Source organism: Cervus canadensis, chromosome 2 (assembly GCF_019320065.1).
Source record: "Cervus canadensis isolate Bull #8, Minnesota chromosome 2, ASM1932006v1, whole genome shotgun sequence".
Lineage (NCBI taxonomy): Eukaryota > Metazoa > Chordata > Mammalia > Artiodactyla > Cervidae > Cervus > Cervus canadensis.
The window spans coordinates 5,427,825-5,499,913 of record NC_057387.1 but is presented as its reverse complement, the minus strand read 5'-3'; the positions used below and the strand labels follow the sequence as shown (position 1 = coordinate 5,499,913).

The 72,089-nt window shown below is 37.9% G+C and overlaps 1 protein-coding gene, 1 long non-coding RNA gene and 1 other non-coding gene across 7 annotated transcripts; 1 reads left to right on the top strand and 2 right to left on the bottom strand.

The window, feature by feature from the left end:
• Positions 1-20,873: 20,873 nt before the first annotated feature.
• On the bottom strand, positions 20,874-27,117 carry LOC122429929. Of its 3 annotated transcripts, none has more exons than XR_006266191.1 (4): positions 26,920-27,112; positions 23,549-23,666; positions 21,716-21,937; positions 20,874-21,298 (listed from the first exon to the last, which is right to left on the bottom strand). It is a non-coding gene; the product is annotated as an uncharacterized LOC122429929 (long non-coding RNA). The 3 variants fall into 3 exon arrangements; XR_006266190.1 differs by having other exon boundaries at positions 21,716-21,924; positions 26,920-27,110; XR_006266189.1 differs by having other exon boundaries at positions 21,716-23,666; positions 26,920-27,117.
• A 111-nt stretch (positions 27,118-27,228) lies between these two features.
• Positions 27,229-65,275, top strand: NUF2 (NUF2 component of NDC80 kinetochore complex). 3 transcript variants are annotated; one of them, XM_043450614.1, is made up of 14 exons: positions 27,229-27,377; positions 30,563-30,697; positions 32,132-32,206; positions 33,149-33,225; positions 33,721-33,782; positions 43,178-43,275; positions 44,418-44,491; positions 46,595-46,691; positions 47,835-47,897; positions 50,218-50,355; positions 53,504-53,644; positions 54,466-54,641; positions 55,520-55,655; positions 64,881-65,275. In XM_043450614.1, exons 2-14 carry the CDS (start codon positions 30,575-30,577, stop codon positions 65,016-65,018), a joined length of 1,398 nt encoding a protein of 465 aa, XP_043306549.1. In that variant the 5' UTR covers positions 27,229-27,377; positions 30,563-30,574; the 3' UTR covers positions 65,019-65,275. The 3 variants fall into 3 exon arrangements, with proteins under 3 accessions (XP_043306549.1, XP_043306559.1, XP_043306566.1); XM_043450624.1 differs by having other exon boundaries at positions 27,239-27,381; XM_043450631.1 differs by lacking the exon at positions 27,229-27,377 and adding an exon at positions 27,393-27,521.
• TRNAC-ACA lies at positions 50,977-51,049 on the bottom strand. Its single transcript has one exon. It is a non-coding gene; the product is annotated as a tRNA-Cys (tRNA).
• Positions 65,276-72,089: the final 6,814 nt, after the last annotated feature.

Genomic DNA, 72,089 nt, shown 5'->3' with positions numbered 1-72,089 from the left:
GCATATCCTTTTACATATCAAATTGGATGTCCCACGAGCATCTCACACTCTTTCAAAACTGAATTCATTTTTTAATTCCAAACAAACTTTTCCTATTCTAGTACTTAGGCACCATCATCTCTGCAGCCACTCAAATTGGAAACCTGAAAGCAGTCATAAACTCCTCACCCTTGACAATTCTACCTCCTTGTCTTTCTTGAACTGCTTTTCTTTGGGATTTCTAGGTTGGCATAGTCCAGTTTTATCACCTTGGTATATTATAGTTTCTTCACTGTGCTAGATCATGGCCTCATCACTGCTAGCTCGGACTGCTCTAAACACTTCCTAATTGGTTGCTTTTCTTTGATGCTACAACCAGAATATCACATAAATTCACATTCAAAATATTCTCAGGCTTAAAACTGTCTGAATGCCCCATATTACTGTTCCAAAGATTAAGCTTCCAAGTTCTGCCAATGTTGCCCTATAAGACCTTGTCCCTACTTAACAGAGCTCTTGCCACCTTCTACCTCCACACTTTTCTGCTCATTATTTCCTGTACACGCAATACCCTATCTCTTTGCTCCTATAGTTTACGTTTCCCTGGAATGTCCTTCCTGTCATCCTTGGTTTGGCTAATCTATGTGTCATCTTCTCCAGAAACTCCATATCAGGTACTCTGTTTACCTCTATCATAGTACTTACAATAATATGATGCTTAATATTTAAATCTAGGGAATGCATAGATTGCATGGTTCTCCAGTCAGATAGTAGGTAATCAGATCAAAGAAAGGATTTGTTTTATCTTTTTTTAAATCTTTGTAAGCGCTTAATATAACTATGTTACATTAAATCTAACTGTGCTATTGACTCAGACCTTGGAAAAGTCCATCTTTCTGAATTTTATATTTTATACTTTGAAACGCTGTGGCGGAGTTAGTTGAACTTTTAGACCTCTTCTTGATCTAAAATGCTGATTGCATAATTCTATTATCTTTTGGTTTGGTGCAAGTATATCCCATTTCATATTTAATCTTACAAACAACATCTGACCAGTATCTCCTTCAGTAAAACCCTTTCTAAAATATAGCACAAAATTTATTCACTGTTTCCTAAGCCATCCCAATATATTTATAGAGATGCCTTTTTAGTAATCCAACTATGCCTTTATTTTTTGCCAGCAAAGGTTTATTTATTCTCTTGTAATAAATATCAAATTAATATTATATTCTTCTCTCTCATCGCAATACATCCATATTCAAGTATGTTGCCCATAAGATACTTGGAGCTCACAGAGAGAAAAATAATAGATCTTTCAAAAATTTCAGACTTCAAGGCTTCCATATTGAAAGACAAAAATATAGGCTTTCAAATATCAAAAAAGATTCTTCTCTTGATTCCTTTTTCATATATTCACTAAAGAAAGGATCCATTTGATATTCCGTGATGTCAGCCCAATTTGAAATCTTCTACTCACCATTAAATACAGTCCTAAAAATGGCTGTTATAATAAGAAATATCACTTGAATAGAATTCTTTGGGTTTAGGACTAGAGATAAATAAAAGGACAAAATTATGCTTGTAAGTGGCAACTACAGGAATTTAATAATTTAAAATAATAGAAGAGTTCAAATTGTTGTTTCCAATCCCATGGATTTTATTGACTTAACCAACTGAATCAAAAGATTTCTTTAATAGCAGATGAATCCCTAGTGCTGCAAATAGTTTCAGGGCATCCATTCTGAGAAAGTGAAATCAGGCCATTAAAAAAATGATAGGGTCCTCTGTTGAATCAAAGAAGTCTCCCTCCGCTACCTCAATCGCTGGTACAGCTTCGTTATTTTATTTAATGTATTGCTAATTCCAAAGGGGGAAAAAAAGGCATAGATGTACCAAAACAATTACTTTCCAAACCCAAATGGAAATGATTTTTGATGTTATACAACATTTAGGATTAGACTCATTTCTATCTCCTCCTTCTCATTATTCTGAAAAATCTGGAGTTGTCAATAGACCCAATGTAGCATAACCATCATACTTGTGGGACTGATAAATAATCTCTGTTATGTGGACTAAATGTTAATAAGGAAAGAGAAAATAACATGTGTCCAGGTTCTATCAGCCAGATTACTCTGATAAAACAACATTATAAGCATATTGGTATCATCTACTTTTATCATTTAATCGTAGGTTGACATTAAAACCACTAGCATTAATGATCTGGGGAATATGTTTCAGGGGAAATCAGGTACTTCTTTTTAGTTTCATTTCTCCATTTAAAATTTAGTCTAGATAACTTTCATTTTGGAGGTGACACAAAATTTTAAGTAATATTTTAATTATTTGTCAAAGTAATCTAAGCATATTTAGGTGATATAGAAAACATTTAAGAGTATAAAGAGGTACCCAGAAGTTGCCATGATCTTACTCTAGAGGCAACTACAGTAAACAACTGGGGTTAACCTGTACATAGATTGTTATTTTCTGCATTTAAAAAATTTGATAGTATATTGTGAGTATTTGCTTTAATGGCACTTTGAATACAAAAGGAAGCACAAGATTTTTATGTAAAAAAATATGACTGAAAACTAAAAATAGAAAATCTACTCCATTAGTGAACTTAAAGAAATAAACAGATGATGTAGATTTGAAAAAAGCGGGAGCTTGAGTTATTTCCTTGAAAAGAACTATGGAATGAGCACAGAATAGTCTCCTGTTAATGGGAAAACTAAAGTCACCACTGTGCTATGGAGGGAATTTGGAAACCAAGCAAAATTAGGCCTGTCATTTAGAACCATAACTGAAATTTTGTTACCTGATCCAACATATACATGTAGTCCAGGAGAGGGGTCAAAATACTTGCATCCTTTCCCGATCAAAATACCCACCAATTCAAAAGAAACAGATTCAGATAATGATGGGTAATATTTATAAAATGATTAATTGTCACCCATTGTTCTAGGAAATTTACATGGATAATTCACTGAATTCTTAAAATGACTCTGAATTCAGGACTATCTTCCTCATTTAAAAAGGTGATAGATTCAACCTTAGGCATCTGATTCCAGAGAATCTGACCTTAATTACTACATCACACTGCTTCCCAATCAAGATGTGCATGTTGCTCTCCCTTCTTCCCACTTTTTTCTCTTCCCTTTCTGCCCATCCACACCCCAATCTGAGGTACTTGACTCCATTTTGGAGGTACACCATCAAGATGTCAAAGGTTTAAGCAAATACCCTGTCTCCATCCTTGATGGACGGCATATTATAAAGCAGAGACATCACTTTGCCAGCAAATGTTTGTATAGTCAAAGCTATGATTTTTAGCAGTAGTCATGTAAGGATGTGAGTTAGGCCATGAAGAAGGCTGAGCATTGAAGAACTGATGCTTTTGAATTGTGGTGCTGGAGAATTCCTTGGACAGCAAGGAGATCAAACCAGTCAATCCGAAAGAAAATCTACCCTGAATATGCATTTGAAAGGCTGATGTTGAAGCTGAATCTCCAATAGTTTGGCCACCTGATGTGAAGAGCTGGCTCAATGGAAAAGACCCTGATGCTGGGAAAGCTTGAGGGCAGGAGAAGAAGGGGATGACAGAGGATGAGACGACTGGATGGTATTACTGACTCAACGGACATAGGTTTGAGCAAATTGAGGGAGATAGTGAAGGACAGGACAAGGAGCCCTGGCGTGCTGCAGTCCATGGGGTCACAAGGAGTCGAAACAAGTTAGCGACTGAATGAACAACAACAATCCTTGATGGATGGCATCAGATTGGTATTGTGAATCTTCAGAGGACGCTTTTTGACCCTTAAATTCTTCAGATCATGGTATTTATAAGACAGAATGTTTCTTTCTCTCAATATATTGACTCTCACTTGTTAATGCTAGCCAAATCTGAAGCTTTTTTTTTTTTTTAAATCACAGTCTCCTTTTCACAGAACCAGGCAGAGCAGAGAAAAAAGGAATAAGGGAGAAAGAGAATGTCATCCTACTACAAGTGTCATCAGAACAAAGGACAGAATGAAATACATTCCCAAAAGTTTCATAAAAGCACAATTCAATCATATTTGAATTTATGATGAACAAATTATTCTGAAGGATCTGTAACAGCAAACTAATGTTTTGTTTTATCTTATTTTTTGAGCTGGAAATTTTTGATTGTTAAGTCATTAAGGAACATCAGCAAGATTGATTTTGCTTGGAAGCTGTTCATTTGGTTTTTTGGAGAAAAAAAAAAATACTGCCACTACTGTCTACTATGGTTAAGTTTGTAGACTGACGTTTGTCTTTCTTTCATTTGATTTCTGACTGATTTGACAAATATTTGTTGAACACTAAAAATACACAAGGTCCAATTCTAGGAATGAACAGGAAACAGGGCACAGAGATAGGAAATATCTATTACACGTATATATTATTTTACCTGGCACGGCAAGACATGTACAAGTATGTATGTATAGAATGAAAGTGTTACTCAATTGTGTCCAACTCTTTGCGACCTCATGGAGTGTAGCCCACCAGGCTCCTCTGTCCATGGAATTCTCCGGGCAAGAATACCAGAGTGGTTGCCATTCCCTTCTCCAGGGTATCTTCCCAACACAGGGATCAAACCCAGGGTCTCCTGCACTGCAGGCAGATTCTTTACCATCTGAGCCACCAGGGAAGCCCATATATATATAACAATTGGGTAAATTTCAAACTACTCTAATGACTGCTTTTATGTAGGTTAAGTAGATCACTACTCACTTTGTGGCTGCTGGCAAGAAACACAACCCATACTTCCTTTTAAAAGAATACTCAAATTTCTGTGATAGAAACACACAGTCTAGAGGACAGCCAGTTGTGGGTTTCCCTTGTCCCTATTCTGAAATCTAAACACTGTGTTTCACAAGAATTGTTAAGCCAATAGTATTTTCTCTCTCTCTCTCTCTCTCTCTCTCTCTCTCTTTCCTCTGCGGGGGTAGGCACTGGAGGAATGCAGAAAAGAGCTGAATGTATAAACTCTTGAAACCACATGATCTAATTGGACAGTGCAGTTGTACAACCTTAGAAGAACAAATTATCCTCTTTTTTCAGGGAAGTGAGTTCTCTGAGCAATATCTGTGTTTAAAATGCAAGTCTGATCTTGAGAAGCCTGGGGCCTGCAGTGGCTTGGGTTGCCGACCAGAGACCGAGGTCGGGTCACAGTGGTGAAAGCACTAAATCCTAACCAGTAGACCAGTGGTCAGTGACAAGGCCCAGGCTCTGTGGCTTTGCAGAAAAGAATTCCCACAAAGATGGAAAGTAGTGAAACAAAAGTGAAAAGTGAAAGTGTTAGTCACACAGTCATGTCCAACTCTTTGAAACCCTATGGACTGCCGCCCGCCAGCACATGTCCATAGAATTTTCCAGGCAAGGATATTGGAGTGGCTTGCCATTTCCTACTCCAGGACCATGAGGAATATGTGGTCTTTAACCTCTTATCTGGGCATAGCCTAGCCTCCTCCATCACCCTGCTTCTGTGAAGTTTCTGCTATTATGGAGTTTCTGTCTATAGGGGAGAAACTGCTCAGCCTGGACCCCATCTGTCCCCTGCCTCAACTCTTCCTTCCCTTATAGCTTTTAAATATCGGGAGGAAAGGTGTGTAGAGAAGCCAGTTGGGGAATAGCAACTAACTTTCTCCCTTCTTTCCGCATGTTGTTCCCAAACTTGGAGGGTTTCTGAAATAACAATACCAGGAGAGGGTTATTACCATAATGAACAATTAAGGCGCATATATGAAATGCCTCAAAAAGCATAGAAGTGCATTCTATATACAATTTATCATTCTTTGTTGATAGTGAATCTAAAATAAATACTGGGATGTTTTCTCAAGGAAGGAAACTATCTATGCATCACTGAGATGAAAAATTCTGAGAAATAATGATTTGGATCCTGTTTCCTAGAGGCCAGAGTTACAGCTTCTGAGTAAACATCATTTGTTCTATGATTTTTATCTAGTAGGTGTTATTCTTTCCTAACTTAGAGACAGGAAAAGAGTTTTCTAACCAACAGTGTTCCAGTGTTTTAAATTTTACTCTTTCATTGCTCTGGGAATACAGGTTTACCTCATTTTATCACGCCTCACGGATACTGTGTTTTTCACAAAGATCTTCCCTGATAGCTTAGTTGGTAAAGAATCCACCTGCAATGAAGAAGGCCCCAGTTCAATTCCTGGATCAGGAAGATCTGCTGGAGAATGGATAGGGTACCCACTCCAGTGTTCTTGGGCTTCCCTTGTGGCTCAGCTGGTAAAGAATCCGCCAGCAATGTGGGAGACTTGGGTTTGATCCCTGGGTTGGGAAGATTCCTGGGAGAAGGGAAAGGCTACCCACTCCAATATTCTGGCCTGGAGAAGTCCATGGACGGTATAGCCTATGGGCTCACAAAGAGAGGGACATGACTGAGCGACTTTCACTCTCACTGTCTCACGTTGTCAAAAGATGGTTAGGAAGTTTTAGCAATAAAGTATTTTTTTAAGTATTTAATTTGTTACAATATTGTTTCTGTTTTATGTTTTGGTTCTTTGTCCTTGAGGCCTGTGGGACTGAACCCATAGTCCCTGCATTGAAAGGCAGAGTCTTATTCACTGGATCACCAGCAATAAAGTATTTTTTTGTAAAGGTATGTACATTGTTTTTTAGACATAATTCTATTGCATACTTAATAGCATGCCGTATAGTATAAACCTAACTTTTACATGCACTGGGAAACAAAAGAAAAAAAGTGTGTGACCCATTTTATTGCAATATTCACTTTACTGTGGTGGTCTGGAACCAAACCTACATACAGTAGCTTGAAATTATGCCTATATTTGGAGAGGTGGTAGAACTTAACTTTTCTAAAATGACTATACAAAAGAACATACACTATCCCAGAGTATCAAGCCCCACTTTCAACTTTATAGAATCTAACACTGGTTTCAATCACCATTTATATTTATCATGTTTAACTTTAGTGTTTCCCAAGGCAAGCAGTAAACCTGTCCCTTTCCTAGACAGGCAGAAAAACAAGTAGAAAGGAGGAAGTGACTCAGCCATCTCACTCCCAAAGTGAGTGACTGACTTTTGTGAGCCCCAGGGGGGATCAAGCCTTGGAGCATAAATGGGATGGAGGCCAATGGTCTTGCAGTCAGCCTCACCCACATGACAGAGTGTTTTCTTGTACGGGGGCCACTCAGACAAATGAGAGCAGTGTTCTAAAGCAACCCGATCTCACTGTTCCCAGGCTTTGAATATGATAGGTCCTAATTCTACGCTCTGTGATTAAGCTTCCTTCAGTTTCTCCATCTATCTTTAAACTCAAAATGTCAAGCACTAACCAGGTTTTCAAGTCGTAACCCAAATAATTTGATAAAAATGTGGTGTGATGTGCCTGACCATTCTGTTCTTCCTTTGTGTCATGGCCTTATTTTTATGTCAGCTATTTTAGGACTCAAGGTGCTCTATCAGTTAACTAAGGACAGCTGTGATAGGCCTCAACAGAACTCATGAGTCTCATGGGAGATTCAGCTTGGAGACGAGGAAGGTCACCTTTATCTGATTGGAAATACATTTGAGAGTCTCCCAAACATGAATCCAGATTGCTATTAAACACAAAGGAAGAGGCACTGCCAAAAATGTTACCCAGGGCAAATCACTCAAGGAATGGTCTTCTGGGACTGAAAACACCATGTCTGTATGTTTAAAATCTGAAGGAATCCTACAGTGTCACAGCTGTGCACTTAGCGAGCTTACTGACCCCAAATGCAAAGAATGAGGATGAGCCTAAGACACCGCTTACTTTGGACTATGCAAAGGAATAGACTTGAGAGCAAACTGCAGGTCTGATGGGGAGAGACAAGGGAACAAGTGGTTTCTCTTCAGCTGTAAATCTATGTTGGGTACTCAGCAATGGGGACGGGAATGAAGTCAAGGAGAAAATGTATGAACAAAGGTAACTGCTGATGAGAATTCACTTTTGAAAGAAAAATGCCCAAATGGGGAGGCATTATCTGTAAACACACAAGCTCAGCAATGGTGGCTATTACAGACCATGACAGGGCACTTTGGGTAACCATTCCTCTAGTTGCCATTGTCAGAGAACAAATTTATCATGAGTCTTTGTGGCTCATTTTACATAAACAACCGAGATAGAATTCTAGGGGAGAACACCAGAAACCAGAAGAATAATAATCTAGAATGGATCTCTACACGGATAAACTGTCCTAGTATTTCTCAAGTCTCTCCTTCCCTCTGGCTCTCAGACCACACAAGCTGTTATTCCAACAAGTATGGAGCATACCTGAGACTCCCTGGTTCAGTAGCTGAGGTACAACTTTCACATTGTCTGGTCAGGCCACAGATAAATAAGTATAAATGGCTGCTTTCACTTAATAATCTCCCAGAAACACTCAAGCTCTTCCCAGGATACCCATTCTAACCATGTGATATTTAAGTTACGAAGGGAACCTTGTTTGTTTGTTTGTTTGTTTGACATTGAGGAGCCAGTTTAAAGCAAATATTTGGCCCCCATATTCCAAATATTGGCTTCTTGGTTATTCCTGTATTTTTCAGTTCAGATAGGCACGCTGTTCTTTATTTAACAATATTAATTCTTTACAAAGAGAGAAAAAAATAAATTTTTTTTCAGCCAGCTGGATTTTTTTTTTCATTTATTTTTATTAGTTGGAGGCTAATTACTTTACAATATTATAGTGGTTTTTGCCATACATTGACATGAATCAGCCATGGATTTACATGTGTTCCCCTTCCCGATCCCCCCTACCACCTCCCTCTCCATCCCATCCCTCTGGGTCTTCCCAGTGCACCAGCCCTGAGCACTTGTCTCATGCATCCAACCTGGGCTGGTGGTCTGTTTCACCCTTGATAGTATACTTGTTTCAATGCTATTCTCTCAGAACATCCCACCCTTGCCTTCTCCCACAGAGTCTAAAATTCTGTTCTGTACATCTGTGTCTCTTTTTCTGTTTTGCATATAGGGTTATCATTACCATCTTTTTAAATTCCATATATATGCGTTAGTACCCTGTATTGGTGTTTATCTTTCTGGCTTACTTCACTCTGTAATGTCTCTGGTTTTTAATATGCTATCTAGGTTGGTCATAACTTTCCTTCCAAGGAGTAAGCGTCTTTTAATTTCATGGCTGCAATCACCATCTGCAGTGATTTTGGAGCCCAGAAAAATAAAGTCAGTCACTGTTTCCACTGTTTCCCCATCTATTTGCCATGAAGTGATGGGACTGGATGCCATGATCTTAGTTTTCTGAATGTTGAGCTTAAGCCAACTTTTTCACTCTCCTCTTCTACTTTCATCAAGAGGCTTTTTAGTTCCTCTTCACTTTCTGCCACAAGGGTGGATCACAATAAACTGTGGAAAATTCTGAAGGAGATGGGAATACCAGACCACCTGACCTGCCTCTTGAGAAACCTGTATGCAGGTCAGGAAGCAACAGTTAGAACTGGACATGGATCAACAGACTGGTTCCAAATAGGAAAAGGAGTACGTCAAGGCTGTATATTGTCACCCTGCTTATTTAACTTATATGCAGAGTACATCATGAGAAACGCTGGGCTGGAGGAAACACAAGCTGGAATCAAGATTGCCAGGAGAAATATCAATAACCTCAGATATGCAGATGATACCTCCAATTAGGCCATCATAAATCTCTCATTTAAGAGTATCTTAGATTCCATAATTTTCTGGTCACTTTTAATTACTAAACACAGACTTGTTAGTTTAAAATGGGAGGGGAGTAGGTGAAGCATGGCATCTCTTCCACTTCTTCCCCCTGCATCTTGGGTCTATTTTCACTGAAATTAGGGGCGGGGCAGGAGGAGGGACAGGAGAACCAGAGGTCATCTTACAAAAGCATCCACACACCAGGGTGTGAGGCTTTTCTGGAATTTCCCTGGCTTGGAATGGCTCTGTCCTTTGCTGGTGGAGTGCTTAGTTCTTGAAGAGGTGTTCAGTTGTCCTAAGCCTAGCGTGTCTCCTGCTGCAATATTTTTTCTGGATGGGGGCTCAGCCTCTTGGTCCTATGGCTGTCTGAGGTACTTCAGGGATCCTTCCCCGCACCGCCCCAGCCCCCCACACCAGTATATTCTCTCTCATGCAGCCTCATAACCCATGGGTTCTCTTCCCAAATATTCCTTACTTTGGTGCCTTTAAGCCTTACAGGTGCAGGCTACACTAGTAAGCCTTCTGCTTTCAGAATATCTAAGAAGGAAATAGGCACTTTCTTTCATGTTTAAAACATGCTGTTTTGAATTCCTTGTCAAGCTTTCCTAAGAATTCTGTCCTAGCCCACTGTGTTCCAAAGGGAACTCTAAAGCAGGCCTGTAGGTTCTACAGAGGAGCAAGGATTAAGAGGACAAGCTCTCCCTTTTGTTGGCATTTCTATTTGTGATTCTCTTGCACCATGCTCCCCTTTATCCTCTCAGCCAGATTGTAAGGGTCACAGGTCCTCAGCTGATCAGTTGTGGCTGGCACTACAAAACCGCGGTGCCCAATGCTGGTATCTGACTACCTTCGGAATGATACGGCTGTAACATGGATCACTGAACACTGACTACGCACAGTGAAACAAAGTTTTTCAGTGTTAGCAAACTGCTACGCTCTCAGCAGCCTGGAGTTTGGGCATATTTTTAAAGTTGTTCTAAACTGATACATGCTCACTCTATTATGTTCCTTTTAACTTTATTTCTGTGTTTTCACTAAGTGGGCTTCCCTGGTGGCTTACTGGTAAAGAACCTGCCTGCTACTGCAGGAGATGCAGCTTTGGTCCTTGGCTTAGGAAGATTCCCTGGGGAAGGAAATGGCAACCCACTCCACTATTCTTGCCTGGGAAATCCCATGGACAGAGGACCCTGGTGGGCTACAGTCCATGGGGTTGCAAAAGAGTCAGACACAACTTAGCAACGGTAAAAAAACAATTCACTAAGTGCACAGTTTTAGAATTCAGAGACACTGTCAGTCCTCAGTAAATTAGGATAGCTGTCTATGATCTGTTGAATGAAACCTACTGTTCTCTATGACAAGACCCAAAGTGCCACCAATTCAATTACCTTTGCTTGTTCCCTTTGAAGATATTCAGACATGCTTTTTAAGAGTTCTGTTTCTAAGAAAAATAAAATGAAACACATAAACTGAGCATTTTGCACTCAAAGGACATTAGTCAATATAAAAATAATAAATTAGTACTCGATTTAAAAAGGAGGTACAAAAAGGGATTGTATTTTGCTATGAGGAAAGCGTGCACATTTGTCCTGGTTTGAACCCTTAGGCTATTTATAGATCCTGCTCAGGAAGGGTGTTGTGAATCATATTTTATGGATTGAATTACACCCTCCATAAGAAATATGCTGAAGTCCTAAGCCCCTGAATCTCAGAATTTGACCTTATTTGGGAATAGGGTCTTTATAGAAGTCATCAAGTTAAAATGAGGTCATTTGGGTGATCCAATATGACTGGTGTCCTTATGAGAAATTTGGACACAGATACAAAATAGTGAGGATGCCATGTGAAGACGAAGGCAGAGATTGGGGTGGTATATCTGCAAACCAAGGAACACCCAAAGTTGCCAGCAACCCATCATAAGCTAGGGGAGGGGAATGGAACAGATTCTTCCCCAGAACCCTCAGAAGGAACCAACTCTGTTGACACCTTAATCTGAGACCAAATGCCCCTGAGACCAAAACTCCCAAACTTTGTTTCCTCAGTAGAGTTTATGGTTAACCCCTCTATGCAAAATTGCATTCCCTTTCTTGTCCTGATCCTGTTCCCCTCAAGATTGAGGAGTATCAAGTAAAAGGGGGATTGAAACTGCATACAAGCTCCTATATCCCTGTCCTTTGAAGTGAAAGGCTTTGAGTTAGAGTCCCAGGCCTCCCCTGATTCTGCAAATGTTGGCTCAACAGTTAATGAGCAGGAAATCTGAAGATGTAAAAATGAAGAATAGCTGTTGGGCTAGAAAATTGGTAACAATTTGGACTATAAACCAGTCACAGTGGCAGAGTCACTGAACTCCCAGTTCCCTGAAAGATATAGATAGATAAAGCATAGACACATATTGCTAAGTTGTTTTTACAGGAAGCAGACTTCCATCAGATGAAAACTGCTGACTTCAACCATGTAGACCCCAGATTGATTGAAACTAAAATGTTGATGATGCTCAAAACTTCACCTTGATGTCAACCAGTCTGAGAATTGTGCACAAGCCCTTCATGCCCTCTGCAGCCCCTTCCCTCACACTTGTCTCCAAAACTTCTGTCTTCCAACCTGAAACCTGGAGGTGGTCTTAGGACATTAGTTCACCGACCTTCCAAATTTCTGGTCTCCTGAATAAAATGACTTCTCCTTTTCCACCAACACTTGTCTCTTGAATACTGGACTTTCAGTTGGGAAGCAGCCAAGCTTGCATTCAGTGCTGGCCTTGTTCAGTTACAAACCTTGCACTTGTAGTCTTCAGAACTATGAGATGATGAATTTCTGGTTGCTAAAGATACCAAGTATTGAGGTACTTCTCATAGCAGCCCTAGCAAATTATTTAATAACACAAAATGCCTTTTTCCTAATCTTTTAATTTCTGAATTCATATACAAAAGAACTCATCTCATATTTGGGAGCAACTCCTATAAGGGGTAACACTAAAATGGAGGAAAGAGATATGGGATTTTGATATGACTAGGCTACTCAGAGTGTGGTTTTCCCACTTTCTAGCCCCTGCTATCTCTCCTTACCGCATCTCCTTTCTGAGCCAAAGAGATGTCATCATTGATATAAAAATTGACTCTAGTATATCCTTTATTTTCCCTAAAAGAAAATAGTTTTTTCCAATATAAGTCTAGCATTCTACACTGGCAAAGTGGTAATAGTTGGAGAACTTAATAAAGACTTCTTAGTTTTTATTTATGAAATGAAAATTAGAAAATTGTTTTGTTTTTTTAAAGCAGGAAGAATCTACTAAATTATCTAGAATAAGTTCCTATTTTATTGAATAGGAAACTGAAATAATAGAAACAATGCCTTTGCTTCCTGCCCTTGCTTCCTGGAACAGAGTTCTTAAAACCTTTATAATTTAAGGGTTTCCTAAGTGATAAAAGCACTAGGAGCATCTTTTGTTCTCATGTTTGGTCTTTGACCCTAGTTTCTAACACAGAGCTCCTAAATTCCTTGGAATTTCCTGGGTTATAGGAGTGCGTCTTTTGTTCTAATGAGGCAGTCTTGGTGGGCTCCTGGATTGCTTCCAAGGGGGGCTGGTCCCCAGGAAGAGCAAGCCATGACTAGAAGCTTGGAACTTTTAGTTCCAATCCCCATTCTCTGGTAAGGGAAGAAGGGCTAGAGACTGAGCTAATGATTAATCATGCCTACATGATGAAGCCGTGATAAAAATCCCAACAGTATGGTGTTCAGAGAGCTTCTGGGTTGGTGAGCATATCTAGGAGGGTGAAAAAGTAAACATGAAAGTGAAGTGGCTCAGTCATGTCCAACTCTTTGACACCCTATGGACTGTAGCCCACCAGGCTCCTCCGTCCATGGGATTTTCCAGGCAAGAGTACTGGAGTGGTTTGCCATTTCCTTCTCCAGGGGATCTTCCCAACCTCAGGACTGAACCTAGATCTCTGGCATTGTAGGCAGATGCTTTACCGTCTGAACCACCAGGGAAGTCCATCTAGGAGGGTAGGACAACTCCCCTCCACAACGACAGAAACTCATATGCTCAGGACCCTTCTGGATCTCATCTTATGTATCTCTTAGGCTGATTACTCACCTGTATCCTTTATTATATCCTTTATAATAAACTGGTAAAGACAAGTAAGAATTTCCCTGAGTCCAGTGTGCCATTCTAGAAAATGATCAAACCCAAGGGTCATGGAAACCCTGGTTTATAGGTGACTGAAGCACAGGTAACAACCTAGACTTGGTGACTGACATCTGAAATGCGGGCAGTTTTGTGGACTCAGTTCCTTAACTTGTGGGATCTGATGCGAGCCCCAGGCGGACAGTACCAGCACTGAACTGACCTGCGGGACACCCAGCTGGCTGTTGAACAGTGCTTGATGGGAACTGCATGCCCCTCTGTGGACCCTCTTTCCCCCACGTCTGGTGTCACGAGTATTGTGAAGGTGAGTTAAGGAGGATTTCCCCAGACAGAAACCCACACCCACATGTTTTCTAGTCCATTTGGTTACTTGCTGGTAAGAAAAGGAGCAGCAGGAACCTGGGGATTAAGAAAGTCCTATATTCCTGCTCCTTAATGACACGTGGGATGACCTTGGCTTCAACAGCAATAAGAAAAAAAGACGAAAAAAAAAATTAGTAACACACAACTGGTTGTAGTCAGGAGTAATGTCAAATAAATTATCAGAAACTATTCTACCTAACAAAGCGCAAAGGAATTTCAGAGGAAGGAAAGGAAGTTAAGGAGTATTTACTGACCACACTCATTGGGCCACTGTGTTACAGTCACTATCTCACTAATCCTCATCCCAGCAGACTTATTAACCGTATTTTCTAGAACAGCTGAGATTTACAGATGTCAAGAAACTTTCCCCAAAAAATGATGACTAGTGACTGGCAGAACTGGGTCCTGAATCTAGATCTATAATTAGTCCGCTAGGTTAGCAGTTGTTCTCAACTCTAATCAACTGCATCAGAATGACTTGGGGAAACGACTTTAAAGTGCTAAAGTTTTTAAACCCAGGGATCCTGATTCTGTGGGTCTGGGGGTGGGGGTCCAAAAATTTGAAGTTCAAACAAGTTCACCATCACAAATGATTTTGACTACTGAACTACATTAAAAAAAAGAAAATTCTCTGTGAGAGTGACTCTTAACCTTTAGTTCAGATCACTTTACCAGAGAACATGCTCTGCCAGACAACAACTGAATAAAAAGAATCCCTCCTCATTTCAGTGTTTACCAACGTGTTCTCAATGTGTTTAATATTTAATGCATTTTAAATTGAGTTGGTACTCAGCTGAAACTTCTTGAATAAATGAGCTGTGCAACATGAATTAAAGTAACTAATCACTAAATTCTTATGTGATGGCAGTGATGCTCTGACTTTTGGATTATCTGAAGCAGTACAAGCAAAAGTGAGGTACTGGCACAGGATGAAAAGTTATGTACTTTGACAAATAGGAACATTTAGAAAACAGCCATCTATTATTACAATCACCTTAGGGAAAAAATGATAATTCAACTCAAAGAATAATAATGTAGAAAAGACATAATGTAATATTAAGCTGATTTTTAAACCAAATAAATCTAGCTTTATGAGAAACTCACTACATTGTCTTATTTTTCTCATTTAACTTGATAAAACTTTATCAGGGATCTAAATAGGTCCATGGGTCAGACTATATTTATAGACCAACTGGAGTTCACTGTTATAGGATGTATAAAGAAGAAATTTTAGGACTTGAGAGTAATTTTAGGACTTTAAGAGTATTTACAGTTTAATTAAGATAATCACATTTACCTGTATGGAATGACCCAAGAGCTTATAACATGGTATGTTACTATGTGGTACATACTAGGAGAGCAAATAAAAGAGAGATCTGTGTGGATTGGAGCAGGAAGTGAAGGATGGGTGAAAGAATTGATTGCTGAATTCAATTTGGCTAGACAGGAAATAGAGGAAAGAGAACCCTAAATGGAAAAGGAACAAAAGAGGGCTGACAGTGATGGGAGCTGGGATTATGGTAAGGAGACCAGTCTGATGAGAACAGAGGGATGTTTTAAAAGACAGTGAAAGACAGAAACAGACTCTCAGACGTAGAGAACAGACTTTTGGTTGCCAAGGGGGAGGTCAGGTCAGAGAAGTGCGGGGAGATGGAATGGAAGTTTGGAGTTAGTAGATGCAAATTGTTACATATGAATGGAAGGACAACAAGGTCCTACTGTATTGCATAGAGAGCAATGTCTTGGGATAACCCATAAAGGAAAAGAATATAAAAGGAAAGTGTACATACGAATACACACACACACACACACACACACACATATGTATAACTGAGTCTGAGTCATTTTGCTGTACAGTAGAAATTAACACATTATAAATTAACTAAACAAATAAAACACATGTAGTGGAAGATTAAGTTGAATAAGAAAAGTGGACTGGATGATGTGAGAAACACACTAGTACTGAAATAATGAGTCTAAACATGGCAGATAAAAGGACACTGTAGTTTCTTACTATGCTATTGTGATATAATAGAAAATTTGACCTTAGGTCCTGGCTCCTGGCCAGCGATGCTAAAACTTTTGTAATTTGCTAACTGATAAAGGTGCTAGGAATATCTTTTGTTCTAATAATTGGTCTTTGACCCTAGTTCCTAACACAGAGCACCTAAACACCTTGGGTAATACGAGCATCTTTTGCTCTGAGGCAATTTATGGTGAGCTCCTGGATAACTTCAGGATGAAGGCTGATCACCAGAAAGACCAAGCCATGAGTAGAAGCTTGGAAACTTCAGCTGCAATCCCCATTCTTTGGAGAGTGGTCAGAGGTGAGAGGCTAGAGACTGAGTTAGTAATCAGTCATGTCTGCAGGATGAAAGTATGGGGTTCAGAGAGCTTCTGGGGTGATGAGCACGTCCACGTGCCAGGGAGCACCCCACTCAGTGGAGACAGACGCTTTTGTGCTTGGGCCCATCCAGACCTTGCTGCATGTGTCTCACACCTGGCTACTCCTTTATATCCTTTAATATGCAACAAGCCAGCAGACTTGCTTCCCTGTTCTGAGTCATTCCAGCAAATTACTGAAGCCTGAGGAGGGAACTGTGGTAACTCCAATTTATAGTCCGTCAGTCAGAAGTACAGATGACAATGTGGGACTTGCAGCGGGCCGCTGAAGCGGCAGCAGCCTTGTGAGAGAGAGCTCCCTGTTAACTTGTGGGCTGTGGCACTAATGCCAAGCAGACAGTGTCAGACAACACTGGTTTTGTGTGTGAGTACTGTAGGGAGGTGGTAAAGGGTGGAAGGTATCTGGGGATACAGTCCTTTCTAGGAGGACCCAGGAACACAACCCGAGGAACACAAGAAGCAGTCTGTTACAAAAATTAACACTGCCCCACCAGCTATAAGGGTTTGAGATTAGGCAGTACAGTAGAGTAGCTAAAGACAGCTTCCACTGTCAGACTGCGTGGGTTCAAAGTTTGGCTCTTTTTCTAGATATATGACTATAAACAAACTGTTTAAGTTTTCTTAAGGTTTTGGTTTTACATCTGAAAAATGGGAATGGAAAGTACTTCATGCAGTTCTGAGAATTAATGAGAAAATACACAGACCTAGCACCTAGAATATCTTCTATGAATGTGGACTAGTATTATTTAAATACTGTATGCAAAAGGAATATAAATGGAAATTGTCTTAATGGGTTATCCTAGGCATAACATTCAGCTATCAAGTTTGAATTTATATGGTCAATTTGTTTATTGGTTGCCTGCTTAACAGTCAGTGAAAACTAAAGGGTACTTTTTTCAAATACTAACGACGAAATTAGATACTCTTAACTGGTACTTATGTAGAAATGTTTTGATAAAACACACAGATACAGCTTTCTTTTTGAGAGAAATAAGATTAGGGGCTATGGAAAGAAGATGTTGAGAACTTAGAAGTGATTTCCTTCTAAGAGTTCATTAAATAAAGTCTGTACTAGAAGATTTACTCTAGATAACAAGTTACTAGCATAAAAGAATCTACTGGAATGACAATCTACTGGAGTGACAATGTCACTGAAGTGACACTAAAACTCTGACAAAAAAGCTAGTTATCTCCAGAGTTTTCTGGTACTGTCATTATTGGTTCTATTTTTTAACTTCCTTTTCCAAAATTTGTTATAAATGATTAACATAAGTGTTCACATTTCCCAACCCTCCTCCCCAAGAATCTCTTAAATTTCCTTGAAATACCTGGTAGCACTATGAGTTCAGTTCAGTCGCTCAGTCGTGACCAACTCTTTGCAACCCCATGAATCGCAGCACGCCAGGCCTCCCTGTCCATCACCAACTCCCGGAGTTTACTCAAACTCATGTCCATCGAATCGGTGATGCCATCCAGCCATCTCATCTCTGTCGTCTCCTTCTCCTCCTGCCAATCCCTCCCAGCATCAGGGTCTTTTCCAATGAGTCAGCTCTTCGCATCAGGTGGCCAAAGTATTGGAGTTTCAGCTTCAGCATCAGTCCTTCCAATGAACACCCAGGACTGATCTCACTATAGGGTATCACAATACCAAATTCAGAAATACCCAGAGTACAAAAGTCATAGTTTAAACAGTCACATTAGACAAATATTTTTATCAATATTCAATCTATACGGGCTACTGATTTCTGAGGCTCTCTGCTGCTGCTGCTCAGTCATTTCAGTAGTGTCTAACTCTGTGTGACCCCATGGACCATAGCCCACCAGGATCCGCCGTCCATGGGATTCTCCAGGCAAGAATACTGGAGTGGGTTGCCATGCCCTCCTCCAGGGGATCTTCCCAACCCAGGGATCAAACCAGCAACTCTTACGTCTCCTGCATTGGTAGGCCAGTTCTTTAGCACCAGCGCCACCTGGGAAGCCCAAGGTTCTCTATGCTATGTTACAACAATACAGGATGATGTGAAAGTTGAGGATAGGATACTAGGATGTTAAAGTAGAATATATCAAATTTTTGCTTCCTTACATCTGGTTTAGAGTTCATCACAAATTAACAAAGGACATATATTTTATGGTTTCAGACTAAAAATTTCATTTGAAACCAAAACAAAGATGCTGTTTAAAGTAACTCAAATGTATAGCCCAGTTCCCAAATGTACTAATAAAGATGGACACAGATGAGGAATGAAGTAATTAACAGATTTGGAATGATTATAAGGCAATACAAAAACAGAGACCTGCTTTGAATTCAAGGCTGTTTGTCCTAAGCCTGAACTCTAAATACGTATCTTAAAGCCAACAAAGTCAGAATCTAACTTTCCCACCTAGAACACTGTGTTCAATGTCCATCACTCTATTTACTTACGTAAAAGAAAATGAAAACATCTAAATTGTGTGAGGTCAACACTAATACAACAGCGCCACCCAGTGAGTAGGCTGTGGGAACAAAATGCTCCTAGAATTCACCTCTAAGTATCAGGGCATCTGTAGTGCACCTAGAACCCCAACCTTTTAAAAAAAAATTATACACTAAAATGCCAACTCACAATCTATAAAAGCATTATTACATATTCACTCATAATTAACTACAATTAAGATGGAACAACAGACTGGTTCCAAATAGGAAAAGGAGTACGTCAAAGCTGTATATTGTCACACTGCTTATTTAACTTATATGCAGAGTACATCATGAAAAATGCTGGGCTGGAGGAAGCACAAGCTGGAATCAAGATTGCCGGGAGAAATAACAATAACCTCAGACATGCAGATGACACCACCCTCATGGCAGAAAGTGAAGAGGAACTGAAAAGCCTCTTGATGAAAGTGAAAGAGGAGAGTGAAAAAGTTGGCTTAAAGCTCAACATTCAGAAAACTAAGATCATGGCATTCTGGTCCCATCACTTCATGGGAAATAGACGGGGAAACAATGGAAACAGTGGCTGACTTTATTTTTTTGGGCTCCAAAATCACTGCAGATGGTGATTGCAGCCATGAAATTAAAAGACACTTACTCCTTGGAAAGAAAGCTATGACCAACCTAGACAGCATATTAAAAAGCAGAGACATTACTTTACCAACAAAGGTCCGTCTAGTCACGGCTATTTTTCCAGCGGTCATGTATGGATGTGAGAGTTGGACTGTGAAGAAAGCTGAGCACCGAAGAATTGATGCTTTTGAATTGTGGTGTTGGAGAAGACTCTTGAGAGTCCCTTGGACTGCAAGGAGATCCAACCAGTCCATCCTAAAGGAGATCAGTCCTGGGTGTTCATTGGAAGGACTGATGCTGAAGCTGAAACTCCAATACTTTGGCCGACTCATGTGAAGAGTTGACCCCTGAAAAGACTCTGATGCTGGGAGGGACTGGGGGCAGGAGGAGAAGGGGACGACAGAGGATGAGATGGCTAGATGGCATCACCTACTCGATGGACATGGGTTTGAGTGGACTCCGGGAGTTGGTGATGGACAGGGAGGCCTGGAGTGCTGCGATTCATGGGGTCGCAGAGTCGGACACGACTAACCAACTGAACTGAACTGAACTGAAGATGTAAAAGGAACATTCCAACACTTGTAAAGAAAGGGTTTTGCATGTTGGACACTACTTGTAATGTTAGCAAACAATAAACGTTAACTGACAGGTCAAAGAGGCACACTGTTTTCTCTCATATGAATTGTTAGGCAGATATAAAAGTACCATACTCCTCTGGCTTAGTAAGTTTTAACTATACCTCACAATACATAGTTTCAAAGATTTTCTGATGCCCTTGATATAAAGTATGTGCTGATAATTTCACTTTTTTAAAGACATAAATGTTATTTATCTAATAACGAACTGAACAATAGCAACAATGATACAACCATCAAATTTGTAAAAAAGCTGATAATGTGATGTGGTCAAAAATGCTATTAACAGTATGACTTCATATAGCATTAATATTCTACTCTGTATCAGATCATGGGCTTCCCTGGTAGCTCAGACAGTAAAGCGTCTGCCTACAATGTGGGAGACCTGGGTTCGATCCCTGGGTCAGGAAGATCCCCTGGAGAAGGAAATGGCAACCCGCTCCAGTACTCTTGCCTGGGAAATCCCATGGACTGAGGATCCTGGTGGGCTACAGTCCATGAGGTCACAAAGAGTCAGACACGACTGAGCGACTTCACTTTCACTTTCTGTATCAGATCATAGGTGGAGTATTTTTTCAGTTTAAAGTTCATACAAATTGAGCATTTCTTTCTCATCATTTTTATTTTTCATAGGAAATATAAGCAAATGAGGGAAAAGGCATGAAGAACCAAAATATATACAATAAAATCTTTTCACTCTGAGCCCCAGTCTCCCTCCTCAGAGACTACTACTATTCATTTCTCCTGTTAGATGTACCGTGTTTAAAAAGGAGTAGTTCAGTTCAACAATGACCAGGTGCCCTATTTGTGCCAGACACGGTGTAAGGTGCTAGGGAATCAAGTCATTTAGAACCAGCCCTTGTAGCCCAGCCAGGTGCTCTGTGACCACCTGAAGGGGCAGGATGGGGGTGGCAGTGGAGTGGGGTGGAGGGAGGCCCAAGGAGTTGATATATATGTAATTACGGCTGATTCAAGTTGCTGGATAGTAGGAACACTGTAAAGCAATCTTCCTGCAATTGAAAAATAAGCTAGAAAAAAAGAGAAAAAAAAAAGAATCAGTCCTGTGTAATAGTGGAGAGAGACACAAAACAGATCATTTCAATAAAACATAAATCTTTATTTTTTTAAAGTATACAAAGAATATGCCTGAGATTTCTCCCAATTGCATCATATCTGTCATTTTCACGTGTATCTTCCACAGGCATCTTGAGATAGACACATCCAAAACTCAATCATCAGTCACCTCCCCCAGTAACTTCACCTCTACGTTTCCTAAATCAGAAAATGGCATTCCATTTATCTAGGCTCAAGCCAGAAAACTCTCGCTCAGCAGATATTTATCAAGCATCTACAATGTCTAAGGACTTTCAGGCTGTGAACATATGACAGCAAATAGGGTCTTCACTAAAACTTGTTTATGGAACTCTACTCTTTATTTCTCTCACCTCTGGCCTTCCAATCCAGTTGTCAAATCTTGCCAGTTCTACTTCCTGGATCCCTCCGGGATTTATAGTTCCATCCACGCTGGCAATGCCCTAGTACGGGCCTCCATCTTCTTTTCCTTGGATTACTACAATGATGGCCTAACTGGTTTTCCTTCCATTAGTCTTGCCACTCCTCAATTCCATTTTCTCACAGTAGTCAGAGTCATCACCTAAAATACAAACCTAATCATGTTGAAACCTTTCAACTTTACTCTAATCTTTAGGAAGAAGGTCAAATGCCTTAATATGATCAGCAATACTCTTCATGATCTAAGCCTATTTGCTTCCCCAGCCCTGCATCTAGAATCTCTGTTCCTGGACTATGCTCTCCTCTCCTGTCTGGGCCTTTACAGTTATCTTGCCCTCCAGCATTTAATCTGGCTAATTTCTATCTATTCACAAGCATGGAACCATTTAGACTGAACTACATTTTTTTTAAATTCGTGTTTCCCTTCCCTATGAGAATATAAGCTTTGTCAGGTCAATTATCAGATTGATTTTTACATTTACTTGTTCATTATTATATTTCCACATCTAGCTCAGTGTCTGGCAAAAAATAAGAGGCTAAGTATTTTCTGGATAAATCAATCAACACTCAGAAAGTCAGAAGGAAAGTCAACTAGCTCAGTCTGTGGATTAGGGAAAGGCTTTTTAGAAGACATCTGAAAAATAAGTAAAGAAAGTAGGAGTTAGGCAAAGATAATCAAGACAGTCCAGACAATGTCAATAAGAATATGAAAAGTTCTCTAAGTGTAAAACATCATCATGAATGGGAAGTGGGTGTGATGGAAGATGATAGTGGAAACATAAACAGTGGTGAGATTATGGAGGTCCTAGGATACAGGCTATGGAGGTAGACTTTATCTTGCAGGTGATGGTGGAGGTGGCAGGGGGTGGGGGAGGGTTGTAGACATTTAAACAGACCAGTAAAATGGTCCGATTTACATTTAAGACTGATCATTCTGGCTGCTACTGAAAAGACAAATTGGGGGATGTAGGTGAGGGTTGTAAGGCTGGAGGCAACAGTGAGATAGATTGGTAGCTGAAAGAAAAGGAAGGGATAAATTAGAATCTGAATGGCTCATGAGCCCTCCCAAATGGATCTATCTAGCAGGCAAACAAAAGTCTGAGTCTCGAGGAAGAAGTCAGGTATAGCAGCAGTTTTAGGATCCTGAAGCAAATAGCTTGAAACAATGAGCATGGATGGTACACTGAATGGGAATATTCATCAAAAAGAAAAAAGAAAAAAAATCAAGGTTTAAACGTATGCTATTTAAAGGACAGGCAGAGAAAGAGCCCCGAAGAAGCATGAGATAAGTAGAACAAACAGGAGAGAAGCAAAGGGATTCAGGTTTCAAGAAGCGTCTGACCAATGGCGTGAAAGGTAACAGAGGTCTAGGAAGGGGCACCGGTCAATAGCACGGGCGGAGTGGGTGCTATTCATTTTCCAAGACCAATAAGAGAGGGGCAGATAAATGTGGGGTGGACAGGAAGCTGAGATACATCACATGAGGGCTTGGATTTTCTCAATTAACTAGGTACAAAGTTGCTGGAAATGTCTCTGGCCCCGAGGAAATCTCCATCCTCCAATGAGTGGGTCTTTGATGGCAAGGAGGGCATAAAACCCAATCTTAGTATTTCACCTATTCCTACCACACTAGACCAAGTGAATCAACTTTTCATCCTTACTAACCCACTTAAAAAAAAAAAGCAGAAACAATTTGGAAATCTTGTCACTTAAACAGAGATTTAAAACATTTCAACCAAAAGCACTAGCTACCACAAGAACACCACCTGAGTTCAAGATAAAGTCCTAGTTGCAGGCTGTGATGGTCTCACTGAGCACCCCATCTTGTCAGTCAAAGGTCTGCTCGGCCTTTACAGGTCTGTCATCTGGGATCTAAAGTGCAACCTACAATAGAAAAAGAACACGAATTAAAAAAGGAACTAGCATTAAAATCGCAGGCACATGTGAATGTGTGTTGAGTGCTTGAAAAATACCTTTTAGACTAGTCACCTTGTAACAAAAAAGAAGTTGAAGCTGAGGAAGGAGGAGGTGGTTATCACTGAAAGTTATAAGACCGGGAACTGACAAATGATAAAGGAGTGTCAAGAATTGGGGTAAGCTGAAGCTGCAGACCCAGAATCTGTTCTATGTCACTTTGTGTTATTTCCTCCAAAGTGATCAGCTGGAGATTTATGGGACAGACTCAGGATTAAGGTTTTGACAGGCACTGGGGTCTGAGGCAAGGAAACACGGGGCATCTGGATATTGATAAATCTGTGTTCTAGGCTGGGAAGGGAGGTAATGGCAGGAGGGCTGAGAGGGAAAATGAAATATAAGAGCAGATATAGACCATGTGAGGGTATAGAGATGCAGGGGAAAAAGATGTTACAGTCATAAAGAGTAGTGGAATCTAATTTTCTGCTGTAGTTAATGTCTTTATGAATGATGACAAACTCAAGAAAGTCTAGGTTGGGATTTCTGTATTTCTGATGTTCTGCCTTCTTACTCCACAATGACCAGTAACAGACAACTATATTTTCAAAAACCAGATCTACCCTTATAATCAAGACAACCTGAATAAACACCTATTAGTTTTTTCTTAACTTTAATTCTAATAAACTATCAATTTGCCATATCTACAGTAAAATTATTCTCCAAATACACAATTATTATCCTATAAATACAGTCATTCTGCTCTGCTTTCACCTCACTTTTCTCTCTCCATATGGTTCATTCTATTTTTGGTTTACAAATAGGTCACCTTTCCTTGTCTGGACTCTTAACAATGGTTGAACACTTAACATTTGCAGGATATTTTACTAGGATAGTGTATAAATAATAATAGTCAAAATAACTGGCAATATTAATACTGTTCTGCCAAATACTTGACAGGAATAAATCTATCTAATCTTCATGACACCCTATAAATCAGATATTATCGCTATTTTAAAGATGCCAAAACCAGTTTAGTTAGGTTAAGCAAGCTGCCTGAGTCCACATAGATGGTAAGCACTCTGATGAGGGATTTAAAGTCAGTTCTTCTGACTGAAGAGCTAAGTTCTCAGCCATTATGCTATCTATATTCCTTTTCTTTGTTTCTAAGATATGGCCTAGTGGAGTTACATGAATTCACAAGTAATCAGCTTGATTTGGTAAGTGCCAATGAGAAAGGTCTCTTTTTTTCAGATTCTCAGTGTTTTTAAAAAATCTATTTCCTAACTAACTTCTGAGTTTTATTAGATTCTGACTTTTGAGAATTACATCAGTAAATGGACATAGAAAGGGGAAAAGAAAGCCCTAAACTACTGAATATGAAATGTACTTTCACTTCAAATCAGCATAAATTTCTATATTCATAGGTAAAGCCTCCACTCCCCCATACAACAAAGTACCAGAACTTGTGTCTATTGTCAATACAGTCTTCTCAGCATTATTTTTCACTTGATTCAGTCCAGACTTCCCAACTAGTACATCACCCTCACTAATACTGTACCCTACAGTCAGATGCAAGTTCTACTACATCTTCCAGTGTCCCAATTCATAAATGGTTGTCCCCCACTCTCCCCGACAACTAGGCCATCCTATCGTCCCATCTTCTGCTGCAAGGCCCTGATTTGTGACTAGGAATGAGGTGCCTGCCCCTCATTCAGGCATCAGCTAAACAATCCACCTCACTCAGGGACATGTGTGTTCAGAGAACAGTTCAGTGTTGGAAGGCACCCGCAGTGCCTGGCTCTTGTGGCAGCATGAAAGAAGGGAGGCAGAAGAAAAGGCCAGGATTCTATCCTACATGGGAGTAGGAAATAGCAACCCACTCCAGTATTCTTGCCTGGAAAATCCCATGGACAGAGGATCCTGGTGGGCTACAGTCCATAGGGTCACAAAGAGTTGGACACAACTGAAGTGACTTAGCACGCACGCACGAACGAACTTCTGCACATAGCTTTAAGTCAGCGGCATAATTTCTCTGAGTTAATCCCTAAATTGATGATGGTATCTATTAGCCCCTTTTCCCTTTTTAATGAATCCTAAAAAAGATACTGTGGATCACAACAAACTGTGGAAAGTTCTTTAAGAGATGGGAATACCAGACCACCTGACCTGCCTCCTGAGAAATCTGCATGCAAGTCAGGAAGCAACAGTTAGAACGGGACATGGATCAGTTTGGTTCCAAATTGAGAAAGGAATACGTTAAGGCTGTACATTGTCACCTTGTTTATTTAACTTATATGCAGAGTACATCATGAGAAATGCAGAGCTGGATGAAGCACAAGCTGTAATCAAGATTGCTGGGAGAAATATCATTAATCTCAGATATGCAGATGACACCACCCTTATGGCAGAAAGCGTGGAAGAACTAAAGAGCCTCTTGATGAAAGTGAAAGAGAGTGTGAAAAGCTGGCTTAAAACTCAACATTCAAAAAACTAAGATCATGGCATCCAGTCCCATCACTTCATGGCAAATAGATGGGGAAACAATGGAAACAGTGAGAGACTTTCCTTTTGGGGGCTCCAAAATCACTGGAGATGGTGACTGCAGCCATGAAATTAAAAGACACTTGCTCCTTGGAAGAAAAGCTATGACCAATCTAGACAGCATATTAAAAAGCAGAGACATTACTTTTCTGACAAAGGTATGTCTAATCAAAGCTAAGGTTTTTCCAGTAATCATGTATGGATGTGAGTTGGACTAGAAAGAAAGCTGGGCGCCGTGGTGTTGGAGAAGCTTCTTGAGAGTCCCTTGGACTACAAGGAGATCCAACCAGTCAATCCTAAAGGAAATCAGTCCTGAAAATCCATTAGCACTGATGCTGAAGCTGAAACTCCAATACTTTGGCCACCTGAGGCAAAGAACTGACTCGCTGGAAAAGACCCTGATGCTAGCAAAGATTGAAGGCGGGAGAAGGGGACGACAGAGGATGGGATGGTTGGATGGCATCACCGACTCAACGGACATGAGTTTGAGCAAGCTCGGGGAGTTAGTGATGGACAGGGAAGCCTGGCATGCTGCATTCCATGGGGTCGCAAAGAGTCAGACACGACTGAGCGACTGAACTGAACTGAAAAAATATAACACCTGTAAGCATCCAACACAGAACCCGGGAGTTCTGCTCAAAAAGCATCAGCATTATTAACACTCTGAGACTCTATGACTTACCTTGCCCCACTGACAGCCCCACGTCCTCCTTTCCTTGTTACCCTGAGCTTAGCTTAAGTCTCCAGAAACCCTCTATCCACTTTCGCTCTTCACCTCTGAAGCCAAACACGTCCACGGACCTCGAGAATTCCGCGGCCGTGCTGGACTGCTTGCCCAAACTGCGGCTCTCCCACTTCCTGCAGAATCCAATTCCGACTGGACGTCAACTCCGCGAAAAATAGTTCCGCCTAGAGCCCAGCGTTCTCCCTCGCGCCTCCAGCGCCAACCGCTCTAAGCGTACTGAGCCCAGCCGGTACCCGGCGCGGCCGGAGCGCAGGAAGTGGGCGGGGCGGAACGGGGAGGGACTTCCAGTAGGAGGCGGCGGGTTTGAAAATTGACAACGGTCGGTGTTTGCTGACTTTTGACTTCGCCTGTGGCTGCTCCACGGACTCGCCGCCGTCCTGAGGGCGGCTGCTGCGGTAGGTGAGAGCAGAGAGACACGCGTGGACGGAGTCCGGGAGACAGTGTGTGCTCTCTCGCTCTGGAGCCACGGGCCTGACAGTGTTTTCGTTACACGCGTCGCTGGGGAGGAGGCTGCAGAAGCCCGCCTTTGGGTGGTGCGGGTGAGCTCATCGGTCGTTTTTGTTAGATTTTAGTCCCCAAAACAATCTGAACTCGTTTCCTACGAAACGAATGTCTGTCTTCTGGTACAGCAAAGATTACGCGAGAAGAAACTTGAGGTCCAGCTGGTCAGTTGAAGGTTGTATTTCTATATTTTTTAACCGATTTATTTAGAAGATAATGGGGTTCCAGATGCTGTCATGAATCTCCGTTACTCAAACATCGCTTAACCAAAGTCAAAACCAAAAATCGAAAGGCTAAAATATCATCTTGTTGTTGCTGTTCAGTCTCCAGGTCGTGTTCTTTGCGACCCACTGGACCGCAGCTCGTCAACCTGCGGTGTGATATTAGAAATATCATGCCAATCCAAAAGTCAGAGGAAGAGGGCGGTGTATATATAGCGCTTTGCGTGCATGGCACGATCATTTTTCCCTGAATAAGTTCAGGAAACTTTTAATCTTTTGAGGTTGGGACTCTTTTTTCCTTGTTTAGCATCGGCTCCTTGGGCTTTTGATTTCCACGATCTAGTTTATTTTAGAAAAATGAACCTGCTGTGCGCTGGATTGTGGTGTTGCAGATAATGAGACACCTAGAGGTGATTAGCAGTAAATGGCCTGCTACTTTACATATTAGGCCATTTATATACTTTATCTCACCAGAGAGCTCAAACTGGATTGGAAGGCCTCTCCACCTCTTGTCTTTTTCTCTCCCTCTCCTCCCTGTCCCGTTCTCCCTCCCTCTCTCCACACACTCGTGACAAATTGGAACTGAAATTGTACTATCAAACAAAAGCGGAAGTTAGATAGGAGAGGTGGTTTCAAAAGGAAACATTGGAAGTTTGGGAAACGTCCTGGAGGGGACTAACTTGTAACAGAAAATAGATTAGGTTATTAAATTGTGGAAGTTTTTAAAAGCCAAGCAGAAACATTTGAATTTGATGTGATGGGTAGGGCAAGTAATTATTTTTGTAAAGATGTTACCTGATGCATTTGTTGTTCTATGCAGATTAACCTGATAGCAAAGTGCACAAGACTTTAGAAGGGAGAGATGTGTGATAATAATTATGAAGATATTGTATTTTGCACCTCTTTCTCTATTGGAATAATCTCTGATCCAGCTATATTAATAGTTTGTTTTGGAAAATTGACTTTTTCTGCAGTCTTTCTTTGGGCAATGATTTTCAAATCTATGACTCAGATGAAAATATAGAATGCATATTTATGTTAAAAGGGACATATAACATGTGAGGTGTCAGAATCTGGATACAAAAAGATTCTGACTATAGAAGGAAAGTCTGGAATTATGAAAGTCAATAATAGGAAATGCAAATTATGAAATTCAATAGTATGAAATAGGAATAATGGGAAATTCAGTCATAGGAAATACAAATCCTTAAGGTTCAAATAATCAGTTATGTAAAAAGAGCATGGAGAACTCCTGGCTAGTGGACTACAAAGTCATGTAAAAAGTCATGGAGAAGTGGGCTACGTTGAAAAAGTTCTGGGACTTTGAGTCAAACGCCCATACACAGACACACAGACACACACACACACACACATTTGTCAGTAAGTGTTATAGTAGCGTTAGATGAGTAGTGACTATTGCCAACTGTATTGATATTCCACCGTAATCAGACCATATCTGGAGTATTATGTTCAGTTTGAGCGTTACATTTTAAGAAGACACTGATGAAATAGTTGTAGAGGTAAATGAGCAGAATGATAGTTTCTAAAAGTCATAAATAGAGTGGCTATTCTTAAACTATACTTTCTTTAGATCAGAGAGGACTAAGCAGAGAGATATGATAGATTTCTTCACATTTTTTGAAAGTGGAGTCATGTGACCAAGGAATAATAAATTCTATTTAGTTGCAATGACAAGAAGTAGGACCAGAATGAGTTATAACAAACAGATTTCTGTATAGTATGAGAAAGTTATCTGATTATTAGATTCATACTAAGGTGGACAAAAAGTTGCCTTGAGACAGTGAATTCTGTGAGGTTTCTAATGTTTAGGCAGAGCTGGGAAGTTATTTGTCAATCACCTTTCAGGGTGTTTCGCAGCATGCTGAGCCTACCACCCACTAGGTTCCAGTAGCATCCTCAGTCTAGTGCAGACAACCAAAAGTGTCTCCAAAATTGTGAGAGCAACTGCTCTCGGAGGACACAGGTGCGAATATTTCACTGTTGAAGGACATTGTACGGAGTGGTTTTTTGGTTATTTTATTTTTCAAGTTCTCATCTGGTGATTGGAATTCCTGCCAGTTACAGCTATTCATGGGCTTCCCTGGAGACTCAGATGGTAAAGAATCTACCTGCAGTGCCGGTGACCTGTGTTCAATCCCTGGGTCAGGAAGATCCCCTGGAGAAGGGAATGGCAACCCACTCCAGTATTCTTGCCTGGAAAATTCCATGGTCAGTGGAGCCTGGTGGGCTACAATCCATGGTGTCACAAAGAATGATGATGACATGCTGATGACTTTTACTCACAGCTATTCTATTCTTACTCTGTTTTTTTCTCTCTCATCCTACTTACATCTTAAACCTTATTAATCATCTCACTGTGTGTCATTAAATAGAATGTCAAATCAGAGTACAGTACAGCTTATTATTTATTTACCCTATGTTGCTGTTGTTTGTGTATAGATTCTGCTGATAGTGTTACCTATATATTTTACTTTGAGGATTAATCTTTGGGATCTTATTGAACTCGGCCTCCCAAACTAAAAAAAAACAAACCAAAAAACATAGTTTCTCATCTGTCTGTTCAACCTAAGTCCTCTTTCCCATGAAAAAGAAAACAGTATTAGTTAAATTAGAAAATGACTGTGTTGTTTTAGAATATGTATGTGTGTGTGTATATATATATTTGTTTTTAATATTATCTTACTAGGATGTTTGATAATTTGACAATAGCACTACCATAAATATAGTTCAACCTTAGCTTGTTAATTTTGTCCTTGTATTTGTCAGCTTCCAGGTAGTGAGAACTCCTGATTGTGCCATGTTTCTGATCTTTGTTTTTAATTCCTTCAAACCAACAGGAGACTCCCAAGATGGAAACTTTGTCTTTTCCTAGATATAATGCAGCTGAAATTGTGGTTCATATTCGAAACAAAATCTTAACAGGAGCTGATGGTAAAAACCTCTCTAAGAATGATCTTTCTCCAAATCCCAAGGTAAAATGTGGTTCTTTTTGCATGTGGTTAATATACAGGCTACACTAGGTCTGTAATGTGTGGGGAAAGGCATGTATATCACTATTTGATATAGGCTAGTAATTTTAATCCAGAGAAAATCTCTCAACTAGAGTTATTTTAAAATAACACTGCTTTTATGTGGGGCAGCTTCTGCATTCCTATTAGGAGTTCAAGTCTTTAAGGTGGTTGTTGTCTTCCAAAAAAAGCTTCTAAACCATAGATGTATTACAGTACATTAAACTTTATTATTGGAGTAGTGGTCTGAGGGTATCATTTATTGGTAAAGCTTGAAGGAACTTACTCCAGGTGGTTTCCAATCACAAAAAGTGCTTAGAAACAATCTTCTTGGGAAGCTTACAGATTAATTTTCTTGCATTATGCCCCAACAGGGAATTGACTTGTTTTGACACATAGTGTTTTTTATGTCTTTAGTTGTTAAATGCAGAAATGAACTAGTCGTGTGTTACAGAAAATCCCAGTCTCCTTCCATTTTCCTGTGTTCATCTTGAAGTGATAACATAATAAAACCTGGTTTAATGATGTAGAACTTAAACTTTTTGATCTTGATGACTCTTTAATTCTTTAAAATGGAAGGAATAATCTCAGAATAAACAAACTTGTTTCTCATATGGATGAGAAAAGGTTCTATAGGCCAGCATTTGGAAACTGCTGATTTGGAAGATAAAAGTTAAAAATCCCATACTATCCTATTAAATGTATACCTCCTGGATCATAATAGTCCCTTTAACAGCTAAGGCATATTAACATCTGAGGCATCAAACAAGGTTTCCCGTGTTCTTCTTTAAAAAAAAAAAAAGCCCTCATTATTTTTGTCATATGTTTGATGACATGTTTTGAAAGACTAACCTATTCTTCCATTCCCTAAATGTGGATAGACTGCTTGGATTGTGTTTGAATATTCTTGTTATCATTCCGTGTATAAGCCTAAACAACTGATCTTATTGACCAGTACCTATGACTCAGCACATATGAGCAAACTGATGAGTATATAAGGTGTTTTAAAATATGGAGAAATTAAGGATGAGATGTATGGAGAGAGTAACATGGAAACTTACAATATCATATATAAAGCAGATCGCCAGTGGGAATTTGCTGTATGTCTCAGGGAACTCAGACAGGAGCTCTGTGACAACCTAGAGGGGTGGGGTTGGGAGGGAGGCTGAGCAGGGAGGGCACATGGGTGTACCTATGGCTGATTCTTGTTGATGTTTGACAGAAACAACAAAATTCTATAAAGCAATTATCCTTCAATTAAAAAATAAAGTGGCAAAAAAATATCTCAAGGGAAATGGAGTAATGTTGTCACCCTTCTGTTTATCCATTAACTACAATATTGGACAGTAATGGTGATAGTGGTACAACAGAGTATTAAAAGTTATTTTTCTGTTATAGCCTGAAGTCTTGCATATGATCTACATGAGAGCTTTACAGATTGTATATGGAATTCGACTGGAGCATTTTTACATGGTGGGTTTAAGATGAAGCAAAATTATGTTTTTTTGCTGCATTTCTCCTGCTCACATTGATGTTGGTTTACAGGATAGGAAGTTCTTGACTTTATTTTTAGCAAAATCAAAGACTTATTTAAAGTTAATGTCATTTACAAAGGAATCTTAGGTGTAGTAATGATTTATATTGATAGCTTTACTGAGATGAAAACTATTACTGAAGACCTAAATGAAACAAGTTATTGATTCTCTGCAGTTATTAACAGATTTTCAGGCTTGTCTTCAGAGACTACAATAAGCAATAGCAAAGTCTTCACAGATACTGTTCTCTTCTCAGGAAGGACTTCCAAATTAGAATAAGAGATATGCACTGAGATTGGAAATAGTTGAAATAAAGTAGTTGAACTTATAGCAAATTATGTATTTCTAGTAGGAAAATTATTTTTCTTAATCTTTTTTTGATGTTATTGTTAAATCATCAGGGCATCAACTGAAGATGTACAAAAATGCAGTATCTGTAGAATCTCAATATATGATGTTTGAAAATCAAAGGGTTTGTCATTTATTTACTATGAAATCTTGTTAAGGTTTAGTTTCTTTGTCTATAAAATAAGGTTAGTACTCTGTCCTACTTTTGTTATAAAAATTAAGGAGGAATATATGTTAAGAATATATTTATATAATAATTCAGCAGAGTACCTGATATTTAGCAAATGCTAATCATTGCCCCTTTATTTTTTCATTCATTTAAAAAGTCTTTATTGAACACTCACTTATGAACTGAGCATTATTAATATTAATGACACGTCTAGTTTTGTGCCAGGATCTGCATTGTTTGTTTAATGATAGCAAGTTAATATATTTTGATTTTAATCTATGATTAAACTTTCTTGAGGCTGAAAATTTTTCTCGTTTTGTCTAATCAATTTGTAATTTGGATTTTGTGATTTATTACGTTTAGATGCCAGTGAACTCTGAAGTCATGTATCCACATATAATGGAAGGCTTCTTACCAGTCAGCAATTTGTTTATTCATTTGTAAGTAAAGAGTCATTATTTTCTTACTCCACCTTTGTATTTACGTTACATTTGGCTTTCTTAAAGACATGATTTTCTTTGGAAAGGAATTTCTACCATTTTTCACTCCATTCCCTCCCATAAATATTCAAAATTGTACTTTTCTAGCAAATACAGCTAACTGCCTCCACTTCAGTTCTTTCAGTTGATGTATTAAGATACTGTGAGTCTAAAATTGTTAGAGTTTTGCGTCTTAGAGAGTCCTGGTACCTCCAAGATTGTGTGTTATTAGAATCTATAACTATACCTTGGTATTACATGAATAGTTGTGTAATATACAGAAAAAGTAGATTTCAGTGGTATATGATTATGTATTGTAGTAGACTTCTGACTCAGTCCTTTGACACTGAGAAATATATCCAGAAGTCTTTTTGATAAAAGGATGTTTATCCTCTTTGACTTAGAATGTAATTCAAAAGATACTTTTCAATATGCTTGCTCCACTTTATCTTCAAGGGACTCATTTCTGCCCATCTGTCGGGTGAATGACTTTGAGATTGCTGATATTCTATATCCAAGTAAGTGAAAATTAAAACAATTTTTAATGTTTGGCCTTAATCTAACATTTTACCTTTCTGTCAATAATGTGAAAAAAGAAAAGACTTAAAGAAACTTGGGTTTAGAAAGTGTGTCTTGATTCTCAAGGATGAATTTTTTAATATCCCATTATTGGAAAATTTTCCTTTGTAAAGTCACAGAAAAGCTGTTTTTTTGATTAGTTTTTCTTAACTCTTTACATTTGAAAACGTTCTGTAAATTTGAGATTATGAATACAAACAATATGCAAGCTGTGATGTTGCATAATGAATTAATCATACCAGTTTTATCAAATATCATAATTACTTTTTACCATGAAGAAAACACCTTTTAACACTGATAATCATGATAGTCATGATACTGTATTAAAATGTAAAGTTCTTCTAATTTTGTGTCCCTTAATTTATTTGATTCAAGTTATTTTATGTTTCAAGGTATTAGGTGTACTATATAAAAATTTATTTTTTATCCCATTTTGGATCTCCTACTTTTTTTGTTGTTTATTGGCATATAAATTATACAAAATAAAAAATTCACTAATTTTAAATGCATAACTGAATAAATCTTAGGAAATGTATATAGTAATATAACCCGTACCACAGTCATGAGCCCTCACAGTTCCCTTATATCCCTTTGCAGTCAGGTTTCTTTGGTCATGCATTTAACCTGCAAGCACTAATCTACTTTTTATCACTATAATATTTTGATTTTTCAGAACCTCATGTAGTTGAAATCATAGAGTCTATAGTCTTTTGTGTCTGGCTTCTTTAACTTAGCAGAAGGCTTTTGAGATTTGTCCACGTTATTGTATTTATTAGTATGTTGTCCTTTTATTTTAGAGTAGCAGTCTATCATAAGTATACAGTTTATTTATTCATTGTCCAGTTGGTAAGACATTTGAATTGCTTCCAGTTTTGGCCATTGGGTATAAAGTTGCTGTGAACATTAGGGAACAAATCTTTGTATGCACGTATTTTCATTTCTGTGGATAAAGGTTGCTGTTCAGTTGCTCAGTCTTGTCTGACTCTTTGCGACCCCATAGACTGCAGCACACTGGGCTTCCCTGTCCTTCACCATCTCCCAGAGCTTGCTCAGACTCATGTCCATGGAGTCAGTGATGCCATCCAACCATCTTGCCCTCTGTCGTCCCCTTTACTTCCTGCTTTCAATCTTTCCCAGCACTGGGGTCTTTTCTAATGAATCGACTTTTCACATCAGGTGGCCAAAGTATTGGAGCTTCAGTTCAGCATCAGTCCTTCCAATGAATAGTTAGGACTGATCTCCTTTAGGATTGACTGGTTGGATCTCCTTGCAGTCCAAGGGACTCTCAAGAGTCTTCTCCAACACCACTGTTCACAAGCATCAATTCTTCCGTGTTCAGCCTTCTTTATGGTCCATCTTTTACATCCATACATGACTACTGGGAAGACCATAGCTTTGACTATATAGATCATTGTTGGCAAAATGTCTTCTCTAATTTTTTAATATACTGTCTAGGTTGGTCATAGCTTTTCTTCCAAGGAGCAGGTGTCTTTTAATTTTGTGGCTGCAGTCACCATCTGAGTGATTTTGGAGCCCAAGAATATAAAGCCTGTCACTGTTTCCATTCTTTCCCCATCTATTTGCCATGATGCTATGGGATCGAATGCAATGATCTTGGGTTTTTGAATGTTGAGTTTTAAGCCAGCTTTTCACTCTCCTCTTTCACCTTCATCAAGAGATTCTTTAGCTCCTCTTCACTTTCTGCCGTAAGAGTGGTGTCATCTGCATATCTAAGGTTATTGATACTTCTCTTGGTAATCTTCATTCCAGCTGTACTTCAACCAGCTCGGCATTTCACATGATGTACTCTGCATATAAGTTAAATAAGCAGGGCAACAAATACAGTCTTGACATACTCCTTTCACAATTTTGAACTAGTCTGTTGTTTCATGTTCGGTTCTAACTGTTGCTTTTTGACCTGCATACAGGTTTCTCAGGAGGCAGGTAAGGTCTGGTACTCCCATCTCTTTAAGAATTCTCCTCAGTTTGTTGTGATCCACACAGTCAAAGGTTTTCAGGTCAGTTCATTTCAGTCACTCAGTCATGTCTGACTCTTTGTGACTCCATGGACTACAGCATGCCAGGCCTCCCTGTCCATTACCAACTCCCAGAGTTTACTCAAACTCAGGTCCATTGAGTCAGTGATGCCATCCAACCGTCTCATCCTCTGATGTACCCTTCTCCTCCCACCTTCCAGTCTTTTCCAGCATCAGGGTCTTTTCAAATGAGTCAGCTCTTTGCATCAGCTGGCCGAAGCATTGGAGTTTCAGCTTTAGCATCAGTCCTTCCAATGAATATTCAGGACTGATTTCCTTTAGGATGGACTGGTTGGATCTCCTTGCAGCCCAAGGGACTCTCAAGAGTCTTCTCCAACACCACAGTTCAAAAGCATCAATTCTTTGGTGCTCAGCTTTATTTATACTCCAATTCTCACATCCATACATGACTACTGGAAAAACCATAGCCTTGACTAGACAGACCTTTATTAGCAAAGTAATGTCGCTGCTTTTTAACATGCTGTCTAGGTTGGTCATAACTTTTCTTCCAAGGAGCAAGCATCTTTTAGTTTCATGGCTTCAGTCACCATCTGCAGTGATTTTGGAGCCCCCCCAAAATAAAGTCTGTCACTGTTTCCACTCTTTCCCCATCTATTTGCCATGAAGTGATAGGACCAGATGCCATGATCTTAGTTTTCTGAATGCTGAGCTTTAAGCCAACTTTTTCACTCTCTTCTTTCATCAAGAGGCTCTTTAGTTCTTCTTTGCTTTCTGCCATAGGGGTGGTGTCATCTGCATATCTGAGGTTATTGATGTTTCTCTCAGCAGTCTTGATTCCAGCTTGTGCTTCATCCAGTCCAGCATTTCTCATGATGTACTCTGCATATAAGTTAAATAAGCAGGGTGACAATATTCAGTCTTGACATACTCCTTTCTCTATTTGGAACCAGTCTGTTGTTCCATTTCCGGTTCTAACTATTGCTTCCGGACCTGCATACACATTTGTCAAGAAGCAGTTCAGGTGGTCTGGTATTCCCATCTCTTTAAGAATTTTCCACAGTTTGTAGTGATCCACACAGTCAAATACTTTGTTATAGTCACTAAAGCAGAAATAGATGTTTTTCTGGAACTCTCTTGCTTTTTGGATGATCCAGCGGATGTTGGCATTTGATCTGTGGTTCCTCTGCCTTTTCTAAAACCAGCTTGAACATCTGGAAGTTCACGGTTCATATACTGTTGAAACCTGGCTTGGAGATAATTTTGAGCATTACTTTACTAGCGTGTGAGATGAGTGCAATTGTGCAGTAGTTTGAGCATTTTTTGGCATTGCCTTTCTTTGGGATTAGAATGAAAACTGACCTTTTCCAGTCCTGTGGCCACTGCTGAGTTTTTCAAATTTGCTGGCATATTGAGTGCAGCACTTTCACAGCATCATCATTTAGGACTTGAAATAGCTCAACTGGAATTCCATCACCTCCACTAGCTTTGTTCATAGTGATGCTTCCTAAGGTCCACTTGACTTTGCATTCCAGAATGTCTGGCTCTAGGTGAGTGATCTTTCCATCATGATGATCTGGGTTGTGAAGATCTTTTTTGTGCAGTTCTTATGTGTATTCTTGCCACCTCTTCTTAATATCTTCTGCTTCTCTTAGGTCCATACCATTTCTGTCTTTTATTGAGCCCATCTTTGATGAAATGTTCCCTTGGTATCTCTAATTTTCTTGAAGAGATCTCTAGTCTTTTCCAGTCTATTGTTTTCCTCTATTTCTTTGCATTGATCACTGAGGAAGGCTTACTTATCTCTCCTTGCTCTTCTTTGGAACTCTGCATTCAGATGGGATAAATGCTAAAAATGGAAATGCTGGTTTACATAATAAGCACATGCTTAACCTTTTTAAGAAACTGCCAAATTGTTCTTCTAAGTGGCTGTATCGTAAAGCTCTAGTGAATTTCATTGGCAATATGTGATAGTTTCAGTTTTTCTACATCCTCCTTGTACTTGATACTGTAGGTTTTTAATTGGACATGCTAAATGCTGTCTCTGGGCACAGTAGTGTAGAATCCACCTGCTAATGCAGGAGACACAAGAGATGTGGGTTTGATCCTGGGTCAGGGAAGATCATGTGGAGTAGGAAATGACAACCCACTCCAGTATTCTTGCCTGGAAAATTCCGTGGACAAAGAAGCATGGTGGGCTACAGTACATGGATCACAAAAAGTGGGACATGACTGAGCCCGCGTGCACGCAAAGACTGTCCAGTTATGTTTCATGGTTTCAGTTCACATATCCTTCATGGCTAGATAATAATGAGTAAATTTTCACATGCTTATTTGCTCTCCATATATCTTTGGTGAAGTATCTATTTGAATCCTTTAGCTACTTTTTAAAAATTGAATTGTTTGTCTTATGATTGAGTTGGAAGGTTTCTTCAGATATTTTGGAAACAAGTAGTTTATCAGATATGTGTTATACAAATTTTTCCCTTGGTCTGTTACTTGCTTTTTCAGTTTCATAACCATGTCTTTTCTAAAGCAAAATATATTTGAATTTTGAATATTCTAATAAATTGAATATTCTAATTGGTATTTGAATTGATTTTTCTTTTGTCATTCATAAAACTATTTTTTGCATTCTGTCAGAAAATCTTGGCCTCAAGTATTCATTTGGCTAAATTTTACTCCTTTATTTTGCTGTAAGCATATTATAGTTTCAGCCTTTATTATTTAATGCGTAAATTTTTGTATATTATGTGAGGCTAAGGGCAAGGTTCACTTTTTTTCCTTTATGCATATGATTATCAAAGTATTCTAGCACCACTCATTATCCTTTTGCCATTGAACTACCCTGGCACATTTGTCAAAAGTGTACATTCTGCACATCTATTAGGACGGCAGAAATCTAAAACACTGACCATACCAAATGTTGATGAGGAAGGATATGGAGCAGCAGGAACTTTGATTTCTCGCTTGTGGGAATGCAAAATAGCAAAGCAGCCTTGGGAGACAGTTGTCAGTTTCTCACAAAGCTAAGTGTATCCCTACTGTGTGACCCAGTAGTCATGTGCCTTAGTATTTATCCAAACGTCTAGAAAGCTCATGTCCACACAAAAACCTGCTGACATCTTTTTGCAGCTTTATTCATAATTGTCAAAACCTAGAAGCAAGCAAGACATCCTTCAGTAGGTGAATGAATAAACTAGTACATCAAGCCAGGGGAATATTACTTAGTGCTATGAAGAAATGAGTTATGAAGCAATAAAAAGACATCAGGAATCTTAGATGCATATCGCTAAATGTAAGAAGTCAGTCTGCAAATGCTGTTTCCAGGACTATTACAATTATGACAATCTGAAAGAGGCAAAAACTATGAAGATAGTAAAAAGATCATTGTTTGCCAGGGACTGCGGGGGGAGAAAGAATGGATAACCAGGGCAGAGAGGATTTTTTACAGCAGTGAAACTATCCTGTATAATACTGTAGTTATACAGTGTTATATTTGTGTCATTATACCTTTGTCAAAATCTGTAGAATGTACGGATTTCTACGTATATTCCAAGAGTGAATTCTAATGTGAACTATGGACTTTGACTAATAATGACATGTCAGTGTAGGTTCATCTTTTGTCACAAATGTACCACTCAGGTGGGGGATGTTGATAGTGGAGTAGTCTGTATCAGGACATAGAATACATGGAAACTCTACTTTCTGCTTAATTTTTCTGTGAACCTAAAGTGCTCTAAAAATTCTGCATTAAAAAGTCAGTTAATATATATATTTCTGGCTTCAGTCTTTGCTCCATAGATCTATGTCTGTCTTTGCACCAACCATACTACCTTGATTACTTTAGCCTTTATAGTAAGTCTTGAAATCAGGCCGTGTTTAAGTTCTCCAACTTTGTTCTCTATTTCATAATTGTTTTAGTTGTTCTGGTCTTTTGTATTTTCATATAAATTTTAGAATTAGCCTGTCACTTTTGTGCCCCTCTACTCTCCATAATCTCCTGGAATTTTGACTGAGATTACTTTGAATATATAGTTCATTTGGTGGATAATTGAGACAACTTGATAATATTAGGTCTTGTTATCCAAGTGTTTATACCTCTATTTATTTAGGTTGTCTTTAATTTTTTATGACTGTGTTTTATAATTTTCAGATTACAGGTCATATACATTTTGTTAAATTTATCTGTAACTGATATTGCATATTTCTTTCAGTTTAAATTTTGAATTGATTGGACATTACTAGTGTAGAGAGACAATTGTTTTTTATATAGTGACCTTATTTTTAATAGATTTTTAGAATAGATTCCTTAGGGTTTTCTACACTGGCAGTCCTGTTGTTTGAGAACAAAGATGGTTTTACATCTTTCCAATCTAGATGTATTTTACTTATTTTTCTTTCCTTCTGCAGTGGCTAGGACTTCTAGCATAATGTTGAATAAAATGTTGAGAGTATGCATCATTGTGTTATTCCTATTCTTCAGGGGAAAGCATTTAGGCTTTTATCAGGAAGTATGTTAGTTATAGGATTTTCTTAAATGGCGTTTATCATGGTAAGCAACTTCTCTTTGTATTTTGTATCATGAGTGGGTGTTCACTTTTGTTAAATTTCTTCTCTGCATCTGGTGAGAAAATCATGTGCTTTCTCTTCTTCAGAATAGTGGATTACATTGTTTGATTTTTGAATGTTAAGTCCACTTTGTATTCAGGATGAATCCCATTTGGTTATGATAGTTTTTTTTTTTTAACATATTGCTGAATTTGATTTGCTAATATTTTGTTGTGTTTTTGTTATCATGTTCATGAGAGCTATTGGTCTGTATTTTTTTGTTTTGTAATGCTACTGCAGTGACAAATTTGGATATCAAGATATTGCTGGCCTTTCAGGATGAGTTTAGAGAGATTCCCTTTTTCATTTTCAGAAATTGTTAATGTAAAACTTGTATTATTTCTTTATTAAATGTTCGATAGAATTCACCAGTGAATCCATCTGGGATTGGAGTTTTCTCTGTGAGAAGGTGTGAATTATTAATTAATTTATTTTTTTCAGTAAATAAAGGATTATGCTGGTTATTTCCAGAGCTACTAAGTGAGCTTTTGTAGGTTACCTTTTCAGAGAGTTTATCTATTTACTTAAAATGGGCAGATTTATTAACATAAAGTTGCTCATATTTTTCCTGTATCATTGAGGTCAGTAGTGATGTCCCCTCTCTCATTTTGACATTAGTTATTTGTTTCTTCATTCATTTACTTCTCCCTGATCAATCTGGCTAGAGGTTTATCAATTTTGCTGATCTTTTGAAAAAACCAGCTTTTTGTCTCACTAGTTTTTAGGTATTTTATTTCTGTTTTTTGTCTAATTGGCTTTTGTTCTCATTGTTATTCTTTCTTTTTTCATGCTTACTTTGGGTTTGCTTTTCTTTTTTTTTCCTCCTAGTCTTTTAAAGATAGAAGCTGAGGCCATCAATTGAGACCTTTCTTCTTTCCTAACATAGATGTTTGGTGCTATAAATTTCCCTCTAGCCTTGATTTAGTTGTATCCCATGGCTTTATTATAGATGTTTGTGTGGTAGTTTCAATTTCTCTACATCCTGCCTGTACTTGACACACACACACATGCATTTGTGATTATAAATTTAAGTTTTATCTTCAACAGAGTAGTCCTGTGACTCTTTGGCTTCGGGATTTGAGGCCACATCCCTTCTGAGATATCTTTTGTTTTTGGAAGTTATTTCAGGATTATCATGGGTCAAAGACCGCTTTTTATCTAAATGCCTAATTTTGATAGTTCTTAGATCAAATATATAGTTTAAAATAAAAATCCTTATGGCAATGAGTCCAAGATTTAGAGTTCTCAGAGGAGATTATTTCCTCACAGAGACGATGCAGAAACACTACTAACTTTGTCATTTCCCTGCATTTTATCCCCTTAATCTACCATCTCACTAAGGATATAAACTTTCTAGAGTCCCACATCTTGTAGGGACCTCAGCTCCAATTCCCTGTGTCATGTGAGTCCAAGGTGTGATCAGCTGTTTCTTCATGAAAGTTAATAATCCAAACTAATTGCTTACTGAGCCTGGAGTTATTCTCTCTTGATTCTCCTCATGTCTGGCAGTTTTTAATAAGACTTTCTCTTTATATTAGTTTTCCTTTGAAGCTTTTATTTTTGTCCCCTTCCTTAGATATGTTTATAGTTCCTTGGATATGTTTATGTGTGTGTGTGAGTCACTCCGTCGTGTCCAACTCTCTGTGACCCCATGGACTGTAGCCCTCCAGGCTCATCTGTCCATGGGTTCTCCAGGCAAGAATAGTGGAATGGGTTGCTATTTCCTCCTCCAGGGGATCTTCCTGACCCATGGATTGAACCCACGTCTCCTGCATTGCAGGCAGATTCTTTACCATCTGAGCCACCAGGGAAGCCTGGTTATGTTTCAAGTTTCTGTCAAATTTGGAAAACATTTAGCTATTCTATAAAAGTTTTTTCTACCGTTCCTTTTTGTAGGACTCACATTTATTATGCTGCTTGATATTGTCCTTAAGTTCCTAAATATTCTATTTGTTTTTTTCTCTCTGACTTTTATTTTAGATAGCTTTTATTGCTGTTTTCAGTTTCATTAATCCTTTCACCTGTAGATATAATCTGCTGTTGATCCTATCTAGTGTATTTTTCATTTCAGATATTTTATTTTTCAGCTGTAAAAGTTTGATTTGGGTCTCTCCTTTCTGTCCTTATAATGCTATAGCTTTTCTGAACCTTCCTGAACCAACAGAATGTATTTATAGACTATATTCATGAAGGCTGAGTCAAGAAGATAGAGTTTTTATATATTCTAGCTTCCTTGGCCTCTTTAAACTCTAAAAATCCTAATTTTTTTGTTCTCTCCAAACTCTAAATTCTGTCTTCATGTCTCAGCAAAACTCAAGAGTTCTGTTTGTGGTCTCCCCCAGGATACAGCCTGAAAATTCACTCAAGTGGTAGGCTAGTGCGTTAGTAGGGTTCACCTCATTTACCTCTCTTAGAAATTGCTATCATAGATTACTTATAGTTCAGTGTCTACAACTTGTTATTTTATATTTTTTATCTGGTTTTCTGGTTGTTTAGGATGGGATGGTATATCTGGTCTCTGTTCTCTCATGGCCAAAATTGCTTTTTTTTTTTTTTTTTTTAAGGTAATTGTGATCATTAAGTTAGTGCACATATTCTATACTTTGGTTAATTAGCATACAAATATTTTTGTTCTGTATACTATAAGCAGAATATATGGGGGAAGAAGATAAATTTTCACTTTTACTGTTTCAAAGATTTATTTAAGAAGGCTTGCTTTCTATTTTTAGAGGCAAAACGGACAACTCGGTTTTTAAGCGGCATTATCAACTTTATTCACTTCCGAGAAGCATGCCGAGAGACATATATGGAATTTCTTTGGCAATATGTAAGATTCAAATGTATTTTGGGGGTCATATACCAGATCAGTAACATCATTTATGCACCAATAATATGTCTTGAAGTGGTTGTCACGATAACTAATTTTTAATGGCCATTAGAATCAAATTTACATATTTATATGAAATTTCAAATTTAGTAAGGTTATCTCAGAATGAGATTTTCTTTTCTCTTTGGTATCATTAGGGAGAGGCTGGGTTTTTTATTCTAATTTTGTACCAGAGACTCCTTTTCCTTTATTAGAAAATGGAGGGGGAAGACAATAGTGATAATCAAATTCTTTTTCTTTAGAGTTTAATAGATAGTGTAATGTTCTTTAAATAATTGAGAAATTTGAAGTTTATATTTGCTTTCTAAATAATGGCCTAATTAGGTGTTCATCTGCTTGCTCAGCATTGCATTATAAGAATCAAGTAAATCACTTTAAATTCCTTTTACCAACAATTTAGAGAATTTAGAAAGATTTTGGGTCATCTGTGTGATTTGTTCCCATCTGCCCTCAGTTTGGGGTACTATACTTTTAGAAAAGCACTTGGGTAACACGAGAGAATTAGTACTTGAACAACTGAGCTACACAGATAAATATTTCCTTGTACAAATCATGATCAGTCTATACCACTTAAACATCAAATACTCTCCAAAGCATACAGATGTGTGTGCCAATACATACTAACACACAATTTTGCTTGGCTAATTTCTCATTTTTTTAAAGATATGGCTCAGACTTCTATCATTTCTATGAACCCTCTGTGATACTTCTTCTCAGACATTACCCAGGTTGAGTTGAATGTCATTATATTCAGCCTTATGACAAGTTGTATAGTTTTATATTTATTTTTCTGACTCGTTAAAGAGACTGAACTATCTAAGTCCAGGAACTACAAGTTAGTCTTCTTGGGAGTTATTCCTGGTACCTAGCACCATGATTAATTGTGTTAAGAACTCAGCATTTGTATGTTGAATAAGTAAAGAAATTCCTAACTCATTTGTCATAGGTGCCTAATTCTTTCTTAAATTTCTTAATTCTCATGGTGAAAGTTGTAGAGTGTGCAAGTACTGGATATTTTTTAAACACATCACTGATTGATGTTGAAAAATGCTAATATTAAATTGTTAAAATTGCTTTAATAGAAATCTTCTGTGGACAAAATGCAGCAGTTAAATACTGCACACCAGGAGGCATTAATGAAATTGGAGAGACTTGAGTAAGTAGGAAATTTACAAATAAAATAAATTCAATTTCAAAATGCAAAATGAAGGTAAAGAGTATTTTACAATCTACAGTCTACTTCATCTCTTTTATCTTCCTTACTAAATAGAGTATTTAAGTTGACCTTTTTTCAAGAAGAAAAGCTAGCTTTTGCTTCTTTTAACTCTTAATATACACATAGTGTATTCTTTTCTTTTTTTGTTGTTAGCACATTAGCCAGACATGTTTAGAGCCATTAACTTATGCTCCTAAATTATATCTAGTGGTATTTATCTTATGTAGTAAGCAGTAACTGACAGGACTGTCTTTCTCCTTCGGATCAGTTAATTCTTTAAAATTTTTATTCCTTCACCTGAGGTTTATTGTTTGATTTGTTTTGTTTTGACTTAAAGGTCAGATAAGAGAAGAAATCACTCAAGGGTTATAATTTCTTGGCTTTATATATATTGATTTTGAACAAAAGGATTTTTTTATCCCTTCTAATATGTTGATGTTTTGGGTTTTTCTGTTTCAGTTAAAAACTTTGTTTTTAGCCTGCTCTGGCATAAATTGCCTTTAGAGACAACAGTAAACTGAAAAGACTGGGAGTAGGAGTCAGATAATAAAATTTAAGATGGCAAGTTTGTACAGTGTTCGAATATCAACAGCCTCAAATATGCAGATAATACCACTATAATGGCAGAAAGTGAAGAAGAACTAAAGAGCCTGTTGACAAGGGTGAAAGGGGAGAGTGAAAAAGCTGGCTTAAAACTCAACATTCAAAGCAGATCATGGCATCTGACCCCATCACTTCATTTCACATAGAAGGGGAAAAGTGGAAGCAATGACAGACTTTATTTTCTTGGGCTCCAAAATCACTGTGGATGTTGACTGCAGCCATGAAATTAAAAGATGTTTGTTTCTTAGAAGGAAAACTGTGACAAACTAGACAGAGTATTAAAAAGCAGAGACATCACTTTGCCGAGAAATGTTCATAAAGTCAAAGCTATGTTTTTTTCCAGTAGTCATGTATGAATGTGAGAGTTGAGCCATAAAGAAGGCTGAGCACCGAAGAAGTGATGCTTTCAAATTATCGTGCTAGAGAAGACTTTTGAGAGTTCTTTGGACTGCAAAGAGATTGAGTCAATCCTAAAGGAAATCAACCCCAAATATTCATTGGAATGACTGAAGCTGAAGTTCCAACACTTTGGTCATATGATGCAAAGAGTCAACTCATTGGAAGACTCTGATGCTGGGAAAGATTGAAGGCAAAAGAAGAAGGGGATGGTAGAGAATGAGATGGTTAGCATCACGGACTCAATGGATGTGAATTTGAGCAAACTCAGAGACAGTAGAGAACAGAGGAGCCTGGCTTTCTATAGTCCACGGGGTCTCAAAGCTTTGGACACGACTTAATGACTGAACAACAACAAAATTTATGATAAACCAAGTCAAAAGAGAAATGGCAAACTAGAAGTGAAATTTGCAACATTTGCAGCAAAGTGTTTCAATCTCTAATGATGCCCATGTAGTATTCCTAAAATACAAAGAACTACAAACTAATGGGAAAAAATAATTTTAAAAATGGGCAAGGAATTTACAGAGGATTAAGTGCAAATACCATTAAAAATACGTAAAAATCATTAAACTCAATAGCAGTCAAGGAAATGAAAATTAAAGTAACAATTGTATACCACATATCAAAAACTAAAGTTGAGAGCATTCATATGGAAGAGACTACAACATGTGAAAGTGCTCTTAGGAAGGATTTGTGGAGCAAAACAAATGGATGATACAGTAGAGAGGTGTGAGGTGGTGAGAGCCCGTGAAAGATGGGATCAGCGCTAAAATGAATGGAGTGAGGGTAGATGTGTGTGCAGATGAGACCATGCATAGATTGGTGGCAGGGATTTAAAGAGCTCATCTGACTTTTGTTTTTACTGGGTAGTAGAGTCCAGGTCATGGATTTTAAATTATTGTCATGTGGAAGGATGAGAATTCAGAAACATGAAAGCAGATAGTTTTTTTCATTTAAGTTGTTGAAGAGCAGAGACCTTTTTTGGACTTTCAAGGTTAAGAACTTAATACATCTTATTTTAACTTATTTTGCTGTGTTCAGTTCTGTCCCAGTTGAAGAGCAGGCAGAGTTCAAGCAGCTTTCAGATGATATTCAGGAGCTGCAGCAATCGCTGAATCAAGAGTTTCGTCAAAAAACGGTATCTAAGCAAGGCACCCAAGGCCGGTGCCCGGGTATCCAACTTGGAGGGATGGGGTGGAGAGGGAAATGAGAGGAGGGAAATGTTCAGGATGGAGGGGTACATGTATACCTGTGGCCGATTCATACTGGTGTATGGCGAAAACCATCACAACACATTGTTAAGTAATTGTCTTCCAATTAAATAAATAATAATATATATATTTTTATATATTTACATATATAAAAATAAAATAAGTAAATAAAAACGGTGTCTATTGTTAGACACCTTAGATCTTTTTCAAAAGTTTTTTGTATATGTGATGTGGAGGGGCTAACACCACATTACTTTCAGTTACTAAACAAATAGGATATATTGCTGCGTCCATTTGTTCACATTATAATGAATATATATTTCTGTTGTCCAGGTCAGCAGAATTTTAATAACTGATTATTGATGGTATCAAAAGTATATGTGATGTTGTTGACTAGAATTAAAATTTTTTTCTGTATCTAATCCTGATGTTTCTAAATTGTGCACTGAGGCACCCTGGGTGCTACAGCAAGCCCGCGAGGGTGCTTCAGGATGTTTTAAATTTTAAAGGAAAACAACATTCAGCATCTGTCATACACTGCTTGAGTATCCAGCTCAAGGTAGTTCACAGTTTCAACATGAATTCCTGTTACCTTCCTTTCATATCTTTTGAACCTGGGTTTTTGGCTTTTGGCATAATAAAAAGCCAAGTGCTGTGTGAATATTATCATGCAACAGGAAATGAAAATTGCCAGTGACTCATGATTCTAAGATGTGTACAGTACTTAGTTTTTACAATATACCCATACCCATCCAATTTGGAAGTAGTTGTAGCTGTTTAAGAATAACATAAAAATAGTATTTTTCTTTCAATTTGCATGTATTACTTTTTCAAAGGGCTACTAAGTTGTTAGGGCATGAATACTCAGTTATTTGAATTTAATGACCCAATAAAGGATCTGTTAGGGGTTTATTTTGGCCTTAGGGTCATAATGAACAGAGAAAGTTTGAGAATATCTGGTCTAATCTGTTTAATTCCTCTACTTTCTGACTTCTATTTTGTGAAAAAGCATTGACTAAATTTAAATCTGTTTGAATCGCTGTAAAATAGTTGTTTATTTTTTTCCCTAGATAGTGCTGCAAGAGGGAAATTCACAAAAGAAGTCAGATATTTCAGAGAAAACCAAGCGTTTGGTAAGCATCTTTTCATTTAACTAGCATTTAAGGTTTGAATCTTGTGTGTAGGAGTATTTTAACTGTGCGTTATTATTAAGTGTTTCTTTCTTTCTTCCCTTTAAGTGAAGCTAATTTAACTTTTTCCAATAGAATAGATGGCTATTGTTGTAAAAAATACAGAAACACAGAAATGTATGACAAAAGTGAAAATCACCTACAAATTCATCACACAATCAGATACATGTCACAGATTACATTTCTCTAAGCAAATATACATATATATGTGTAATTTTACATAAATGATATTATACTCTATGTGACTCAAACCTGCTTTTCTTCACTTTATAGTATAAATAGTTCTCATGTCTATATAGATCTCCATTATTTTGATAACTGCACCTTAATGTCGATCCTGTGTCCTATTGATAGACATTCACATTGCTTCTAATTTTTTTGCTATTGAACAATAGCATATGCGTGCTACACACCTATATGTGTACATCTATATTTGCCAACCAGGCTGCTTTTTTTCTTAGTAGATTCCTAAATGTAGGGTTTTGGGGCTAAAGAGAATTACACTTAAATTTGGCCCATGTTGCCAAACTGACTTCTAAAAAGATATCAGTATAGAATATGAGAGTATTCCTTTCTCTGCATTGTTGTCAAAATTGGATATTTTTATGTTTTTTTCCTTTTTAATCTGTGTCATTCTTATAGAGGAATAAATGTCTCATCTTCATTTTGATTTTTTTGATTTTCAGTGATTTAGACCACCTTATTCAGAGGTTTGTTATTATTTCTTACTTTGTGAATTACCTGTTTATGTTCCTTTTTAATTTCATTTTTTTTTAAACCTCCATGAGTTAGGGGTTTTAACTCTATTTGTCTTTGAAATTCATCATTTTTTCCTATTGGAAGGTTCATGTTTTTATGTAGTAAAATTGATAGACATAGCCTTCTACATTTGGGTTTAATTCTATGTATAGAAAGGCTTATCTCATTCCTCATTTTTTCCCATATTTTCCCATTGTACTTTTATGATTTCCCTATTATTTTGATATTTATATTTTATAACTATCTGAAATTTACTTTAGCATAATATATTCCTTATTTTTTTATCACTCTTTTTATTGCCAGATGTTTTTATCAGAGTAGTATTGATTATGGTTCAATTTTATTCATTTCTCTGTCCCATTTAAATCTATATTAAAATAAAATCACTTTGTAGTGATATATAATATCAAATTTTAGAGTTTTTGTGAAGGGACTAAAAGTGATAAAGAGTCAGTGCTAATGTAAGGAAAATGATCTTTAATTCATAGGGTATTAAAAGAGTAGATAACGTGGTGGTATGCTAAATTCTAATAATAAAATGACAAATATATTGTTTCAAACATTCAGTTTTTGCTTCTGAGTTAGTTGATGAAAAAGTAAGAACTTTTTAAAAAAATTTTGGTTAAAAATAATTTAGACAAATTATACAAGTGATACATTCCTGTTGTAAATATATATATATATATATGTATATATATATTTAGAGAGAGAGAGAGAGAGAGATGAAAGACCCTCTTCTCGCAGCCAACCTTCCCTAGAGGTTATACCTTACCAGTCCTTTTTCTATGCTATTAAATGCACATGTATAGATGCATATACTTATTTGTTGCTGTTTTGTTCTATTTTCATAGGACTGAATTTGTGTTATGTAAGAGAGTTCTCAGAGACCCTTCCTTCAGTTCCCCTGATAGTCTGAAATTCAGGAGAAGGAAATTTGTTTTAGTTCAATAACCATATACTGAGTACCTTCTCAGTGCTATTACTTTCTTTGGGTTGTGGGAAAGCAAAAATAACTGTTCACAACCCCAAGTTGCTCAGTTAATTCAGAAACACATATTAAATACATAATTATAATTATCATGTACATGATTTTACTGTTTATAGAAAAAATACAGAGTAGGTAGGAAGAGGATTTTCAAAGGTTAATGGAAATTCATTTGCAGTACAGGAATCGAATGGTAGTATTCCGAGATCAGAAAGAGATCACTTGTAATTGTCCAGACATAAGGCAGACTAGAATTACCGGACTGTAGGGTGTAGCAGGAAGCTGGTGGAAGATGACACCGGGGAGGAGAGTAGGAGCTCCATAATGTACAAGGGAGCCTGACCTTTGGCCTGCAGACAAATGTGAGCGGTCAAGCAGGGAAGTGATACGGCCAGAATTTAGTATGTTGTTCTGACTACAACAAAATCAGATCCAATTTCTTTTTTCTTTTTCATTATTATAGTGGCAAATCACTAGTTTTATTATTATATCTAATATATTTAAATGTTTTTTCAACAGAATGAACTAAAATTGTCAGTGGTTTCTTTGAAAGAAATACAAGAGAATTTGAAAACAAAAATTGTGGATTCTCCAGAGAAAGTTAAGAATTATAAAGAAAAAATGAAAGATACAGTCCAGAAGCTTAAAAATTCCAGAGTGAGTTTTCTTTTTATTTTAATGCTTTTCTGTCCCTCTTTTATTTTTTAGTAACTCTTGTTTAATCATGTGTTAATTTTCTAATTTCCAAATTATCTATACATCTCTCCCTCTTAGACTTTTGGCTTTTGTCTCTAATTTTTAGCTCTTCTCTAAAGTGGATATAAGAAAAGAAGTATAATTCAAGACATTTTTTTTAATTATGCAACAAATTTTTTTTGCCCTGGGTGATCAAAAACAGAAGTGATTTGTCCTCATAAGACTTAGTCACTATATCTTAAGGAAGGATGGTGTTAATTTTATAATCAGTTATATAATTTTAAATTATATAGTATGAAAAAATATAGGATATGCATGTATGGAGGCAGGAAGTATATGGGAATTCTGTACCTTCTGCTTAATTTTGCAGTGTACCTAAAACTGCTCTAAAAACAGTGTTTGTTTGTTTGTTTTTTAAGCACCAAAAAGAGAAATAAATAAAAAACAGCATGTGATGTGAAGTTGCTCAGTCATGTCCGACTCTTTGCGACCCCATGGACTGTAGCCTACCACGCTCCTTGGTCCATGGGATTTTCCAGGCAAGAGTACTGGAGTGGGTTGCTGTTTCCTTCTCCAGAGGATCTTCCTAACCCAGGGATCGAACCTGGGTCTCCTGCACTGTAGGCAGATGCTTTACCGTCTGAGCCACCAGGGAAGTTAAATAGCATAGGGTGCTTCAAAAAGGATAATGAGAGTACTCTAGTTTAGTATTGTGAAAGTTAGAGGTAAAGATGGGAAGGAAGTAAAAATTTATGCTTACATCTGAAGGATGAACAGAGGTTATCTTAGTAAATATATGCTTTGAAGAGCATTCAAGACAAAGGGAACAGCATGTGCCAATTGTATGAGGTAAGTAGTAGGGAGGAAGTTATATTAAAGGAAGAAAGTATGATGTATAAGAAGGAGAATGGTATGAGATGATGATGGAAAAGTGGGCAACAGGCAGGTTTTTCAGGATGCTGGATTTTACCATTAGAGCAGGAGTGCACCATTGGCTAATTTATGAGTTGGGGATGTGGGAACATGGTATGATTTATGTTTAAAAAAGTTATGAATTAACAGTGGGAGATAGATTTAGGAGGGGATAGAAGTAGAAGTGGGTAGACAATTTAGCATCCTTCATGAGGAAAGGTTTTTTGTTTTTTTGTTTTAGCTCCTGTGGTGGTATTTTATTTTCATCCTTTCTGTGTTAGAGATACACACTGGAGTATTATAGGTGAATTCAAATGTTTTCTGTGATTTGTTTTTCCTTTTTATTTATTTATTTATTTTCCATTTGTTTTTATTAGTTGGAGGCTAATTACTTTACAGTATTATAGTGGTTTTTGCCATACATTTACATGAATCAGCCATGGATTTACATGTATTCACCATCCCGATCCCCCGTCCCGCCTCCCTCTCCATCCCATCCCTCTGGGTCTTCCCACTGCACCAGCCCCGAGCACTTGTCTCATGCATCCAACCTGGGCTGGTGATCTGTTTCACCCTTGATAGTATACTTGTTTCATTGCTATTCTCTCAGAACATCCCACCCTCGCCTTCTCCCACAGAGTCTAAAAATCTGTTCTGTACATCTGTGTCTCTTTTTCTGTTTTGCATGTAGGGTTATCGTTACCATCTTTCTAAATTCCATATATATGTGTTAGTATGCTGTAATGTTCTTTATCTTTCTGGCTTACTTCACTCTGTATAAGGGGCTCCAGCTTCATCCATCTCATTAGGACTGGTTCAAATGAATTCTTTTTAATGAGTGAGTAATATTCCATTGTGTATATGTACCATAGCTTTCTTATCCATTCGTCTGCTGACGGGCATCTAGGTTGCTTCCACGTCCTGGCTATTATAAACAGTGCTGCGATGAACACTGGGGTGCACGTGTCTCTTTCAGATCTGGTTTCCTCAGTGTGTATGCCCCCAAGTGGGATTGCTGGGTCATATGGCAGTTCTATTTCCAGTTTTTTAAGGAATCTCCACACTGTTCTCCATAGTGGCTGTACTAGTTTGCATTCCCACCAACAGTGTGGGAGGGTTCCCTTTTCTCCACACCCTCTCCAGCGTTTATTGCTTGTAGACTTTTGGATGAGGAAACGTTTTAAAACTGTTAATTGAAAAAGAGTTTCTGAATTTGTTATTTAAGTCATTTCTGATATTTGAGAATTATCACATGAGAATAGACAAAGAGTAATAGAACAGTAGTGAGAGCCCAGAAGTAGATCTGAGTGTTTGAGGTCTGTTTATTGAATGAGCAATTTTGGTTCCATTGGCTGTTCATCTAGAAGAAAAGTAAGTTGGGTCGATACCTTCTACCATTTACAAAGATAAATTCTAATTGGATTGAAAATTTAACAGTTTTAGGTGAACATTGATATTATCTTGGATAGAATTTTAAAATTAAGATTGAAAACCCAAAAGCTGCAGAAAAAAGTAGACCTGTGAAACATATATATAATGCATATGATAGGTAAAGGGATTATATCCATGATGTGCAAAGACACAAAAGAGCATTTACAAATTAGTAGGAAAAAGACAGCTTAATGGAAAAATGAGCAGTGCTATGATTAAGCATTTCACTAAAGACAAAATCCAACTGGTTAATAAAGTGGGAAGAAGGGGTAGACTCGGAAAGAAGCCTTTGTATTATTGCAGTGCTTATGGTAAACATATGCTCATTTCCTAATTTTAGAAGAAGAATTAACCTTTTTGAACAAATGACTTGTAGTAATAGTTATACAAATGAGTAGGAAGATTGTAATTGGTAATATAATTGTCCAGGAGTAATTGGGAGTAGTTTGAGTATTAGCAGAAATGAACTCTTTTAAAATCATTACGAATAACCTTTGGAAGGTACTTCAATGAGTGATTTAGTAAAATTATGGCATGTTTCCTTTGTTCAAGGATATTTAACAGTTAGGAAGCCTAATTATATGTGCTCAAACACATGTCAGCAATAGTGCTTTGTTACTGACCTAGAAACTTTAATTGTTCTTTGCTCTTAAGCTTTCAGTATTAAGTACAGAAATTAAGAGCAAACAAATTGACATTACTGCAGTTTCATAAAGGAGAGTGTCAAACTGGTTTCTGTGTTGTTTTTTTTTTTTTTCTTTCAAAGCAAGAAGTGATGGAAAAATATGAAATCTATCGAGACTCTGTTGACTGCCTGCCTTCATGTCAGCTGGAAGTGCAATTATATCAAAAGAAAATACAGGACCTTGCAGATAATAGAGAAAAATTAACCACTGTCTTAAAGGAGGTTTGTATTGTGTGGAATTTTTATACCTTTTTATTATGTAGTAGTTTACTATAGTCCCGTGGGTTTGCTTTTACTTTCTGTTACTACCTTCTTACAGAAAAGCAGGATCCTTCTACAGTATAATAGACGTGGCGATGTATGCTCAGGAATAAGACGGTTTGTTTTTAAACAGCAGCAGTAGACCCATTGTTACCTTCAGATGAAATTAATAATAAATTAATTAACATAGCGTATTGCCATGTATATTTTGGGAAAAAGCAATGGAACTTTAAACCTGTTCTGACAGTTGGAAAATCTAGTCAGTAAGCATAAAGTGCCAACTTACTGCCTAACACTATAGCTAGGGTATATAAAGAGATATTTTAAAGTTTCTCAGGCTAGAAACGTGAAAATCCTTTTCACTTCATCATCCCAATCCAGACTGTCCCCAGGATCACTAACATAGATTTCGATGAAAGATTTCTCTTTTGAGGAAAGAAGGGGTTGGAAGGTGAGATTGTCTCTAGGGTCTCCCCTCTCCTATTTATTCCTGCACCTTTAATTCAGACCCTCACCCCCTCAAACCTAGCCTGCTGGCTGATCTTGATGTGTTCCTCTGTCCTGGTCCTTGCTGGTAAAATGACACACCTCTCTAGGCGTCACATTCTTTCTCAGTATCCCTTGTGCCTTCTTGTTGTCTCTTTTGTTGAGTCAGTGTTTAAACAGTTTTATCACATTTTGAAATTGTATTTTATTACACCTCATCCTCGAAGACAGTCCTTTATTTTGTTTGTAAATTCTAATTTGTTGTATTGACTTTAAATACATCTCGTAAAATATAGAGCCTGAACTTGGAGGACCAAATTGAGAGTGATGAGTCAGAATTGAAGAAATTGAAGACTGAAGAAAATTCCTTTAAAAGACTGATGATTGTGAAGAAGGAAAAACTTGCCACAGCACAGTTCAGAATAAATAAGAAGCATGAGGATGTCAAGCAGTACAAACGCACAGTGATTGAGTATGAACTTGTTTTCAGTTTAATGTATTAGAAAAGCCTAATTCATTTTATTTTCCCTAAGATTCCAAACCTCCTCTAATTTCAAAAAGGTATTCCACCTTTGGGTGACTAAAGCAGTTAGTTATGACTCATGATGCTGCTACATCTGAATGTATAGAGATGTTTTAGGTATTAGTTTTCTAATTTATTTTCCTGATAATCACAATTCTAAATCCTTTGCATAATTCGTTAGAAAGGTTCTAGTGCTATTGCTTATTTCTGTGCATTTCAGAGCCAGCGATCTAGAATTGTGTTAGAATAAATCAACTAGTTCATGTTACTGTTCAGCTAGTCTATAGCATTATAGCATATTTTGAGAAAAAGCCTTTTTTATTTAAGTGCAAAGTAGTACTTTGCAAGAATTTTGTCACCGTGGTTGCTGGCTAGTATGTTTGGATGTTTCATTGGTAGAATCTTCTTCCCATCAGTTCTAAAAAAGTGTTTTTAGAATAAATGCCCCAGATATGTCTGTGAGATGACACTATTTCTGTTTCTAAAAGGTATATATAGGATGGTCTGAAGATTTCCTTTCCTCTTCCTCATGCAGATAAAGAAAAAGGGCAGAACCTGAGGGTTTTAATTTGTCACTTGCTTTGCAAGAAAGTTGTATTAATTCACACTGTCACCAACAGTCATGAGTGAGTGCAGCTGGGAGAGGTGACTTAAAAATCTCATTTTTAAATAACAGCTTTGTGTGGAAGACTCTTCCACACAAAGACCTGATTATAGCACCACCTTGTGATTCTCAAATCTCTTTGGAATCAAAATTAGAGTTAAATGTTTGACTGTTTAAATGCTTAAGTGGAATTATAATTTCACCCATCTCTGTATTCCTTTAGAGACTGTAATAAAGTTCAAGAAAAAAGAGGTGCTGTCTATGAGCGAGTAACCACAATTAATCAAGAAATCCAAAAAATTAAATTTGGAATTCAACAACTAAAAGATGCTGCTGAAAGGGAGAAACTGAAGTCTCAGGTGAGGATATGTTCATAAGAAATAATTTCAGATAATCTCGTGGGTTTAAAATGTAAATTATGTCACCCTCGTTTTGAAGATTTTGTCAGTTCTTTAGAGTAAAAATTGGCCCCTCAGGTCTGTTGCTTTTATTTCCATTTGTGGTATCTTTCCCATTACCCTGGGATAGTTTGCATGTATGTCTCCTCACACCTTTTCCTTACTCACCTTTTTTCCCTGTCAGCACCTAGAATTGTGCTTTGCAGTAAGAGCAGGTGCTCTGTAAAGTTTCTGAATTTTTTGGATAAATTAACTTAGATGGTGATTTAAAGTAAAGTCTTCCAAAAAATTTTTGTATCTTTTTTCTGATAAAAGAATCTCAAAAGTGTTTCTTATGATCAGTTTAGATGTATTTGAGTTGTTACCTGAAACAAAGAAGCTTGGGTCTGTTCCTGTATTTTGAGATTTTTTTATGATAATTTTATCATAATTACCAAGTTGCTTTGCCTGTTTCAAGTATATTTATTGTTTCATAAACGGTCTCAAGTTTAATGTGGACAGGCATCTTCTACATTTTTATCTTCCAAAATATCAGTATAGCCAAACATGTTACCTGTTTCTCTTTTTTTTGACTGCCAAAGACCCAAAGAAGTAGTCTATTCCTCCTCTGTTTATGACATTATCATTCTGTCTTTAACCTTTAAAGTTTGTCCAGTAGCCTCAAGGTGGTCCCAAACTGCTCTACCAGGAGTCACTAAATATAGCCCTTTATCATGTAAAATCCCTTGGCCTCTTTTTTTTCATTTTGCTTCATCTTGCCTACATTGATATCCTAAAACCTCTGAAACCTGAAAGATATTTAACATGCTGTCATTCCCTTTCACCAGTCACATTTAATTTGCAAGGATTCTTAATACTAAAAAAAAGAATCACAGTAGACAATCCCTCACCTATTCTCAGGAATTTTTATCCTCCAGAGCATTAGATTATTAGCACATGTAAGTGTATATATACAGCTGAGAATTACCTCGAGGCTGCTTTAAAAGGAAGGAACGAAAGAAAGAAAAAGAAAATAGTTGGGTGTCCTCTTCCATGGTCTGCCCAGTACACTGTCCTGATTTTTTTCTTTCTTTTTACATTCCAATTCCAACTACTTTCCTTTTCCTTCAATTGGATATTTGCCAAGCCTTTGGCCCTCAGTTTATCTCTGGAATGGGGATTAGAAAAACCTTATTTAATCCTACTTCTTAACCAAATCATATGAGCAGATTTATTATCACCTCATCAGATACAATTAATGAACCAGTTACTAATGTAAGTACCTTTTGTCTGTGGTCATAAAAGGTGCCTGTGCCTGCTTTAAATTCCTTTTAGTTTTGTGTGTTTGTGTTTCACCAATAACATTTTAAGTTTTTTAACAATAGTGATCAAATATTTTACCTTAATATGTCATGTCAAACCATGCCTGGAACCATGCCTTATATTGTAGTATGCTTTCCATAAATATTTGTAACATGCTGTTGCTTAAAACTAGCAGTGTATTAGAATTCAATAAAGAATTCAAGAGAATTAAAGATGAGCAACCCCTCATCCAAATGTATTGAATTAGAACCATCAGCAGTGGGGCCCATGAACCTAAATTTTTTAGCATAACTCTTGAAAACCACTCATGTATTCTGCTTCATTGTTTCAGTATTACAAAGCTCATCACCAGGCAGGCTGTTCTACTAGGACAGCTTTAGTCATTAAAATGTTACTTCTTGTTTTGAGTTTAAAAATTTTCATTTCTGTACTCTACTGGACCAAGGTCATCTCTCTGGAACAAATCTGTACCCTCTTCTACTTAATAAAATTGTACTTAAGATATCTGAGGATAAAGATCATGGGTTCTTTTAGCCCGCTCATCAGGTTAGTGCTAGCTTTCCAGCCATTCTTTATATCGTTTAATTTTCATTCTGTTTACTGTCCTCTACTCTGTTTCCTGCTTTTTTTATTCTGCTTAATATGTGGAGTTCAGTACTAAATGTAGTCTTCCAAGTAATGGTATCACCAGTCCCAGAGCACAATGCCTTTGTTAAATGAAGCATAATATCAAGTTGGATTTTTAGCAGCAACAAAACACTTAATGCAGTTAGTTGTTCAACTTGCTAAGTTGTTCTAACTATACCTTTACCCAGAAGACATTGTCATATCCATTTGTTCCAAAATAGCCTGGGAGAGTCTCTAAGTCCTGTGATGACATTGAGACACATTTTGTCAAAAAAAAACCCTTTAGCTTACTTTACAGTCATCTTTCATGAAAAGGAAAGAAGGATGTGTTAAAATTGCCAAATTTTTCTTTTCGTAATTTTGTTGAATCCTAATGATCCTTCTTTTTTATTATTCTTCTTTTTCATTAAATATTCTTTTCCATAGATAATTCATCACTTCTAGCTTCAATTGTCATCTTTATTAGAAAGCTTTCAAAAATCTATTTTTCCTATTCTGTCCACGTCAACTCCTTATTTTAGTTGCCTGATGGATATTTTCAGTGGATAAGCTTATCATTACAAAATAACATTTACGAAATTTAACATCTTTCAGTGTCTTTCCTCTTCCTCACCTTCACTTTCTCCTTCTCCCTCTGCCTCCTTCCCCTTCCCTTTTCCTCTCTTTTTCATTTAGTTTCCTCATGTTCTTCAGTGGCATCATCATTTTCAAAATATCACAAAGAGTTGCAGTTTTGGATTTTCTTTAGATAATCCTGATATCCAGTCAGTCACCAAGTTAATGTCATGACTTGTAAAAACTCACTGATAACTATTCATAACAACTGTTTTCTAATAATATTTCTATCACATACTTTTCTAATATTCTTGAATTGCAGCAAAAACTTGCTAAATTTGTTCCTTAAGATTCTCCTGCATCAAATCTGCCCTGAATCCTAAGTATGGCCAAATTTATGCTGTTAAAATATCACTCTTATTGCTACACTTTCTTGTTTAAAACCCAAATTCCCTGTTTTCCAGTAGTTATTCCTGCATTTAGTCAACCATTCAGCAAACGGTCTATATACCTACAAGATTGTTGTTGTGGTTCCGTCGCTAAATCGTATCTGACTCTTTGCAACCCCATGGACTATAGCTCACCAGGCTCCTCTGTCCGTGAAATTCTCCAGACAAGAATACTGGAGTGGGTAGTCATTCCCTTCTCCAGGAGATCTTCCTGACCCAGGGATCAAACCCAGGTCTCCTGCATTGCAGGCGGATTCTTTAACATCTGAGCCACCAGGGAAGCCCCATATCTCCCAGAGTTTGCTCAAATTCATGTCCATTGAGCTGGAGATGCTATCTAACCATCTTATCTTCTGCCACTGGCTTCTCCTTTTGCCTTGAATCTTTCCCAGGATCAGGGTTCTTTCCAGTGAGTCATCTCTTTGCATCACGTGGCCAAAGTGTTAGAGCTGCAGCTTCAGTCATTCCAATGAATTTTCAGGGTTGATTTTCTTTAGAATTGACTGGTTTGATCTCCTTGCAGTCCAGTGGACTTTCAAGAGTCTTCTCCATCACCACAATTTGAATGCATCAGTTCTTCAGTACTTAGCCTTCCTTATGGTCCACCTCTCACATCCGTACATGACTACTGGAAAAAACCATAGCTTTGACTAGGCAGATCTTTGTCAGCCAAGTGACGTCTCTGCATTTTAATATGCTGTCTAGTTTGTCATAGCTTTCTTCCAAGGAGCAAGTGTCTTAATTTCATGGCTGCATTCACCATTTGCAGTGATTTTGAAGCCCAAGAAAATAAAACTTGTTGCTGCTTCCACGTTTTCCCCTTCTATTTGCCATAAAGTGATGGGACCGGATGCTATGATCTTAGTTTTTTTGATGTTGATTTTCAAGTCAGCTTTTTTATTCTCCTTCCTTGTCAAGAGGCTTTTTAGTTCCTCTTCACTTTCTGCCATTAGAGTGGTATCATCTGCAAGTCTGAGGTTGTTGATATTTATCCCGGTAGTCTTTATTCCAGCTTGTGATTCATTCAGCTCAGCATTTTGCATGATTTTATCTGCATATAAGCTAAATAAGCAGGATGACAATATACAGCCCTAACTTGAGTAATTTTGAACCAGTCAGTTGTTTCATGTCTGCTTATTGTTGCTTCTTGACCCACATAAAGGTTTCTCAGGAGGCAGGTAAGGAGATCTGGTATTCCCATTTCTAAGAATTATCAACAGTTTGTTGTGATCCACAAAGTCAAATGAAGCTGAAGTAGGTGTTTTTTCTGAAAAACTGTTACTTTCTCCCTGATCCAACAGATGTCACAATTTGATCTCTGATGCTCTGCCTTTTCTAAACCTAGCTTGTACATCTGGAAGTTCTTTGTTCACACACTGCAGACTCCTTGCTTGAAGGATTTTGAGCATAACCTTTCCAGCATGTGAAATAAATTCAGTTGTACAATAGTTTGGACATTCTTCGGCATTGCCCTTCTTTGGAATTGTAATGAAAATGGACCTTTTTCAGTCTTGTTACCACTGCCGAGTTTTCCAAATTTGCTGACATACTGAGTACAGCACTTTAACAACGTCATCTTTTAGGATTTTTAAATTCCTCAGCTGGAATTTTGTCATCGCTACTAGCTTTGTTCATAGGAATGCTTCCTAAGGCCCAGTTGACTTCACACTCTAGGATGTCCAGCTCTAGGTGAGTGACCTCGCCATTGTGGTTACCTGGGTCATTACGACGTTTCTTGTATTGTCCTTCTGTTTTCTGGGTATTCTTGCCAACTGTTCTTAATCTCTTCTGCTTCTGTTGGGTCCTACCATTTTTATCCTTTATTGTGCTCATCCTTCTATGAAATGTTCCTGAAGAGCTCCCTAGTCTTTTCCATTCTATCATTTTCCTGTATTTCTTTGCATTGCTTATTTAAGAAGGCCTTCTTATCTCTTCTTGCTATTCTCTGGAACTCTATTCAGTAGGGTATATTTTTCCCTTTCTCCCTTGCCTTTCTCTTCTCCTCAGCTGTTTTTAGAGCTTCATCAGACAACCAGTTTTCCTTCTTGCATTTCTTTTTCTTTGGGTTGGCTTTGGTCATTGCCTCCTGTACACTGTTATGAACTTCTGGCCATAGTTCTTCAGATACTCTGTCTACCAGATTTAATCCCTTGAATCTTTTCATCACCTCCACTGTATCATAAGGGATTTGATTTAGGTCATACCTGAATGAATGGCCTAGTGGTTTTACCTACTTTTCTTCAATTTAAGCCTGAATTTTGCAATAATGAGCCATAGTCAGCTCCGGGGTTTTTTTGTTGTTTGTTTGTTTGTTTGTTTGTTTTACTGACTGTATAGAGCTTCTCCATCTTTGGCTGCAAATAACATAATCAATCTGATTTTGGTATTGACCATCTGGTGATGTCTATGTGTAGCGTCATCTCTTTTGTTGTTGGAAGAGGATATTTGCTATGAGCAGTTCCTTCTTTTGGTAAAACTCTGTTAGCCTTTGCTCTGCTTCATTTTGTACTCAAAGCCAAACTTGCCTGTTATTCTGGATATCTCTTGACTTCCTACTTCCAATCTAATCCCCTATGTTGAAAAGGGATGTCTTTTTTAGTTCTAGAAAGTGTTGTAGGTCTTCGTAGAACCAGTCAGCTTCAGCTTTTTCTGCGTTAGTGGTTGGGCGTGGACTTGGATTACTGTGACATTGAACGGTTTGCCTTGGGACAAACCAGGATCGTTCTGTCATTTTTGAGACTGTACTCAAGTACTCCATTTCGGACTCTCGTTAACTGTGAGGACTGCTACTCCATTTCACTAAGGAATTCTTGCCCAAGTAGTAGATACAATGCTCATCTGGATTAAATTTGCCTATTCCTGTCCATTTTTAGTTCACTGATTCCTAAGATGTTGATGTTCACTCTTGCCATCTCCTACTTGACCACATCCAATTTACTTTGATTGATGAACCTGACATTCCAGGTTCCTGTGCAGTATTCTTTATAGAGTGGTATCATCTGCATGTCTGAGATTGTTGACATTTCTGCCAGCAGTATTATTTTTTATTGAAGGATAATTGCTTTGCAGAATTCTGCTGTTTTCTGTCAGACCTCACCACAGGTACACATGTACCCTCCCTTTTGAAGCCCCTCCCGCCTCCCTCCCCCTCCGCCCCTCTAGGTTGATACAGAGCCCCTGTTTCAGTTTCCTGAGCCACACAGCAGATTCCCGTTGGCTGTCTGTTTCACATGTGGCAATATAAGCTTCCGTGTTCCTCTTTCCGTACACCTCACCCTCTGCTCTGGCAGTCTTTATTCCGGCTTATGATTCACCCAGCTCAGCATTTCACCTGATGTGATCTGCGTATAAGTTAAATAAGCAGGATGACAGTATACAGCCTCGGACTTTGTCTTCACCACCTGCCATGTCCATAAGGGAGCACTGTTTCTGCTTTGGCCCAGCTGCCTGCTCTTCCTGGTGCAATGCGTGGTTGTTCTCCGCTCCTGCTCAGTAGCATGCTGGACGCCTTGTGACCGGGGGCTCGTCTTCTGGCGTATAGTGTCTCCCTTTTCACACTGCGCCTGGTGCTCTCCAGGCACGAGCGCTGCAGTGAGCTGCGGTCTCCTTCCCACCGAGCTGTGTGTCGTCAGAGCTCCTCATTGTGACCCGGCCGTCTCGGAGGGTCTTGCACAGCATGGCTCATGGCTCCTGTGAGTCACTTCAGCCTCTCTGCTGTGACAGAGCTGTGAGCCATGAGAGGGATCTCCTAGGCAGTAGCCTTTATAGTTGATTCAGAGAGTAAGTGTGAGCAAAGAAGCCGTGATCCCTGCCTCCTAGGATTATTCAAGTTTTGTGTCTAAGCTAATCGTTTTCATTGTTTAAGGTTTAATGAAAAATATATTCTCCCTATAACTTTCCGTGGCTCCTTTCAGATACTGTTGATTTCTCTCCTCAAATACTATAGCATTATTAGTCTATTCTGATCTGTGCTGTCCATAGCTACTAGCAACATGTGGCTATTTACACTTACAGTTAAATTAATTAAAATGAAATAAAATCTAAAATTTAGTTCCTGGTTTATACTAGCTACATTTCAAGTGCTGAGTATCCAAACTAGTCTGGATTGTATGTTTCATGGGGTAGGAAAGCATAACTGCATGTCCCACTGTACTGTTACACCACGTACAGCGCTATGGTAGAAGGCAGTCAGTAGTATGTTGGTTGATGAGTTAGTACATTCTTGATGGATAAATGGCTATATTGGCCATAGAACTCCATGGATATTATATAATCCTGATATCTCTGATTTGGAAAGTGAGATAATTACCTAGACCAATGCTGTCCAATAGAACCTACTGCTGGGGATGTCCTGGACTACTGAGGATGTGGCCATTAGGTACATGTAGCTACAGTGCATTTGAAGCGTGGCTCGTGCAGCTGAGGAGCATGCAGCTGTTTAAATGTGAACTTAAATAATCACATGTTCCTAGTGGTTGTCTGTTAGACACTGTGGAACTAGAGTTTGAGATTAAAAATATTTAACTCCAGGCAAGCCATTACAGTGAGACTTACTTATTATGCAAGCTAATATAAAATTCCACTTGGATACAGAGTTTAATTGGAAACTGAAATACGTAGCTTTTGTGAGGGCTCTGATCTATTGCTGTTAACAAACATCCTGTGAGGATTGGCTTAGAACTTCTGATGTCCGTTCGCTTCTGTGGACGTGCCAGTGGAATTGGGCTTTAATATTTTATTCATTCACTGTGGCTCTACCTGCCAGATTTGGTTCCTCCTTGAGAATATAGTTGTCCCTGAGTGAGAAAATTGTTCCCCTGAATGTGTCTAAATGGTTGGTTCAGATATTTACAGATTATGTATCTTTATTTAGCTACACTTTGTTTTAATAGTTTCTCCTGAGTAAATGTCTTTCTACCAAATTTTTCAGCTTTCTATTAATATGAATAAATACATATTCCTATATAGAATCATGAAATTAAATTGATCTGTAGCTGCTGATTGTGCCAATTTTTAAAAATGGTGTTTACATAAGCGAGCAACTAATTCACCTTATTTTTCCTATAAGCTTTAAGAAATAAAGGCGTCAAAATTTTTTATTTATTTCCCTAATGATGTACATTCCATCATAGTTGTAGTAATTTTATGTCTGATTGGATGTTGGGAATCTTAAGTGCACTCTTCTATTTTTGTGTTATGATTTAATAATGATCCATGTTTAGATCTTAGGACAGTGTTTAGCCTTCACCATCTCTTCATATTCTCACTTAATCTAGAGCAATAGTTCTCAAACTTGCATAGGTGGCAGTCTCTGGAAATAGTGTTGTTCTTTTTTGAAACATTTTGAATTCATACTATGTTTAATTATGATCTATATAATTTGCTCAAAATCAGTATCTACACTAGAATTTAAACTAAGATAAGTACTAGCTATACTATGGGTTTAAGAAAAGTTTAATGGGAGCAATAGTTAAAATTGAGAATATTTATAACCATTATACCCATTTATTGCTTTTTCCTTCCATTGGAAAAGCCTTGCTGTTTTATTTCAGTGGTGGAACACCTTTTATAATCTTTCAGAATACTACTTTTTCTTGTATCAAGATTTGAGAATTGTTTTGTGTAAGAAAAATCAATAATAAATGGATCAAAATTGCACTTGATAAGCATGAGATAAAAGATAATGCATGCAGACTAATTGGCTTTTATTTTATTCAGTCTATAAAAAGTGTTTTGTAGTTTTTTCTTAATTCTTAACATATCCATATAGGTTTATATGAAAACTCATTATTGCTTATAGTAGGACTGCCTGATCAGTTTATTAAAACAAAGCTATTGGTATATTTTTCAGTCCTGTAGTTTACTTATTAAACCTGTTCACATGTAATTTAAATGATGATCAGAGTCAAATGCAGAGGTTATAGCTGTTTATAGAAATCTAGGTATCTGCCTGGTAAACATGAAAAGCTCCAAAGTAAAAACTTTTCTTTGGTTATTAAAAATATGTCCTTAATGTCTTAGAATTCAAGCCATTGTTAATGTCTCTGCTTTGTTCTTTCTAGGTAGCTGACTTGATGCATCTGTGTGGCTTAATAAGAGTAGGCACACATGTGTCTGTATGTGTATGTGCATAAGATAATGTAGGCTTTAAAATATGAATAAATATGAATAGGACTGTTGGAATTCTTATATCTCACTTTTAGTTTTGGTCATTTCATGGAATAATCCTTATTGTATTTCATTTTCTACTTAGGAAATATTTCTCAGCTTGAAAGCTGCTTTGGAGAAATACCACGAAGGCATTGAAAAGGCAACAGAGGACTGTCATGCTAAAATAGATGAGAAAACAGCTGAACTGAAGAAGAAAATGTTCAGAACTCAACCTGATTAACAGAATTACTCATCTTTTTATAAATAGCTTGTCAATTTTTAATTTTATATTCTGAAAGGGAATAGTTAAGTTGAAGTTAATGAAAGATCAAAAGTACCAAATAATGTTGGCTCAGTCATCTTTTATATACTCTCATAGATTATTATTTTGTAAGATAATACATTTATTGTAGATGTCCATGAACTTAAATTGTGCAGGTATTCATGTCTCTGCTCCTTGTTGTAAGTAGTCACTGAAATAAAACAATTGCATTTGAATTTTTCTTTTCTGTTATTTTCATGGCTTTTGTCGCTTTGTCTGTCAACATACAGAGGTATAGTATTATTGAGCCCTGACTTTGCACTAAGCATTGTGGGATCTCATTTGATCTTCACTCAGGCAGCTCTAGATAGACATTTTTATAACTACTTGATGGGTGAAGTAACTGTGAAGGTCCTGAAAGAGTAAATAGTTGAGCCAAAATTTGAACTGTGCTTTGTATAATACTGAGGTCTGGAATGTTTTTACTATACCATACTTCCTAGTGTAATTATTTGAAAGAGGAAGTATGAGTGTAGTGGTCTTATGCTATGACATTTTTATGAGGAAAATAAAATGTGCAAACTGCTTAGAACAGTGCCATGGTAGACAATACATATTAATTAATGGTGTTTAGAGTTCCAGTTATTTTTCTCTTTGACAGAAATATAAAATACTACAGTAAGTAGAGAGTAGGCTTTCAGTAAGAGGAAAAGCCCTAGGAGGAGTGGAAAGGGCTGGGTGTCCAGGGGAGGAATAGTAGGGGCACAAAGCTGAGCTATTGCCCTGTCCCTTTCTTGCTTTTTAAAAAAATAAGTTCAGCCCATAGAAAGGTCTGTTGATGAGGCTGGGTAACAGCTGTAAACATGACCATGTCTCTCATTTTATATTTAAAAATTTTTTAACTCACCAAGGCCTGTCTCCACCTTTAGCTCTTGTTCTTTTTTTTTTTTTTTTTCCCCACAGCCAAATTTCTAGAAAACCTAATTTATACATGCCTCTATTTATTTCCTTGCCCATAATGGTATTGTTATTTCTATTCATACTGGTTCACTGAACTTTCTAAAATCAGTTCTCAAAATTCCCTGGACCATTTTAATCTTTATCTTCCTTACATTCTACCTGTACAATACTTTTCCCCCTGTGTCTCAGTAACACTGCTCCCTTGGTTCTCTTGTCTGTCTGTTCCTTTTAGATGTTTTCCCATGAGGGTCTCATTCTCTGTTCTTCCCCAGAGTGTGTGTGTTCTCTAGGTGTCTGCCCTTGACCCTCCTTCTCTTCTCAACCTCTGTACCCCTCCTTGAAAATTTTCATCTACACCCACCACTTCAATCATGAATTAAACATCCATGCAACTTTTACTGCATTATGTACATTGTTAACATTTGTCATATTTTTCCTGAATTTCAGACTTGGATGTTCAATAGCCAATACAGTATACCCTGACAACACAGCCGGGAACTGCAGGGGTCGGTCTCCTTTTATATGGATTTGTTTCAGTAGAACTTTTGAATAAATGATCCACAGTTGGTTGAATCCATGGATGCAGAACTGTGGATACAGAGGACCACTATGGCCCTTGAGCATCAGCAGACACAATCTGAGACCACGAGTCCTGGGATACTGCAGATACCAGTCCCCTGCGGATACTGAGAGGTGACCATAGATATTTTTAACCTTGTGGCATTCTGGTGAAGCCTAACGGGCCTTTTCAGAGTAATATAATGTTTTTCGTGCATAAAATACAGGATTGCAGGTGGAACCAATTAAACTCTAATATGATTATCAAAATACTCAAAGTATTTTATGGAAAAGGAACTTAGCCAACTTTCTCTCATGCCACTACTCACTCCTTTATATCCATTTAGTTAGCAAGAACTATGGATGGATGTACCCAAGTCTCCACCTCTCATATCTTTGCCCATGTTGCAGTTTGTATCATCTTCATTTCTTAGCTGATGTACTTGCACTAATCTTTTTTACTAGGTTTACAATCTCTAATCCACCTCTTCAAATGTATTAGGTTATTCTAAACTGTCTAATTAGATTATGTCAATTATTTTTACAAAAGCTTTTAGATTTTCAAATTGTTCTTGGGTGTCATAGTAAACTCAGTATTTTAAGTTTGCAAAGGAAATAGAGTAATTGTTGCTATCTGTTGGACACCAGTGCAAACTGCTAGCTCAAGGTAGTTCAGTTTCAATGTTAGATCACACTAAATTCCTTTCTTTACGAAGCTGGGTTTGGGGTTTTGGTTTTTGGCATTCACTGGTTTCAGTTTAGTTCAGTTCTGTTGCTCAGTCGTGTCCGACTCTTTGTGACCCCATGAATTGCAGCATGCCAGGCCTCCCTGTCCATCACCAACTCCCGGAGTTTACCCAAACCCATGTCCATTGTGTTGGTGATGCCATCCAACCATCTCATCCTCTGTCGTCCCCTTCTCCTCGTGCCCTCAATCTTTCCCAGCATGAGGGTCTTTTCAAATGAGTCAGCTCTTTGCATCAGCTGGCCAAAGTATTGGAGTTTCAGCTTCAACATCAGTCCTTCCAATGAACACCCAGGACTGATCTCCTTTAGAATGGGACTAGTTGGATCTCCTTGCAGTCCAAGGGACTCTCAAGAGTCTTCTCCAGCACCACAGTTCAAAAGCATAAGTTCTTCAGTGTTCAGCTTTCTTTATAGTCTGACTCTCACATCCATACATGACTACTGGAAAAACCATACCATTGACTAGATGGAACTTTGTTGGCAAAGTAATGTCTCTGCTTTTCAATATTCTGTCTAGGTTGGTCATAACTTTCCTTCCAAGGAGCAAGCATCTTAATTTCATGGCTGCAATCACCATCTGCAGTGATTTTGGAGCCCAGAAAAATAAAGTCAGCCACTGTTTCCACTGTTTCCCAATCTATTTCCCATGAAGTGATGGGACCGGATGCCATGATCTAGTTTTCTGAATGTTGAGCTTGAAGCCAACTTTTTCACTCTCCTCTTTCACTTTCATCAAGAGGCTCTTTAGTTTTTCTTCACTTTGTGCCATAAGGGTGGTGTCATCTGCATATCTGAGGTTGTTGATATTTCTCCTGGCAATCTTGATTCCAGCTTGTGCTTCCTCCAGCCCAGCGTTTCTCATGATGTACTCTGCATATAAGTTAAATAAGCACGGTGACAATATACAGCCTTGACGTACTCCTTTTCCTATTTGGAACCAGTTGAAGCGACTTAGCAGCAGCAGCAGCTGTTGTTCCATGTCCAGTTCTAACTGTTGCTTCCTGACCTGCACACAGGTTTCTCAAGAGGGAGGTCAGGTGGTCTGGTATTCCCATCTCTTTCAGAATTTTCCACAATTTATTGTGATCCACACAGTCAAAGGCTTTGGCATAGTCAATATAGCAGAAATAGATGTTTTTCTGGAACTCTCTTGCTTGCTGCAATACAAATCAAGTATCACATGAAAATCATTATGGAATAAGAAATGAGAGTGCCAATATCCAATCTGATTTGTACAGTGCCGAATTGGCATGCACACTCAGTTAATATTTGCTATCCAACAGAAGAAAATACTCTTTTCAGTTTTGTTTTGTTTAAATGAACATTGCTAGGGCATAAATACATATTAAGTTGTTTGAACCTAACTACTTGATAATGGAACTGTTCAGCTTTTGGATTTTGTTGTTTTTTTGGCCAAGGGGCATAGTAAAAGAATTTTGGATACACTAGGAAGCACAAGCTGGAATCAAGATTGCCGGGAGAAATATCAATAACCTCAGATACACAGATGGCACCACCCTTATGGCAGAAAGTGAAGAGGAACTAAAGAGCCTCTTGATGAAAGTGAAGGAGGAGAGTGAAAAAGTTGGCTTAAAGCTCAACATTCAGAAAACTGAGATCATGGCATTCGGTCCCATCACTTCATGGCAAATAGATGGGGAAACAGTGGAAACAGTGTCAGACTTTATTTTGGGGGGCTCCAAAGTCAGTGTGGATGGTGATTGCAGCCATGAAATTAAAAGACGCTTACTCCTTGGAAGGAAAGTTATGACCAACCTAGACAGCATATTAAAAAGCAAAGACATTACTTTGTCAACAAAGGTCCGTCTAGTCAAGGCTATGGTTTTTCCAGTAGTCATATATGGATGTGAGAGTTGGACTGTGAAGAAAGCTGAGCGCCAAAGAATTGATGCTTTTGAACTATGGTATTATAGAAGACTCTTGAGAGTCCCTTGGACTGCAAGGAGATCCAACCAGTCCATCCTAAAGGACTGGGTGTTCATTGGAAGGACTGATGTTGAAGCTGAGACTCCAATACTTTGGCCACTTCATGCGAAGAACTGACTCATTTGAAAAGACCCTGATGCTGGGAGGGACTGGGGGCAGGAGGAGAAGGGGACAACAGAGGATGAGATCATTGGATGGCATGACTGACTTGATGGACATGGGTTTGGGTAAACTCTGGGAGTTTGTGATGGACTGGGAGGCCTGGCGTGCTGTGATTCATGGGGTCTCAAAGAATCGGACACGACTGAGCAACTGAACTGAACTGAAGAGCTTCTTGAACTGAGAAAGTTTTGGGACCTGTCACTTACAGAAGAAATTTGCATGAATTTCAAGACCTTTTGTCTTCTAGCCTCCCATGCCTTTTCTCTTGCTAGTTCTCATTTGAACTTTATCCACGAGTAGCACCTATTTTCGCTTTCTTAGCACCTCACACTTCCATGTGTTTTCATGTTTCTTTGCATAGATTTTTGGGGTTTTTTTGGTATGTCCAATTGAACATACAGTACTCATTTTTCAAGTCTCCAACCCAAACAATAGCCGTAATGCCTTTTTAAAGGTCAGGCTTTCCTCTCTTTTTTTGTTATTACTTTCACTATAATTTGTATCATATTGTAATTTTTTACACATCCTCCACTTGCCTAGGCTTTTTGTTCTTGAAGCCAGTGACTGTCTCTGTTTCGTACTAACAGGATAGTATAGTACCAGGCACCTGGTAACCACTTTGTTTACTTAAGAAATAGGCTTTTTTTTCTCCTCTTTGACCAAATAATATATCCATTGAGGCCAAGTTCTCTTACTCGAAGAAGAAACATTTATCTTTCATGCATTTTTTTTTTTACACCAAACATCAGCATAGGTTCTAGTAGTTCAGTATCTTCACTCATCTTTTTTTGTCCCCAAACAGATAAAAGCCTTAATCAAGAAGCTATTAGTATAATCCCCATTAAAACCATTATTTGACTGTTTTGATTGGAGGGCAAATTATAAAATTTAGAACTTTTTTCTAACACCTTCTTGAAAATGGCTACTTGGGCTTATATAACCTTGAAAAGTTTATTAATAGAGGGAAATTAATGCTCTGAAAGAAGGCAATGGTACTGTGTATATGTGACATATGCTAAAGTCTGATCTTGAAGGAAATTCTGTATATAGACTTCAGTTATGTTCTATGAGTGCAGCAACTTATTAGCTATATGTAGAGCAAATATTTAATTTCAAGTTCAACTGACATATTTCAAGGAGTTAATCCATTTTATGACAAAGCAAGGGAAATTGAAATATGCACTTTTCAGGCTGAAGTTAACACATCTGATTTTAGTTTTAACGGGATGTTTCCTATTTTTAGTAAGACCAGAAAAGTTTTATATGAAATTCCATTTCAAGTTCAGGGCCTGTCCCCTGTTTCAATTAAGCCAGCTCTCTCATTTTGATTGAAATATGCTTCTCATCTTCCTATCCTTATTGCCACCAGGGGGCATAACACAACTTGTATAACCAATGATATTAAATAGAATAACTCGATTTTAAGATTTGAAACAGCAGAGCTGAAAATTTTTAAAGTGATAGTAACAACTCAAAAAAAAAGTATCAGAATTTATAGACAATCTATTTAGAAATTGAAGTAGGTTCTAAATAGTAACTTTAAATTATTTTAAAAGTTTGCTAAGAGGATGACTGCCAAAGCTCCAGTTCTGACCCTATTTTGTTATCTTTCTTTAGATTACCTCAGTTATCCTCCTAGTACTTGGTTCAGGATTTCTAGCTTAGATTCCATGCAGCTCTTAAAACTGAACTTTCCTCACATGAATTTGAGATACCCATACAAGAATGAGCAAGTCACTTAGGAAATTAACCTAGACCACCACCTGGCCTTATTTTAGTGTGACATTGTTTGTTTGTCTTCATGATAAGATGATAAAGTCATTCTCTACTACTACCATCCTCCTCTAATCCATTCATACTGCCAATATATACATCTCCCTAAAATACAAATTTAATCATCTCTTCGCCACTGCTTTACAAATATTTGATGCTCATTTCAGGATATGATCCATAATACTTTGAAGGATAATACCCTTTGACAGAGGCAATGTGGTGTAACACAGTAGTTCCCAAATTATACTGTGTATAACATTCACCTGGGGTGCTTGTTAAGTATGCCTTGATTTGGAGGGGTCTCTGGGAGGCTGCACTTAAAACAAGTGCGCTGAGTGCTTATAACAGTGATCTTTGGAGATCACTTTAAGAATCTCTGCTGTGAGGTTAGAAGCGTACACTTTAGAGTCAGTATTTATATTTCTTATAAAATGGGAATAATAAATACATCTTTAGCTCATAAGAATTGAGTGAGTTTTTAAAACCCAGCACAGTGCCTACTCCACGACAAGTACACGGTAGCTGGTGCTGGTATAAACATAACTGGTAGTAGACTGCTCCAGGGAACAATCTTTCTATTTTCTGCACTACCCCTATTTGCAGTCCTTTATACCTACTTGGTGATGAATGAATGTTTGCTGAATTAAAGGATCTTGTCAGCTTGGCCAAAATGAGCAGAAGATTCTAAAGCATATAATTTGCTTTGTATTTTTAGTACAAAGGATATAGATCGTGACGATTTTATCTTGCTGCTGCTGCTGCTGCTAAGTCGCTTCAGTCGTGTCCGACTCTGTGCGACCCCGTAGACGGCAGCCCACCAGGCTCCCCCGTCCCTGGGATTCTCCAGGCAAGAACACTGGAGTGGGGTGCCATTGCCTTCTCCAGGTTTTATCTTACCGGGGA

What these genes read in the sequence shown, in the direction of transcription:
- NUF2 (XM_043450614.1), top strand. Translation starts at nt 30,575, where the DNA reads ATGGAAACTTTGTCTTTTCCTAGATATAATGCAGCTGAAATTGTGGTT. An exon ending in GACTGGAGCATTTTTACATG is followed by an intron (nt 32,207 to 33,148) that starts GTGGGTTTAAGA and finishes TATTACGTTTAG; the next exon opens with ATGCCAGTGAACTCTGAAGT. An exon ending in TAACCACTGTCTTAAAGGAG is followed by an intron (nt 53,645 to 54,465) that starts GTTTGTATTGTG and finishes CGTAAAATATAG; the next exon opens with AGCCTGAACTTGGAGGACCA.